The 60,000-nt window shown below is 33.7% G+C and overlaps 11 non-coding genes and 1 pseudogene across 11 annotated transcripts; all 12 read left to right on the forward strand.

Annotated features, from left to right (window-relative positions):
- Nucleotides 1-1,947, forward strand: LOC119558762 (annotated as a pseudogene; the record flags this gene model as incomplete).
- A 659-nt stretch (nucleotides 1,948-2,606) lies between these two features.
- LOC119558753 lies at nucleotides 2,607-2,785 on the forward strand. Its single transcript, XR_005220409.1, has one exon. It is a non-coding gene; the product is annotated as a 5.8S ribosomal RNA (ribosomal RNA).
- Nucleotides 2,786-3,186: 401 nt separating this feature from the next.
- On the forward strand, nucleotides 3,187-7,157 carry LOC119558763. Its single transcript, XR_005220418.1, has one exon. It is a non-coding gene; the product is annotated as a large subunit ribosomal RNA (ribosomal RNA).
- Nucleotides 7,158-15,551: 8,394 nt separating this feature from the next.
- Nucleotides 15,552-17,547, forward strand: LOC119558761. Its single transcript, XR_005220417.1, has one exon. It is a non-coding gene; the product is annotated as a small subunit ribosomal RNA (ribosomal RNA).
- A 660-nt stretch (nucleotides 17,548-18,207) lies between these two features.
- LOC119558764 lies at nucleotides 18,208-18,386 on the forward strand. The gene has a single exon (XR_005220419.1). It is a non-coding gene; the product is annotated as a 5.8S ribosomal RNA (ribosomal RNA).
- Nucleotides 18,387-18,787: 401 nt separating this feature from the next.
- On the forward strand, nucleotides 18,788-22,757 carry LOC119558769. The gene has a single exon (XR_005220423.1). It is a non-coding gene; the product is annotated as a large subunit ribosomal RNA (ribosomal RNA).
- A 5,382-nt stretch (nucleotides 22,758-28,139) lies between these two features.
- LOC119558756 lies at nucleotides 28,140-30,134 on the forward strand. The gene has a single exon (XR_005220412.1). It is a non-coding gene; the product is annotated as a small subunit ribosomal RNA (ribosomal RNA).
- Nucleotides 30,135-30,793: 659 nt separating this feature from the next.
- Nucleotides 30,794-30,972, forward strand: LOC119558771. The gene has a single exon (XR_005220424.1). It is a non-coding gene; the product is annotated as a 5.8S ribosomal RNA (ribosomal RNA).
- A 401-nt stretch (nucleotides 30,973-31,373) lies between these two features.
- Nucleotides 31,374-35,344, forward strand: LOC119558765. Its single transcript, XR_005220420.1, has one exon. It is a non-coding gene; the product is annotated as a large subunit ribosomal RNA (ribosomal RNA).
- A 6,586-nt stretch (nucleotides 35,345-41,930) lies between these two features.
- On the forward strand, nucleotides 41,931-43,925 carry LOC119558757. Its single transcript, XR_005220413.1, has one exon. It is a non-coding gene; the product is annotated as a small subunit ribosomal RNA (ribosomal RNA).
- Nucleotides 43,926-44,584: 659 nt separating this feature from the next.
- On the forward strand, nucleotides 44,585-44,763 carry LOC119558772. The gene has a single exon (XR_005220425.1). It is a non-coding gene; the product is annotated as a 5.8S ribosomal RNA (ribosomal RNA).
- A 401-nt stretch (nucleotides 44,764-45,164) lies between these two features.
- On the forward strand, nucleotides 45,165-49,135 carry LOC119558767. Its single transcript, XR_005220421.1, has one exon. It is a non-coding gene; the product is annotated as a large subunit ribosomal RNA (ribosomal RNA).
- Nucleotides 49,136-60,000: the final 10,865 nt, after the last annotated feature.

Consider the following 60,000-nt stretch of genomic DNA (forward strand, 5'->3'; position numbering starts at 1 on the left):
CCATGCATGTCTAAGTACACACGAATTAAAAGTGAAACCGCAAAAGGCTCATTATATCAGTTATGGTTCCTTAGATCGTTAACAGTTACTTGGATAACTGTGGTAATTCTAGAGCTAATACATGCAATTAAAACATGAACCTTATGGGACATGTGCTTTTATTAGGCTAAAACCAAGCGATCGCAAGATCGTTATATTGGTTGAACTCTAGATAACATGCAGATCGTATGGTCTTGTACCGACGACAGATCTTTCAAATGTCTGCCCTATCAACTTTTGATGGTAGTATCTAGGACTACCATGGTTGCAACGGGTAACGGGGAATCAGGGTTCGATTCCGGAGAGGGAGCCTGAGAAACGGCTACCACATCTAAGGAAGGCAGCAGGCGCGTAAATTACCCACTCCCAGCTCGGGGAGGTAGTGACGAAAAATAACAATACAGGACTCATATCCGAGGCCCTGTAATTGGAATGAGTACACTTTAAATCCTTTAACAAGGACCAATTGGAGGGCAAGTCTGGTGCCAGCAGCCGCGGTAATTCCAGCTCCAATAGCGTATATTAAAGTTGTTGCGGTTAAAACGTTCGTAGTTGAACTTGTGCTTCATACGGGTAGTACAACTTACAATTGTGGTTAGTACTATACCTTTATGTATGTAAGCGTATTACCGGTGGAGTTCTTACATGTGCTTAGATACTTGTATTTTTTCATATGTTCCTCCTATTTAAAAACCTGCATTAGTGCTCTTAAACGAGTGTTATTGTGGGCCGGTACAATTACTTTGAACAAATTAGAGTGCTTAAAGCAGGCTTCAAATGCCTGAATATTCTGTGCATGGGATAATGAAATAAGACCTCTGTTCTGCTTTCATTGGTTTTCAGATCAAGAGGTAATGATTAATAGAAGCAGTTTGGGGGCATTAGTATTACGACGCGAGAGGTGAAATTCTTGGACCGTCGTAAGACTAACTTAAGCGAAAGCATTTGCCAAAGATGTTTTCATTAATCAAGAACGAAAGTTAGAGGTTCGAAGGCGATCAGATACCGCCCTAGTTCTAACCATAAACGATGCCAGCTAGCAATTGGGTGTAGCTACTTTTATGGCTCTCTCAGTCGCTTCCCGGGAAACCAAAGCTTTTGGGCTCCGGGGGAAGTATGGTTGCAAAGCTGAAACTTAAAGGAATTGACGGAAGGGCACCACCAGGAGTGGAGCCTGCGGCTTAATTTGACTCAACACGGGAAAACTTACCAGGTCCGAACATAAGTGTGTAAGACAGATTGATAGCTCTTTCTCGAATCTATGGGTGGTGGTGCATGGCCGTTCTTAGTTCGTGGAGTGATTTGTCTGGTTAATTCCGATAACGAACGAGACTCAAATATATTAAATAGATATCTTCAGGATTATGGTGTTGAAGCTTATATAGCCTTCATTCATGGTGGCAGTAAAATGTTTATTGTGTTTGAATGTGTTTATATAAGTGGAGCCGTACCTGTTGGTTTGTCCCATTATAAGGACACTAGCTTCTTAAATGGACAAATTGCGTCTAGCAATAATGAGATTGAGCAATAACAGGTCTGTGATGCCCTTAGATGTCCTGGGCTGCACGCGCGCTACAATGAAAGTATCAACGTGTATTTCCTAGACCGAGAGGTCCGGGTAAACCGCTGAACCACTTTCATGCTTGGGATTGTGAACTGAAACTGTTCACATGAACTTGGAATTCCCAGTAAGTGTGAGTCATTAACTCGCATTGATTACGTCCCTGCCCTTTGTACACACCGCCCGTCGCTACTACCGATTGAATTATTTAGTGAGGTCTCCGGACGTGATCACTGTGACGCCTTGTGTGTTACGGTTGTTTCGCAAAAGTTGACCGAACTTGATTATTTAGAGGAAGTAAAAGTCGTAACAAGGTTTCCGTAGGTGAACCTGCGGAAGGATCATTATTGTTTAATATCCTTACCGTTAATAAAAAAATTTGTTTTTATTATAATAATATAATATATTATAGTAATACAAATAAAATATAAATTGCCAAAAATATGATCTTTTATAGATCAAATATAAAATTTCGAACAAGCAAATCGAAATAATAATTGTAATAATAAATATATTATTGCATTAAATAAGAGATAAATAAATAAGCAAAAGCAAACAAATAACAAATTCGAACAAGCAAATCGAAATTATTAAATTTATTTAATATTATTATTATATTGTATATTAAATGCAATTAATTAATAAAACACTGTGTGTATATGGACCATAATATACACGCGTTGCGATATGTATTGTTCATCTCAGTTATGCGCATACATTGGATAATGCAACAACCTAAAATGTACAATGTTGTACCTGATTATTACAGGTTAATGTTTTATATAAATTTCAATATATATCGCTAAAAAAAAGTATTAATACCGTAAATGCCATTTAAAAAATACTTGATATATTATTGGTTATATGAAACTAAGACATTTCGCAGCATTCGTTTTAGGTATAAAAATCAATTTATTGAAGGAATTGATATATGCCAGTAAAATGGTGTATTTTTAATTTCTTTCAATAAAAACATATATGACAAAATTACCAAACCAATATATAAAACTCTAAGCGGTGGATCACTCGGCTCATGGGTCGATGAAGAACGCAGCAAACTGTGCGTCATCGTGTGAACTGCAGGACACATGAACATCGACATTTTGAACGCATATCGCAGTCCATGCTGTTATGTACTTTAATTAATTTTATAGTGCTGCTTGGACTACATATGGTTGAGGGTTGTAAGACTATGCTAATTAAGTTGTTTATATAAATTTTATAATGAAATTTTATAAGCATATGGTATATTATTGGATAATAATAATTTAATTATTATATTATTCATAATATTAACAAATATATGAAAAACATTATCTCACATTAGTAAATAATTTGAATGTGAAAAACGAAGAGAAATATTTTCTTTTTCAATCAAATAATACTGAGAAATGTCTAGCATAAAAAATTTATCTAGAATTGTCTCTTATTAAAGATTAGTAAATAGAAAGCCGTTGACAATATTATTATTCTTCGTTGATTCGTTAGACCAAACAAATGCCATACAAATATATAAAATATATAACGAATTTAATAAAATGTTTTATCATTATATATAAAGAATTAATTGCAAAAAAAGTTATACACAACCTCAACTCATATGGGACTACCCCCTGAATTTAAGCATATTAATTAGGGGAGGAAAAGAAACTAACCAGGATTTTCTTAGTAGCGGCGAGCGAAAAGAAATCAGTTCAGCACTAAGTCACTTTGTCTATATGGCAAATGTGAGATGCAGTGTATGGAGCGTCAATATTCTAGTATGAGAAATTAACGATTTAAGTCCTTCTTAAATGAGGCCATTTACCCATAGAGGGTGCCAGGCCCGTATAACGTTAATGATTACTAGATGATGTTTCCAAAGAGTCGTGTTGCTTGATAGTGCAGCACTAAGTGGGTGGTAAACTCCATCTAAAACTAAATATAACCATGAGACCGATAGTAAACAAGTACCGTGAGGGAAAGTTGAAAAGAACTCTGAATAGAGAGTTAAACAGTACGTGAAACTGCTTAGAGGTTAAGCCCGATGAACCTGAATATCCGTTATGGAAAATTCATCATTAAAATTGTAATATTTAAACAATATTATGATAATAGTGTGCATTTTTTCCATATAAGGACATTGTAATCTATTAGCATACAAAATTTATCATAAAATATAACTTATAGTTTATTCAAATTAATTTGCTTGCATTTTAACACAGAATAAATGTTATTAATTTGATAAAGTGCTGATAGATTTATATGAATACAGTGCGTTAATTTTTCGGAATTATATAATGGCATAATTATCATTGATTTTTGTGTTTATTATATGCACTTGTATGATTAACAATGCGAAAGATTCAGGATACCTTCGGGACCCGTCTTGAAACACGGACCAAGGAGTCTAACATATGTGCAAGTTATTGGGATATAAACCTAATAGCGTAATTAACTTGACTAATAATGGGATTAGTTTTTTAACTATTTATAGCTAATTAACACAATCCCGGGGCGTTCTATATAGTTATGTATAATGATATTTATATTATTTATGCCTCTAACTGGAACGTACCTTGAGCATATATGCTGTGACCCGAAAGATGGTGAACTATACTTGATCAGGTTGAAGTCAGGGGAAACCCTGATGGAAGACCGAAACAGTTCTGACGTGCAAATCGATTGTCAGAATTGAGTATAGGGGCGAAAGACCAATCGAACCATCTAGTAGCTGGTTCCTTCCGAAGTTTCCCTCAGGATAGCTGGTGCATTTTAATGTTATATAAAATAATCTTATCTGGTAAAGCGAATGATTAGAGGCCTTAGGGTCGAAACGATCTTAACCTATTCTCAAACTTTAAATGGGTAAGAACCTTAACTTTCTTGATATGAAGTTCAAGGTTATGATATAATGTGCCCAGTGGGCCACTTTTGGTAAGCAGAACTGGCGCTGTGGGATGAACCAAACGTAATGTTACGGTGCCCAAATTAACAACTCATGCAGATACCATGAAAGGCGTTGGTTGCTTAAAACAGCAGGACGGTGATCATGGAAGTCGAAATCCGCTAAGGAGTGTGTAACAACTCACCTGCCGAAGCAACTAGCCCTTAAAATGGATGGCGCTTAAGTTGTATACCTATACATTACCGCTAAAGTAGATGATTTATATTACTTGTGATATAAATTTTGAAACTTTAGTGAGTAGGAAGGTACAATGGTATGCGTAGAAGTGTTTGGCGTAAGCCTGCATGGAGCTGCCATTGGTACAGATCTTGGTGGTAGTAGCAAATAATCGAATGAGACCTTGGAGGACTGAAGTGGAGAAGGGTTTCGTGTGAACAGTGGTTGATCACGAGTTAGTCGGTCCTAAGTTCAAGGCGAAAGCCGAAAATTTTCAAGTAAAACACAAATGCCATACAAATATAATTATATTATATAAATCAAGCTAATTAATATACTTGAATAATTTTGAACGAAAGGGAATACGGTTCCAATTCCGTAACCTGTTGAGTATCCGTTTGTTATTAAATATGGGCCTCGTGCTCATCCTGGCAACAGGAACGACCATAAAGAAGCCGTCGAGAGATATCGGAAGAGTTTTCTTTTCTGTTTTATAGCCGTACTACCATGGAAGTCTTTCGCAGAGAGATATGGTAGATGGGCTAGAAGAGCATGACATATACTGTTGTGTCGATATTTTCTCCTCGGACCTTGAAAATTTATGGTGGGGACACGCAAACTTCTCAACAGGCCGTACCAATATCCGCAGCTGGTCTCCAAGGTGAAGAGTCTCTAGTCGATAGAATAATGTAGGTAAGGGAAGTCGGCAAATTAGATCCGTAACTTCGGGATAAGGATTGGCTCTGAAGATTGAGATAGTCGGGCTTGATTGGGAAACAATAACATGGTTTATGTGCTCGTTCTGGGTAAATAGAGTGTCTGGCATTTATGTTGGTCACTTGTTCCCCGGATAGTTTAGTTACGTAGCCAATTGTGGAACTTTCTTGCTAAAATTTTTAAGAATACTAATTGGGTTAAACCAATTAGTTCTTATTAATTATAACGATTATCAATTAACAATCAATTCAGAACTGGCACGGACTTGGGGAATCCGACTGTCTAATTAAAACAAAGCATTGTGATGGCCCTAGCGGGTGTTGACACAATGTGATTTCTGCCCAGTGCTCTGAATGTCAAAGTGAAGAAATTCAAGTAAGCGCGGGTCAACGGCGGGAGTAACTATGACTCTCTTAAGGTAGCCAAATGCCTCGTCATCTAATTAGTGACGCGCATGAATGGATTAACGAGATTCCTACTGTCCCTATCTACTATCTAGCGAAACCACAGCCAAGGGAACGGGCTTGGAATAATTAGCGGGGAAAGAAGACCCTTTTGAGCTTGACTCTAATCTGGCAGTGTAAGGAGACATAAGAGGTGTAGAATAAGTGGGAGATATTAGACTTCGGTTTGGTATCGCCAATGAAATACCACTACTCTTATTGTTTCCTTACTTACTTGATTAAATGGAACGTGTATCATTTCCTAGCCATTATACGGATATATTTATTATATCTTATGGTATTGGGTTTTGATGCAAGCTTCTTGATCAAAGTATCACGAGTTTGTTATATAATCGCAAACAAATTCTTTAATAAAACGGTGCATTTATGTATTTTTGATTTGAAAATTTGGTATAACTCCAATTACTCAGGTATGATCCAATTCAAGGACATTGCCAGGTAGGGAGTTTGACTGGGGCGGTACATCTCTCAAATAATAACGGAGGTGTCCCAAGGCCAGCTCAGTGCGGACAGAAACCACACATAGAGCAAAAGGGCAAATGCTGACTTGATCTCGGTGTTCAGTACACACAGGGACAGCAAAAGCTCGGCCTATCGATCCTTTTGGTTTAAAGAGTTTTTAACAAGAGGTGTCAGAAAAGTTACCATAGGGATAACTGGCTTGTGGCGGCCAAGCGTTCATAGCGACGTCGCTTTTTGATCCTTCGATGTCGGCTCTTCCTATCATTGTGAAGCAAAATTCACCAAGCGTTGGATTGTTCACCCATGCAAGGGAACGTGAGCTGGGTTTAGACCGTCGTGAGACAGGTTAGTTTTACCCTACTAATGACAAAACGTTGTTGCGACAGCATTCCTGCGTAGTACGAGAGGAACCGCAGGTACGGACCAATGGCACAATACTTGTTCGAGCGAACAGTGGTATGACGCTACGTCCGTTGGATTATGCCTGAACGCCTCTAAGGTCGTATCCGTGCTGGACTGCAATGATAAATAAGGGGCAATTTGCATTGTATGGCTTCTAAACCATTTAAAGTTTATAATTTACTTTATAAACGACAATGGATGTGATGCCAATGTAATTTGTAACATAGTAAATTGGGAGGATCTTTGATCACCTGATGCCGCGCTAGTTACATATAAAAGCATTATTTAATACAATGACAAAGCCTAGAATCAATTGTAAACGACTTTTGTAACAGGCAAGGTGTTGTAAGTGGTTGAGCAGCTGCCATACTGCGATCCACTGAAGCTTATCCTTTGCTTGATGATTCGATAATAAAGATGTTGCAAGCGGGCATAATCATTATGCTTGCTTGCAGCATCGCACGCCACTTTGTTTGTGGTGTGTAAGGTAGGGAAGAAGAAATATAAAAGACCTAAATTGGAAACATCAATATATAAGTAAATATTGAACAAACAAAATGTATCGTCATCTTATTAGTGACGCGATGATAAAGTGGCAAACATATTCCATGTATAAATATTCCTATGGTATTAAAATTCAAGTAAAGAGGACATATATAAAAGTTTGTATATATGGTTCATTCAATGGTAGCAGCGGTTGGTTGGTTGGTGTCTGCTCCTCTTATTGTTCAAAACTTATGTTATGGTAGCAAGTCTATATCGTCATATTATTAGTGACGCGAAAAAGTAGTGGCAAAACATATTCCATGTATAAATAAATATTCCTATGGTATTGAAATTCAAGTAAAGAGGCCATTCAAGTAAAGAGGACTTATATAAATATAAGTATATATAATGGTAGCAGCGCGGTTGGTTGGTTGGTGTGTCTGCTCCTCTTATTGTTCAAAACTTATGTTATGGTAGCAAGACTGTATCGTCATATTATTAGTGACGCGAAAAAGTAGTGGCAAAACATATTCCATGTATAAATATTCCTATGGTATTGAAATTCAACTAAAGAGGACATATAAAATTACTATCAATGGTAGCAGTGGTTGGTTGGTTGGTGGTTGGTTGGCGGCTGCTCCTATTATTGTTCAAGACTTATGTTATGGTAGCAAGTCTGTATCGTCATATTAATTATTAGTGACGCGAAAAAGTAGTGGAAATCATATTCCATGTATAAATAGATTCCTATGGTAATGAAATTTTCAAGTAAAGAGAGGACCATTCAAGTAAGAGGACATATAAAAAGTAAGTATATGTTCCTCCAATGGTAGCAGTGGTTGGTTGGTTGGCGGCTGATCCTCTTATTGTTCAAAACTTATTTTATCAATATGAGTTTGGCAATACAATAAAGAAGACCAATCTAATCCATATAAAACTAAATGTATTATATGGATATGCTTAGGAAACCCATATATTCATAAAAAAAAATTATGTATAGAAAATTATACATATATCTTTTATATAAATGAATCGTATGGATATCGCCTTATGGTAGGTATAATAACTTTTTAAGGCATAATAATGTATAATATAGAAAATATACATTGAAATATAAATGCATTTTTATAGATATGGCGGCATATAAGTGCCATATACACAAGAATAAATAATAGAATTTACCAATATATAATTAAAATGAGATATATAAACCTAGTGAGGGGCTGCACTAGTATATGAATCGTATGGATATGGCTTATAGGTATAATACCTATAAGGCATAATAATGTATAATATAATAAATATAAATTAAGATATGAATGAATTATATAAATATGGCATAGAAATGCCATATACATACATAAGAATAAATGGTAGAATTTACCCATATATCACTGAAACACGATATATAAACCTAATGATAGCTGGCACTAGTACTGTAAACATGCACGCAATAGTGCGTGGGGTAAAAAACTACTATAGGGAGGTGGTCGTTGGCGGGCCCCTCCTCGTATTGGTCAAAACTTATGTTATGCATATGAATTTGTCAATACTATATAGAACGCCAAGCATATCCATATAAACTATGGATATGCATAGAAATCCATACAAAAGTAAAAAAAAATTATGTATAGAAAAATATACATATATTTATATAAGTGAATCGTATGGATATGGCTTATAGGTATAATACCTATAAGGCATAATAATGTATAACAAGTAAATATACATTGAAATGTGAATGCATTGTATGGATATGGCATATAAATGCCATATATATAGAAATAAATTGTATATCAATGATATAACAATTATAAACCTAGTGAGGGGCGGCACTAGTGAATGAATCGTATGGATATGGCTTATAGGTATAATACCTATAAGGCATAATAATGTATAATATAATAAATATACATTAAGATATGAATGGATTGTATAAATATGGCATAGAAATGCCATATACATAAGAATAAATGGTAGAATTTACCCATATATCACTGAAACACGATATATAAACCTAGTGATAGCTGGCACTAGTACTGTAAACAGGCACGCAATAGTGCGTGGGGTAAAAAACTACTATAGGGAGGTGGTCGTTGGCGGGCCCCTCCTCGTATTGGTCAAAACTTATGTTATGCATATGAATTTGTCAATACTATATAGAACGCCAAGCATATCCATATAAACTATGGATATGCATAGAAATCCATACAAAAGTAAAAAAAAATTATGTATAGAAAAATATACATATATTTATATAAGTGAATCGTATGGATATGGCTTATAGGTATAATACCTATAAGGCATAATAATGTATAACAAGTAAATATACATTGAAATGTGAATGCATTGTATGGATATGGCATATAAATGCCATATATATAGAAATAAATTGTATATCAATGATATAACAATTATAAACCTAGTGAGGGGCGGCACTAGTGAATGAATCGTATGGATATGGCTTATAGGTATAATACCTATAAGGCATAATAATGTATAATATAATAAATATACATTAAGATATGAATGGATTGTATAAATATGGCATAGAAATGCCATATACATAAGAATAAATGGTAGAATTTACCCATATATCACTGAAACACGATATATAAACCTAGTGATAGCTGGCACTAGTACTGTAAACAGGCACGCAATAGTGCGTGGGGTAAAAAACTACTATAGGGAGGTGGTCGTTGGCGGGCCCCTCCTCGTATTGGTCAAAACTTATGTTATGCATATGAATTTGTCAATACTATATAGAACGCCAAGCATATCCATATAAACTATGGATATGCATAGAAAACCATACAAAAGTAAAAAAAAATTATGTATAGAAAAATATACATATATTTATATAAGTGAATCGTATGGATATGGCTTATAGGTATAATACCTATAAGGCATAATAATGTATAACAAGTAAATATACATTGAAATGTGAATGCATTGTATGGATATGGCATATAAATGCCATATATATAGAAATAAATTGTATATCAATGATATAACAATTATAAACCTAGTGAGGGGCGGCACTAGTGAATGAATCGTATGGATATGGCTTATAGGTATAATACCTATAAGGCATAATAATGTATAATATAATAAATATACATTAAGATATGAATGGATTGTATAAATATGGCATAGAAATGCCATATACATAAGAATAAATGGTAGAATTTACCCATATATCACTGAAACACGATATATAAACCTAGTGATAGCTGGCACTAGTACTGTAAACAGGCACGCAATAGTGCGTGGGGTAAAAAACTACTATAGGGAGGTGGTCGTTGGCGGGCCCCTCCTCGTATTGGTCAAAACTTATGTTATGCATATGAATTTGTCAATACTATATAGAACGCCAAGCATATCCATATAAACTATGGATATGCATAGAAAACCATACAAAAGTAAAAAAAAATTATGTATAGAAAAATATACATATATTTATATAAGTGAATCGTATGGATATGGCTTATAGGTATAATACCTATAAGGCATAATAATGTATAACAAGTAAATATACATTGAAATGTGAATGCATTGTATGGATATGGCATATAAATGCCATATATATAGAAATAAATTGTATATCAATGATATAACAATTATAAACCTAGTGAGGGGCGGCACTAGTGAATGAATCGTATGGATATGGCTTATAGGTATAATACCTATAAGGCATAATAATGTATAATATAATAAATATACATTAAGATATGAATGGATTGTATAAATATGGCATAGAAATGCCATATACATAAGAATAAATGGTAGAATTTACCCATATATCACTGAAACACGATATATAAACCTAGTGATAGCTGGCACTAGTACTGTAAACAGGCACGCAATAGTGCGTGGGGTAAAAAACTACTATAGGGAGGTGGTCGTTGGCGGGCCCCTCCTCGTATTGGTCAAAACTTATGTTATGCATATGAATTTGTCAATACTATATAGAACGCCAAGCATATCCATATAAACTATGGATATGCATAGAAATCCATACAAAAGTAAAAAAAAATTATGTATAGAAAAATATACATATATTTATATAAGTGAATCGTATGGATATGGCTTATAGGTATAATACCTATAAGGCATAATAATGTATAACAAGTAAATATACATTGAAATGTGAATGCATTGTATGGATATGGCATATAAATGCCATATATATAGAAATAAATTGTATATCAATGATATAACAATTATAAACCTAGTGAGGGGCGGCACTAGTGAATGAATCGTATGGATATGGCTTATAGGTATAATACCTATAAGGCATAATAATGTATAATATAATAAATATACATTAAGATATGAATGGATTGTATAAATATGGCATAGAAATGCCATATACATAAGAATAAATGGTAGAATTTACCCATATATCACTGAAACACGATATATAAACCTAGTGATAGCTGGCACTAGTACTGTAAACAGGCACGCAATAGTGCGTGGGGTAAAAAACTACTATAGGGAGGTGGTCGTTGGCGGGCCCCTCCTCGTATTGGTCAAAACTTATGTTATGCATATGAATTTGTCAATACTATATAGAACGCCAAGCATATCCATATAAACTATGGATATGCATAGAAAACCATACAAAAGTAAAAAAAAATTATGTATAGAAAAATATACATATATTTATATAAGTGAATCGTATGGATATGGCTTATAGGTATAATACCTATAAGGCATAATAATGTATAACAAGTAAATATACATTGAAATGTGAATGCATTGTATGGATATGGCATATAAATGCCATATATATAGAAATAAATTGTATATCAATGATATAACAATTATAAACCTAGTGAGGGGCGGCACTAGTGAATGAATCGTATGGATATGGCTTATAGGTATAATACCTATAAGGCATAATAATGTATAATATAATAAATATACATTAAGATATGAATGGATTGTATAAATATGGCATAGAAATGCCATATACATAAGAATAAATGGTAGAATTTACCCATATATCACTGAAACACGATATATAAACCTAGTGATAGCTGGCACTAGTACTGTAAACAGGCACGCAATAGTGCGTGGGGTAAAAAACTACTATAGGGAGGTGGTCGTTGGCGGGCCCCTCCTCGTATTGGTCAAAACTTATGTTATGCATATGAATTTGTCAATACTATATAGAACGCCAAGCATATCCATATAAACTATGGATATGCATAGAAAACCATACAAAAGTAAAAAAAAATTATGTATAGAAAAATATACATATATTTATATAAGTGAATCGTATGGATATGGCTTATAGGTATAATACCTATAAGGCATAATAATGTATAACAAGTAAATATACATTGAAATGTGAATGCATTGTATGGATATGGCATATAAATGCCATATATATAGAAATAAATTGTATATCAATGATATAACAATTATAAACCTAGTGAGGGGCGGCACTAGTGAATGAATCGTATGGATATGGCTTATAGGTATAATACCTATAAGGCATAATAATGTATAATATAATAAATATACATTAAGATATGAATGGATTGTATAAATATGGCATAGAAATGCCATATACATAAGAATAAATGGTAGAATTTACCCATATATCACTGAAACACGATATATAAACCTAGTGATAGCTGGCACTAGTACTGTAAACAGGCACGCAATAGTGCGTGGGGTAAAAAACTACTATAGGGAGGTGGTCGTTGGCGGGCCCCTCCTCGTATTGGTCAAAACTTATGTTATGCATATGAATTTGTCAATACTATATAGAACGCCAAGCATATCCATATAAACTATGGATATGCATAGAAATCCATACAAAAGTAAAAAAAAATTATGTATAGAAAAAATATACATATATTTATATAAGTGAATCGTATGGATATGGCTTATAGGTATAATACCTATAAGGCATAATAATGTATAACAAGTAAATATACATTGAAATGTGAATGCATTGTATGGATATGGCATATAAATGCCATATATATAGAAATAAATTGTATATCAATGATATAACAATTATAAACCTAGTGAGGGGCGGCACTAGTGAATGAATCGTATGGATATGGCTTATAGGTATAATACCTATAAGGCATAATAATGTATAATATAATAAATATACATTAAGATATGAATGGATTGTATAAATATGGCATAGAAATGCCATATACATAAGAATAAATGGTAGAATTTACCCATATATCACTGAAACACGATATATAAACCTAGTGATAGCTGGCACTAGTACTGTAAACAGGCACGCAATAGTGCGTGGGGTAAAAAACTACTATAGGGAGGTGGTCGTTGGCGGGCCCCTCCTCGTATTGGTCAAAACTTATGTTATGCATATGAATTTGTCAATACTATATAGAACGCCAAGCATATCCATATAAACTATGGATATGCATAGAAATCCATACAAAAAGTAAAAAAAAATTATGTATAGAAAAATATACATATATTTATATAAGTGAATCGTATGGATATGGCTTATAGGTATAATACCTATAAGGCATAATAATGTATAACAAGTAAATATACATTGAAATGTGAATGCATTGTATGGATATGGCATATAAATGCCATATATATAGAAATAAATTGTATATCAATGATATAACAATTATAAACCTAGTGAGGGGCGGCACTAGTGAATGAATCGTATGGATATGGCTTATAGGTATAATACCTATAAGGCATAATAATGTATAATATAATAAATATACATTAAGATATGAATGGATTGTATAAATATGGCATAGAAATGCCATATACATAAGAATAAATGGTAGAATTTACCCATATATCACTGAAACATGATATATAAACCTAGTGATAGCTGGCACTAGTACTGTAAACAGGCACGCAGTAGTGCGTGGGGTAAAAAACTACTATAGGGAGGTGGTCGTTGGCGGGCCCCTCCTCGTATTGGTCAAAACTTATGTTATGCGTAAACATATGATTTTGTCAATACTATAAAGAAAACTTGTTTTGTACATACAAAACTAAATGAATTATATGGATATTGAAAAATAAATGGCATTATATCCATATAATGAAAATATACTTGTATTCTCTTATTATAAGAGAGAATACCGTATAGTTGGTTGGCAAAGACAATTGAAAATACCCGAATTGCAGATGATGGGTTCAAAAACTACTATAGGGTGGTGTAGCAAATAATATGAAGATGATATATCCATATAATGGATATACACTAGTATTCTCTTATTATAATAGAGAATACCATATAAATGGTTGGCAAAGACAATTGAAAATACCCGAATTGAAGTTGACGGGTTCAAAAACTATTATAGGGTGATGTAGCAAATAAAATAATGAAGATATATCCATATAATGGAATTATATGTGTATTCTCTTATTATATGAGAGAGTACCAAACGGTTGATTGGCAAAGACAATTGAAAATACCCGAATTAAAGATATTGGGTCCAAAAACTACTATAGGATGGTCAATGGGCCGGCCATCTACTATTGACGTGACAAAATACTGTCTGTCGGTAGAGAAGATATTAATCCGTCAAATTTGTTTCTTTATTCATTTATGAATATGAGACTTGGCTCCACGGTTAATATTTTAAGCCCAAAGATAATAATGTTGAAACAAAGGCCAAGGTTTCTATTATACATAGAATAACAAATTGTTTCCGAACTTTATCGTTAATCCAAATAAATAATTACAATTGAGGCAGGCTAATAATGATATATATTTTGTATTGATAATCTTGATATATATGTATATTGGTCTGCCATTATCACATACTGAGTTATGTGATAATTCCCTGCGGGGATAAATTAAAAGAGGTGTCCCTATATTAAAAGAAAATAATATATATATATATTATTTTTTCTAACGTACATATCATATATGCGCTCGGTTTTATATTATATATTACCAAAGAGTCTTATATGAATATATACAGATAAATTTTAAATTTATCATCAAAATACAAATGATTTAATTCAATATTTTATATTGGTTAAACAAAAATTGTACATGTGTGGATACAATAATGACGTATGTCGAACAAAAAAGATATTTTAGAATGAAATATGCAAATATAAAGAAAATTATTACGTATTACGAAAAAAAATATTGTGTTTTTAACATCAATAATTAAAAAACTTGTTATTATTAGTGGCGGAACAAGTATATATTGTGAAAACAACAAACGTATACGAATGCTATATAAAAATGGCCGTATTCGATAGAAAACAATCTATAAAATTTATATTGCTAATTTCTATTCAAAAATATGAATGAAATATGAATAAAAACATTATTCTGGTTGATCCTGCCAGTAGTTATATGCTTGTCTCAAAGATTAAGCCATGCATGTCTAAGTACACACGAATTAAAAGTGAAACCGCAAAAGGCTCATTATATCAGTTATGGTTCCTTAGATCGTTAACAGTTACTTGGATAACTGTGGTAATTCTAGAGCTAATACATGCAATTAAAACATGAACCTTATGGGACATGTGCTTTTATTAGGCTAAAACCAAGCGATCGCAAGATCGTTATATTGGTTGAACTCTAGATAACATGCAGATCGTATGGTCTTGTACCGACGACAGATCTTTCAAATGTCTGCCCTATCAACTTTTGATGGTAGTATCTAGGACTACCATGGTTGCAACGGGTAACGGGGAATCAGGGTTCGATTCCGGAGAGGGAGCCTGAGAAACGGCTACCACATCTAAGGAAGGCAGCAGGCGCGTAAATTACCCACTCCCAGCTCGGGGAGGTAGTGACGAAAAATAACAATACAGGACTCATATCCGAGGCCCTGTAATTGGAATGAGTACACTTTAAATCCTTTAACAAGGACCAATTGGAGGGCAAGTCTGGTGCCAGCAGCCGCGGTAATTCCAGCTCCAATAGCGTATATTAAAGTTGTTGCGGTTAAAACGTTCGTAGTTGAACTTGTGCTTCATACGGGTAGTACAACTTACAATTGTGGTTAGTACTATACCTTTATGTATGTAAGCGTATTACCGGTGGAGTTCTTACATGTGCTTAGATACTTGTATTTTTTCATATGTTCCTCCTATTTAAAAACCTGCATTAGTGCTCTTAAACGAGTGTTATTGTGGGCCGGTACAATTACTTTGAACAAATTAGAGTGCTTAAAGCAGGCTTCAAATGCCTGAATATTCTGTGCATGGGATAATGAAATAAGACCTCTGTTCTGCTTTCATTGGTTTTCAGATCAAGAGGTAATGATTAATAGAAGCAGTTTGGGGGCATTAGTATTACGACGCGAGAGGTGAAATTCTTGGACCGTCGTAAGACTAACTTAAGCGAAAGCATTTGCCAAAGATGTTTTCATTAATCAAGAACGAAAGTTAGAGGTTCGAAGGCGATCAGATACCGCCCTAGTTCTAACCATAAACGATGCCAGCTAGCAATTGGGTGTAGCTACTTTTATGGCTCTCTCAGTCGCTTCCCGGGAAACCAAAGCTTTTGGGCTCCGGGGGAAGTATGGTTGCAAAGCTGAAACTTAAAGGAATTGACGGAAGGGCACCACCAGGAGTGGAGCCTGCGGCTTAATTTGACTCAACACGGGAAAACTTACCAGGTCCGAACATAAGTGTGTAAGACAGATTGATAGCTCTTTCTCGAATCTATGGGTGGTGGTGCATGGCCGTTCTTAGTTCGTGGAGTGATTTGTCTGGTTAATTCCGATAACGAACGAGACTCAAATATATTAAATAGATATCTTCAGGATTATGGTGTTGAAGCTTATATAGCCTTCATTCATGGTGGCAGTAAAATGTTTATTGTGTTTGAATGTGTTTATATAAGTGGAGCCGTACCTGTTGGTTTGTCCCATTATAAGGACACTAGCTTCTTAAATGGACAAATTGCGTCTAGCAATAATGAGATTGAGCAATACAGGTCTGTGATGCCCTTAGATGTCCTGGGCTGCACGCGCGCTACAATGAAAGTAATCAACGTGTATTTCCTAGACCGAGAGGTCCGGGTAAACCGCTGAACCACTTTCATGCTTGGGATTGTGAACTGAAACTGTTCACATGAACTTGGAATTCCCAGTAAGTGTGAGTCATTAACTCGCATTGATTACGTCCCTGCCCTTTGTACACACCGCCCGTCGCTACTACCGATTGAATTATTTAGTGAGGTCTCCGGACGTGATCACTGTGACGCCTTGTGTGTTACGGTTGTTTCGCAAAAGTTGACCGAACTTGATTATTTAGAGGAAGTAAAAGTCGTAAACAAGGTTTCCGTAGGTGAACCTGCGGAAGGATCATTATTGTTTAATATCCTTACCGTTAATAAAAAAAATTTGTTTTTATTATAATAATATAATATATTATAGTAATACAAATAAAATATAAATTGCCAAAAATATGATCTTTTATAGATCAAATATAAAATTTCGAACAAGCAAATCGAAATAATAATTGTAATAATAAATATATTATTGCATTAAATAAGAGATAAATAAATAAGCAAAAGCAAACAAATAACAAATTCGAACAAGCAAATCGAAATTATTAAATTTATTTAATATTATTATTATATTGTATATTAAATGCAATTAATTAATAAAACACTGTGTGTATATGGACCATAATATACACGCGTTGCGATATGTATTGTTCATCTCAGTTATGCGCATACATTGGATAATGCAACAACCTAAAATGTACAATGTTGTACCTGATTATTACAGGTTAATGTTTTATATAAATTTCAATATATATCGCTAAAAAAAAGTATTAATACCGTAAATGCCATTTAAAAAATACTTGATATATTATTGGTTATATGAAACTAAGACATTTCGCAGCATTCGTTTTAGGTATAAAAATCAATTTATTGAAGGAATTGATATATGCCAGTAAAATGGTGTATTTTTAATTTCTTTCAATAAAAACATATATGACAAAATTACCAAACCAATATATAAAACTCTAAGCGGTGGATCACTCGGCTCATGGGTCGATGAAGAACGCAGCAAACTGTGCGTCATCGTGTGAACTGCAGGACACATGAACATCGACATTTTGAACGCATATCGCAGTCCATGCTGTTATGTACTTTAATTAATTTTATAGTGCTGCTTGGACTACATATGGTTGAGGGTTGTAAGACTATGCTAATTAAGTTGTTTATATAAATTTTATAATGAAATTTTATAAGCATATGGTATATTATTGGATAATAATAATTTAATTATTATATTATTCATAATATTAACAAATATATGAAAAACATTATCTCACATTAGTAAATAATTTGAATGTGAAAAACGAAGAGAAATATTTTCTTTTTCAATCAAATAATACTGAGAAATGTCTAGCATAAAAAATTTATCTAGAATTGTCTCTTATTAAAGATTAGTAAATAGAAAGCCGTTGACAATATTATTATTCTTCGTTGATTCGTTAGACCAAACAAATGCCATACAAATATATAAAATATATAACGAATTTAATAAAATGTTTTATCATTATATATAAAGAATTAATTGCAAAAAAAGTTATACACAACCTCAACTCATATGGGACTACCCCCTGAATTTAAGCATATTAATTAGGGGAGGAAAAGAAACTAACCAGGATTTTCTTAGTAGCGGCGAGCGAAAAGAAATCAGTTCAGCACTAAGTCACTTTGTCTATATGGCAAATGTGAGATGCAGTGTATGGAGCGTCAATATTCTAGTATGAGAAATTAACGATTTAAGTCCTTCTTAAATGAGGCCATTTACCCATAGAGGGTGCCAGGCCCGTATAACGTTAATGATTACTAGATGATGTTTCCAAAGAGTCGTGTTGCTTGATAGTGCAGCACTAAGTGGGTGGTAAACTCCATCTAAAACTAAATATAACCATGAGACCGATAGTAAACAAGTACCGTGAGGGAAAGTTGAAAAGAACTCTGAATAGAGAGTTAAACAGTACGTGAAACTGCTTAGAGGTTAAGCCCGATGAACCTGAATATCCGTTATGGAAAATTCATCATTAAAATTGTAATATTTAAACAATATTATGATAATAGTGTGCATTTTTTCCATATAAGGACATTGTAATCTATTAGCATACAAAATTTATCATAAAATATAACTTATAGTTTATTCAAATTAATTTGCTTGCATTTTAACACAGAATAAATGTTATTAATTTGATAAAGTGCTGATAGATTTATATGAATACAGTGCGTTAATTTTTCGGAATTATATAATGGCATAATTATCATTGATTTTTGTGTTTATTATATGCACTTGTATGATTAACAATGCGAAAGATTCAGGATACCTTCGGGACCCGTCTTGAAACACGGACCAAGGAGTCTAACATATGTGCAAGTTATTGGGATATAAACCTAATAGCGTAATTAACTTGACTAATAATGGGATTAGTTTTTTAACTATTTATAGCTAATTAACACAATCCCGGGGCGTTCTATATAGTTATGTATAATGATATTTATATTATTTATGCCTCTAACTGGAACGTACCTTGAGCATATATGCTGTGACCCGAAAGATGGTGAACTATACTTGATCAGGTTGAAGTCAGGGGAAACCCTGATGGAAGACCGAAACAGTTCTGACGTGCAAATCGATTGTCAGAATTGAGTATAGGGGCGAAAGACCAATCGAACCATCTAGTAGCTGGTTCCTTCCGAAGTTTCCCTCAGGATAGCTGGTGCATTTTAATGTTATATAAAATAATCTTATCTGGTAAAGCGAATGATTAGAGGCCTTAGGGTCGAAACGATCTTAACCTATTCTCAAACTTTAAATGGGTAAGAACCTTAACTTTCTTGATATGAAGTTCAAGGTTATGATATAATGTGCCCAGTGGGCCACTTTTGGTAAGCAGAACTGGCGCTGTGGGATGAACCAAACGTAATGTTACGGTGCCCAAATTAACAACTCATGCAGATACCATGAAAGGCGTTGGTTGCTTAAAACAGCAGGACGGTGATCATGGAAGTCGAAATCCGCTAAGGAGTGTGTAACAACTCACCTGCCGAAGCAACTAGCCCTTAAAATGGATGGCGCTTAAGTTGTATACCTATACATTACCGCTAAAGTAGATGATTTATATTACTTGTGATATAAATTTTGAAACTTTAGTGAGTAGGAAGGTACAATGGTATGCGTAGAAGTGTTTGGCGTAAGCCTGCATGGAGCTGCCATTGGTACAGATCTTGGTGGTAGTAGCAAATAATCGAATGAGACCTTGGAGGACTGAAGTGGAGAAGGGTTTCGTGTGAACAGTGGTTGATCACGAGTTAGTCGGTCCTAAGTTCAAGGCGAAAGCCGAAAATTTTCAAGTAAAACACAAATGCCATACAAATATAATTATATTATATAAATCAAGCTAATTAATATACTTGAATAATTTTGAACGAAAGGGAATACGGTTCCAATTCCGTAACCTGTTGAGTATCCGTTTGTTATTAAATATGGGCCTCGTGCTCATCCTGGCAACAGGAACGACCATAAAGAAGCCGTCGAGAGATATCGGAAGAGTTTTCTTTTCTGTTTTATAGCCGTACTACCATGGAAGTCTTTCGCAGAGAGATATGGTAGATGGGCTAGAAGAGCATGACATATACTGTTGTGTCGATATTTTCTCCTCGGACCTTGAAAATTTATGGTGGGGACACGCAAACTTCTCAACAGGCCGTACCAATATCCGCAGCTGGTCTCCAAGGTGAAGAGTCTCTAGTCGATAGAATAATGTAGGTAAGGGAAGTCGGCAAATTAGATCCGTAACTTCGGGATAAGGATTGGCTCTGAAGATTGAGATAGTCGGGCTTGATTGGGAAACAATAACATGGTTTATGTGCTCGTTCTGGGTAAATAGAGTGTCTGGCATTTATGTTGGTCACTTGTTCCCCGGATAGTTTAGTTACGTAGCCAATTGTGGAACTTTCTTGCTAAAATTTTTAAGAATACTAATTGGGTTAAACCAATTAGTTCTTATTAATTATAACGATTATCAATTAACAATCAATTCAGAACTGGCACGGACTTGGGGAATCCGACTGTCTAATTAAAACAAAGCATTGTGATGGCCCTAGCGGGTGTTGACACAATGTGATTTCTGCCCAGTGCTCTGAATGTCAAAGTGAAGAAATTCAAGTAAGCGCGGGTCAACGGCGGGAGTAACTATGACTCTCTTAAGGTAGCCAAATGCCTCGTCATCTAATTAGTGACGCGCATGAATGGATTAACGAGATTCCTACTGTCCCTATCTACTATCTAGCGAAACCACAGCCAGGGAACGGGCTTGGAATAATTAGCGGGGAAAGAAGACCCTTTTGAGCTTGACTCTAATCTGGCAGTGTAAGGAGACATAAGAGGTGTAGAATAAGTGGGAGATATTAGACTTCGGTTTGGTATCGCCAATGAAATACCACTACTCTTATTGTTTCCTTACTTACTTGATTAAATGGAACGTGTATCATTTCCTAGCCATTATACGGATATATTTATTATATCTTATGGTATTGGGTTTTGATGCAAGCTTCTTGATCAAAGTATCACGAGTTTGTTATATAATCGCAAACAAATTCTTTAATAAAACGGTGCATTTATGTATTTTTGATTTGAAAATTTGGTATAACTCCAATTACTCAGGTATGATCCAATTCAAGGACATTGCCAGGTAGGGAGTTTGACTGGGGCGGTACATCTCTCAAATAATAACGGAGGTGTCCCAAGGCCAGCTCAGTGCGGACAGAAACCACACATAGAGCAAAAGGGCAAATGCTGACTTGATCTCGGTGTTCAGTACACACAGGGACAGCAAAAGCTCGGCCTATCGATCCTTTTGGTTTAAAGAGTTTTTAACAAGAGGTGTCAGAAAAGTTACCATAGGGATAACTGGCTTGTGGCGGCCAAGCGTTCATAGCGACGTCGCTTTTTGATCCTTCGATGTCGGCTCTTCCTATCATTGTGAAGCAAAATTCACCAAGCGTTGGATTGTTCACCCATGCAAGGGAACGTGAGCTGGGTTTAGACCGTCGTGAGACAGGTTAGTTTTACCCTACTAATGACAAAACGTTGTTGCGACAGCATTCCTGCGTAGTACGAGAGGAACCGCAGGTACGGACCAATGGCACAATACTTGTTCGAGCGAACAGTGGTATGACGCTACGTCCGTTGGATTATGCCTGAACGCCTCTAAGGTCGTATCCGTGCTGGACTGCAATGATAAATAAGGGGCAATTTGCATTGTATGGCTTCTAAACCATTTAAAGTTTATAATTTACTTTATAAACGACAATGGATGTGATGCCAATGTAATTTGTAACATAGTAAATTGGGAGGATCTTTGATCACCTGATGCCGCGCTAGTTACATATAAAAGCATTATTTAATACAATGACAAAGCCTAGAATCAATTGTAAACGACTTTTGTAACAGGCAAGGTGTTGTAAGTGGTTGAGCAGCTGCCATACTGCGATCCACTGAAGCTTATCCTTTGCTTGATGATTCGATAATAAAGATGTTGCAAGCGGGCATAATCATTATGCTTGCTTGCAGCATCGCACGCCACTTTGTTTGTGGTGTGTAAGGTAGGGAAGAAGAAATATAAAAGACCTAAATTGGAAACATCAATATATAAGTAAATATTGAACAAACAAAATGTATCGTCATCTTATTAGTGACGCGATGATAAAGTGGCAAACATATTCCATGTATAAATATTCCTATGGTATTAAAATTCAAGTAAAGAGGACATATATAAAAGTTTGTATATATGGTTCATTCAATGGTAGCAGCGGTTGGTTGGTTGGTGTCTGCTCCTCTTATTGTTCAAAACTTATGTTATGGTAGCAAGTCTATATCGTCATATTATTAGTGACGCGAAAAAGTAGTGGCAAAACATATTCCATGTATAAATAAATATTCCTATGGTATTGAAATTCAAGTAAAGAGGCCATTCAAGTAAAGAGGACTTATATAAATATAAGTATATATAATGGTAGCAGCGCGGTTGGTTGGTTGGTGTGTCTGCTCCTCTTATTGTTCAAAACTTATGTTATGGTAGCAAGACTGTATCGTCATATTATTAGTGACGCGAAAAAGTAGTGGCAAAACATATTCCATGTATAAATATTCCTATGGTATTGAAATTCAACTAAAGAGGACATATAAAATTACTATCAATGGTAGCAGTGGTTGGTTGGTTGGTGGTTGGTTGGCGGCTGCTCCTATTATTGTTCAAGACTTATGTTATGGTAGCAAGTCTGTATCGTCATATTAATTATTAGTGACGCGAAAAAGTAGTGGAAATCATATTCCATGTATAAATAGATTCCTATGGTAATGAAATTTTCAAGTAAAGAGAGGACCATTCAAGTAAGAGGACATATAAAAAGTAAGTATATGTTCCTCCAATGGTAGCAGTGGTTGGTTGGTTGGCGGCTGATCCTCTTATTGTTCAAAACTTATTTTATCAATATGAGTTTGGCAATACAATAAAGAAGACCAATCTAATCCATATAAAACTAAATGTATTATATGGATATGCTTAGGAAACCCATATATTCATAAAAAAAAATTATGTATAGAAAATTATACATATATCTTTTATATAAATGAATCGTATGGATATCGCCTTATGGTAGGTATAATAACTTTTTAAGGCATAATAATGTATAATATAGAAATATACATTGAAATATAAATGCATTTTTATAGATATGGCGGCATATAAGTGCCATATACACAAGAATAAATAATAGAATTTACCAATATATAATTAAAATGAGATATATAAACTAGTGAGGGGCTGCACTAGTATATGAATCGTATGGATATGGCTTATAGGGTATAATACCTATAAGGCATAATAATGTATAATATAATAAATATAAATTAAGATATGAATGAATTATATAAATATGGCATAGAAATGCCATATACATACATAAGAATAAATGGTAGAATTTACCCATATATCACTGAAACACGATATATAAACCTAATGATAGCTGGCACTAGTACTGTAAACATGCACGCAATAGTGCGTGGGGTAAAAAACTACTATAGGGAGGTGGTCGTTGGCGGGCCCCTCCTCGTATTGGTCAAAACTTATGTTATGCATATGAATTTGTCAATACTATATAGAACGCCAAGCATATCCATATAACTATGGATATGCATAGAAATCCATACAAAAGTAAAAAAAAATTATGTATAGAAAAATATACATATATTTTATATAAGTGAATCGTAATGGATATGGCTTATAGGTATAATACCTATAAGGCATAATAATGTATAACAAGTAAATATACATTGAAATGTGAATGCATTGTATGGATATGGCATATAAATGCCATATATATAGAAATAAATTGTATATCAATGATATAACAATTATAAACCTAGTGAGGGGCGGCACTAGTGAATGAATCGTATGGATATGGCTTATAGGTATAATACCTATAAGGCATAATAATGTATAATATAATAAATATACATTAAGATATGAATGGATTGTATAATATGGCATAGAAATGCCATATACATAAGAATAAATGGTAGAATTTACCCATATATCACTGAAACACGATATATAAACCTAGTGATAGCTGGCACTAGTACTGTAAACAGGCACGCAATAGTGCGTGGGGTAAAAAACTACTATAAGGGAGGTGGTCGTTGGCGGGCCCCTCCTCGTATTGGTCAAAACTTATGTTATGCATATGAATTTGTCAATACTATATAGAACGCCAAGCATATCCATATAAACTATGGATATGCATAGAAAACCATACAAAAGTAAAAAAAAATTATGTATAGAAAAATATACATATATTTATATAAGTGAATCGTATGGATATGGCTTATAGGTATAATACCTATAAGGCATAATAATGTATAACAAGTAAATATACATTGAAATGTGAATGCATTGTATGGATATGGCATATAAATGCCATATATATAGAAATAAAATTGTATATCAATGATATAACAATTATAAACCTAGTGAGGGGCGGCACTAGTGAATGAATCGTATGGATATGGCTTATAGGTATAATACCTATAAGGCATAATAATGTATAATATAATAAATATACATTAAGATATGAATGGATTGTATAAATATGGCATAGAAATGCCATATACATAAGAATAAATGGTAGAATTTACCCATATATCACTGAAACACGATATATAAACCTAGTGATAGCTGGCACTAGTACTGTAAACAGGCACGCAATAGTGCGTGGGGTAAAAAACTACTATAGGGAGGTGGTCGTTGGCGGCCCCTCCTCGTATTGGTCAAAACTTATGTTATGCATATGAATTTGTCAATACTATATAGAACGCCAAGCATATCCATATAAACTATGGATATGCATAGAAATCCATACAAAAATAAAAAAAAATTATGTATAGAAAAATATACATATATTTATATAAGTGAATCGTATGGATATGGCTTATAGGTATAATACCTATAAGGCATAATAATGTATAACAAGTAAATATACATTGAAATGTGAATGCATTGTATGGATATGGCATATAAATGCCATATATATAGAAATAAATTGTATATCAATGATATAACAATTATAAACCTAGTGAGGGGCGGCACTAGTGAATGAATCGTATGGATATGGCTTATAGGTATAATACCTATAAGGCATAATAATGTATAATATAATAAATATACATTAAGATATGAATGGATTGTATAAATATGGCATAGAAATGCCATATACATAAGAATAAATGGTAGAATTTACCCATATATCACTGAAACACGATATATAAACCTAGTGATAGCTGGCACTAGTACTGTAAACAGGCACGCAATAGTGCGTGGGGTAAAAAACTACTATAGGGAGGTGGTCGTTGGCGGGCCCCTCCTCGTATTGGTCAAAACTTATGTTATGCATATGAATTTGTCAATACTATATAGAACGCCAAGCATATCCATATAAACTATGGATATGCATAGAAAACCATACAAAAGTAAAAAAAAAATTATGTATAGAAAAATATACATATATTTATATAAGTGAATCGTATGGATATGGCTTATAGGTATAATACCTATAAGGCATAATAATGTATAACAAGTAAATATACATTGAAATGTGAATGCATTGTATGGATATGGCATATAAATGCCATATATATAGAAATAAATTGTATATCAATGATATAACAATTATAAACCTAGTGAGGGGCGGCACTAGTGAATGAATCGTATGGATATGGCTTATAGGTATAATACCTATAAGGCATAATAATGTATAATATAATAAATATACATTAAGATATGAATGGATTGTATAAATATGGCATAGAAATGCCATATACATAAGAATAAATGGTAGAATTTACCCATATATCACTGAAACATGATATATAAACCTAGTGATAGCTGGCACTAGTACTGTAAACAGGCACGCAGTAGTGCGTGGGGTAAAAAAACTACTATAGGGAGGTGGTCGTTGGCGGGCCCCTCCTCGTATTGGTCAAAACTTATGTTATGCGTAAACATATGATTTTGTCAATACTATAAAGAAAACTTGTTTTGTACATACAAAACTAAATGAATTATATGGATATTGAAAAATAAATGGCATTATATCCATATAATGAAAATATACTTGTATTCTCTTATTATAAGAGAGAATACCGTATAGTTGGTTGGCAAAGACAATTGAAAATACCCGAATTGCAGATGATGGGTTCAAAAACTACTATAGGGTGGTGTAGCAAATAATATGAAGATGATATATCCATATAATGGATATACACTAGTATTCTCTTATTATAATAGAGAATACCATATAAATGGTTGGCAAAGACAATTGAAAATACCCGAATTGAAGTTGACGGGTTCAAAAACTATTATAGGGTGATGTAGCAAATAAAATAATGAAGATATATCCATATAATGGAATTATATGTGTATTCTCTTATTATATGAGAGAGTACCAAACGGTTGATTGGCAAAGACAATTGAAAATACCCGAATTAAAGATATTGGGTCCAAAAACTACTATAGGATGGTCAATGGGCCGGCCATCTACTATTGACGTGACAAAATACTGTCTGTCGGTAGAGAAGATATTAATCCGTCAAATTTGTTTCTTTATTCATTTATGAATATGAGACTTGGCTCCACGGTTAATATTTTAAGCCCAAAGATAATAATGTTGAAACAAAGGCCAAGGTTTCTATTATACATAGAATAACAAATTGTTTCCGAACTTTATCGTTAATCCAAATAAATAATTACAATTGAGGCAGGCTAATAATGATATATATTTTGTATTGATAATCTTGATATATATGTATATTGGTCTGCCATTATCACATACTGAGTTATGTGATAATTCCCTGCGGGGATAAATTAAAAGAGGTGTCCCTATATTAAAAGAAAATAATATATATATATATTATTTTTTCTAACGTACATATCATATATGCGCTCGGTTTTATATTATATATTACCAAAGAGTCTTATATGAATATATACAGATAAATTTTAAATTTATCATCAAAATACAAATGATTTAATTCAATATTTTATATTGGTTAAACAAAAATTGTACATGTGTGGATACAATAATGACGTATGTCGAACAAAAAAGATATTTTAGAATGAAATATGCAAATATAAAGAAAATTATTACGTATTACGAAAAAAAATATTGTGTTTTTAACATCAATAATTAAAAAACTTGTTATTATTAGTGGCGGAACAAGTATATATTGTGAAAACAACAAACGTATACGAATGCTATATAAAAATGGCCGTATTCGTCGATAGAAAACAATCTATAAAATTTATATTGCTAATTTCTATTCAAAAATATGAATGAAATATGAATAAAAACATTATTCTGGTTGATCCTGCCAGTAGTTATATGCTTGTCTCAAAGATTAAGCCATGCATGTCTAAGTACACACGAATTAAAAGTGAAACCGCAAAAGGCTCATTATATCAGTTATGGTTCCTTAGATCGTTAACAGTTACTTGGATAACTGTGGTAATTCTAGAGCTAATACATGCAATTAAAACATGAACCTTATGGGACATGTGCTTTTATTAGGCTAAAACCAAGCGATCGCAAGATCGTTATATTGGTTGAACTCTAGATAACATGCAGATCGTATGGTCTTGTACCGACGACAGATCTTTCAAATGTCTGCCCTATCAACTTTTGATGGTAGTATCTAGGACTACCATGGTTGCAACGGGTAACGGGGAATCAGGGTTCGATTCCGGAGAGGGAGCCTGAGAAACGGCTACCACATCTAAGGAAGGCAGCAGGCGCGTAAATTACCCACTCCCAGCTCGGGGAGGTAGTGACGAAAAATAACAATACAGGACTCATATCCGAGGCCCTGTAATTGGAATGAGTACACTTTAAATCCTTTAACAAGGACCAATTGGAGGGCAAGTCTGGTGCCAGCAGCCGCGGTAATTCCAGCTCCAATAGCGTATATTAAAGTTGTTGCGGTTAAAACGTTCGTAGTTGAACTTGTGCTTCATACGGGTAGTACAACTTACAATTGTGGTTAGTACTATACCTTTATGTATGTAAGCGTATTACCGGTGGAGTTCTTACATGTGCTTAGATACTTGTATTTTTTCATATGTTCCTCCTATTTAAAAACCTGCATTAGTGCTCTTAAACGAGTGTTATTGTGGGCCGGTACAATTACTTTGAACAAATTAGAGTGCTTAAAGCAGGCTTCAAATGCCTGAATATTCTGTGCATGGGATAATGAAATAAGACCTCTGTTCTGCTTTCATTGGTTTTCAGATCAAGAGGTAATGATTAATAGAAGCAGTTTGGGGGCATTAGTATTACGACGCGAGAGGTGAAATTCTTGGACCGTCGTAAGACTAACTTAAGCGAAAGCATTTGCCAAAGATGTTTTCATTAATCAAGAACGAAAGTTAGAGGTTCGAAGGCGATCAGATACCGCCCTAGTTCTAACCATAAACGATGCCAGCTAGCAATTGGGTGTAGCTACTTTTATGGCTCTCTCAGTCGCTTCCCGGGAAACCAAAGCTTTTGGGCTCCGGGGGAAGTATGGTTGCAAAGCTGAAACTTAAAGGAATTGACGGAAGGGCACCACCAGGAGTGGAGCCTGCGGCTTAATTTGACTCAACACGGGAAAACTTACCAGGTCCGAACATAAGTGTGTAAGACAGATTGATAGCTCTTTCTCGAATCTATGGGTGGTGGTGCATGGCCGTTCTTAGTTCGTGGAGTGATTTGTCTGGTTAATTCCGATAACGAACGAGACTCAAATATATTAAATAGATATCTTCAGGATTATGGTGTTGAAGCTTATATAGCCTTCATTCATGGTGGCAGTAAAATGTTTATTGTGTTTGAATGTGTTTATATAAGTGGAGCCGTACCTGTTGGTTTGTCCCATTATAAGGACACTAGCTTCTTAAATGGACAAATTGCGTCTAGCAATAATGAGATTGAGCAATAACAGGTCTGTGATGCCCTTAGATGTCCTGGGCTGCACGCGCGCTACAATGAAAGTATCAACGTGTATTTCCTAGACCGAGAGGTCCGGGTAAACCGCTGAACCACTTTCATGCTTGGGATTGTGAACTGAAACTGTTCACATGAACTTGGAATTCCCAGTAAGTGTGAGTCATTAACTCGCATTGATTACGTCCCTGCCCTTTGTACACACCGCCCGTCGCTACTACCGATTGAATTATTTAGTGAGGTCTCCGGACGTGATCACTGTGACGCCTTGTGTGTTACGGTTGTTTCGCAAAAGTTGACCGAACTTGATTATTTAGAGGAAGTAAAAGTCGTAACAAGGTTTCCGTAGGTGAACCTGCGGAAGGATCATTATTGTTTAATATCCTTACCGTTAATAAAAAAATTTGTTTTTATTATAATAATATAATATATTATAGTAATACAAATAAAATATAAATTGCCAAAAATATGATCTTTTATAGATCAAATATAAAATTTCGAACAAGCAAATCGAAATAATAATTGTAATAATAAATATATTATTGCATTAAATAAGAGATAAATAAATAAGCAAAAGCAAACAAATAACAAATTCGAACAAGCAAATCGAAATTATTAAATTTATTTAATATTATTATTATATTGTATATTAAATGCAATTAATTAATAAAACACTGTGTGTATATGGACCATAATATACACGCGTTGCGATATGTATTGTTCATCTCAGTTATGCGCATACATTGGATAATGCAACAACCTAAAATGTACAATGTTGTACCTGATTATTACAGGTTAATGTTTTATATAAATTTCAATATATATCGCTAAAAAAAAGTATTAATACCGTAAATGCCATTTAAAAAATACTTGATATATTATTGGTTATATGAAACTAAGACATTTCGCAGCATTCGTTTTAGGTATAAAAATCAATTTATTGAAGGAATTGATATATGCCAGTAAAATGGTGTATTTTTAATTTCTTTCAATAAAAACATATATGACAAAATTACCAAACCAATATATAAAACTCTAAGCGGTGGATCACTCGGCTCATGGGTCGATGAAGAACGCAGCAAACTGTGCGTCATCGTGTGAACTGCAGGACACATGAACATCGACATTTTGAACGCATATCGCAGTCCATGCTGTTATGTACTTTAATTAATTTTATAGTGCTGCTTGGACTACATATGGTTGAGGGTTGTAAGACTATGCTAATTAAGTTGTTTATATAAATTTTATAATGAAATTTTATAAGCATATGGTATATTATTGGATAATAATAATTTAATTATTATATTATTCATAATATTAACAAATATATGAAAAACATTATCTCACATTAGTAAATAATTTGAATGTGAAAAACGAAGAGAAATATTTTCTTTTTCAATCAAATAATACTGAGAAATGTCTAGCATAAAAAATTTATCTAGAATTGTCTCTTATTAAAGATTAGTAAATAGAAAGCCGTTGACAATATTATTATTCTTCGTTGATTCGTTAGACCAAACAAATGCCATACAAATATATAAAATATATAACGAATTTAATAAAATGTTTTATCATTATATATAAAGAATTAATTGCAAAAAAAGTTATACACAACCTCAACTCATATGGGACTACCCCCTGAATTTAAGCATATTAATTAGGGGAGGAAAAGAAACTAACCAGGATTTTCTTAGTAGCGGCGAGCGAAAAGAAATCAGTTCAGCACTAAGTCACTTTGTCTATATGGCAAATGTGAGATGCAGTGTATGGAGCGTCAATATTCTAGTATGAGAAATTAACGATTTAAGTCCTTCTTAAATGAGGCCATTTACCCATAGAGGGTGCCAGGCCCGTATAACGTTAATGATTACTAGATGATGTTTCCAAAGAGTCGTGTTGCTTGATAGTGCAGCACTAAGTGGGTGGTAAACTCCATCTAAAACTAAATATAACCATGAGACCGATAGTAAACAAGTACCGTGAGGGAAAGTTGAAAAGAACTCTGAATAGAGAGTTAAACAGTACGTGAAACTGCTTAGAGGTTAAGCCCGATGAACCTGAATATCCGTTATGGAAAATTCATCATTAAAATTGTAATATTTAAACAATATTATGATAATAGTGTGCATTTTTTCCATATAAGGACATTGTAATCTATTAGCATACAAAATTTATCATAAAATATAACTTATAGTTTATTCAAATTAATTTGCTTGCATTTTAACACAGAATAAATGTTATTAATTTGATAAAGTGCTGATAGATTTATATGAATACAGTGCGTTAATTTTTCGGAATTATATAATGGCATAATTATCATTGATTTTTGTGTTTATTATATGCACTTGTATGATTAACAATGCGAAAGATTCAGGATACCTTCGGGACCCGTCTTGAAACACGGACCAAGGAGTCTAACATATGTGCAAGTTATTGGGATATAAACCTAATAGCGTAATTAACTTGACTAATAATGGGATTAGTTTTTTAACTATTTATAGCTAATTAACACAATCCCGGGGCGTTCTATATAGTTATGTATAATGATATTTATATTATTTATGCCTCTAACTGGAACGTACCTTGAGCATATATGCTGTGACCCGAAAGATGGTGAACTATACTTGATCAGGTTGAAGTCAGGGGAAACCCTGATGGAAGACCGAAACAGTTCTGACGTGCAAATCGATTGTCAGAATTGAGTATAGGGGCGAAAGACCAATCGAACCATCTAGTAGCTGGTTCCTTCCGAAGTTTCCCTCAGGATAGCTGGTGCATTTTAATGTTATATAAAATAATCTTATCTGGTAAAGCGAATGATTAGAGGCCTTAGGGTCGAAACGATCTTAACCTATTCTCAAACTTTAAATGGGTAAGAACCTTAACTTTCTTGATATGAAGTTCAAGGTTATGATATAATGTGCCCAGTGGGCCACTTTTGGTAAGCAGAACTGGCGCTGTGGGATGAACCAAACGTAATGTTACGGTGCCCAAATTAACAACTCATGCAGATACCATGAAAGGCGTTGGTTGCTTAAAACAGCAGGACGGTGATCATGGAAGTCGAAATCCGCTAAGGAGTGTGTAACAACTCACCTGCCGAAGCAACTAGCCCTTAAAATGGATGGCGCTTAAGTTGTATACCTATACATTACCGCTAAAGTAGATGATTTATATTACTTGTGATATAAATTTTGAAACTTTAGTGAGTAGGAAGGTACAATGGTATGCGTAGAAGTGTTTGGCGTAAGCCTGCATGGAGCTGCCATTGGTACAGATCTTGGTGGTAGTAGCAAATAATCGAATGAGACCTTGGAGGACTGAAGTGGAGAAGGGTTTCGTGTGAACAGTGGTTGATCACGAGTTAGTCGGTCCTAAGTTCAAGGCGAAAGCCGAAAATTTTCAAGTAAAACACAAATGCCATACAAATATAATTATATTATATAAATCAAGCTAATTAATATACTTGAATAATTTTGAACGAAAGGGAATACGGTTCCAATTCCGTAACCTGTTGAGTATCCGTTTGTTATTAAATATGGGCCTCGTGCTCATCCTGGCAACAGGAACGACCATAAAGAAGCCGTCGAGAGATATCGGAAGAGTTTTCTTTTCTGTTTTATAGCCGTACTACCATGGAAGTCTTTCGCAGAGAGATATGGTAGATGGGCTAGAAGAGCATGACATATACTGTTGTGTCGATATTTTCTCCTCGGACCTTGAAAATTTATGGTGGGGACACGCAAACTTCTCAACAGGCCGTACCAATATCCGCAGCTGGTCTCCAAGGTGAAGAGTCTCTAGTCGATAGAATAATGTAGGTAAGGGAAGTCGGCAAATTAGATCCGTAACTTCGGGATAAGGATTGGCTCTGAAGATTGAGATAGTCGGGCTTGATTGGGAAACAATAACATGGTTTATGTGCTCGTTCTGGGTAAATAGAGTGTCTGGCATTTATGTTGGTCACTTGTTCCCCGGATAGTTTAGTTACGTAGCCAATTGTGGAACTTTCTTGCTAAAATTTTTAAGAATACTAATTGGGTTAAACCAATTAGTTCTTATTAATTATAACGATTATCAATTAACAATCAATTCAGAACTGGCACGGACTTGGGGAATCCGACTGTCTAATTAAAACAAAGCATTGTGATGGCCCTAGCGGGTGTTGACACAATGTGATTTCTGCCCAGTGCTCTGAATGTCAAAGTGAAGAAATTCAAGTAAGCGCGGGTCAACGGCGGGAGTAACTATGACTCTCTTAAGGTAGCCAAATGCCTCGTCATCTAATTAGTGACGCGCATGAATGGATTAACGAGATTCCTACTGTCCCTATCTACTATCTAGCGAAACCACAGCCAAGGGAACGGGCTTGGAATAATTAGCGGGGAAAGAAGACCCTTTTGAGCTTGACTCTAATCTGGCAGTGTAAGGAGACATAAGAGGTGTAGAATAAGTGGGAGATATTAGACTTCGGTTTGGTATCGCCAATGAAATACCACTACTCTTATTGTTTCCTTACTTACTTGATTAAATGGAACGTGTATCATTTCCTAGCCATTATACGGATATATTTATTATATCTTATGGTATTGGGTTTTGATGCAAGCTTCTTGATCAAAGTATCACGAGTTTGTTATATAATCGCAAACAAATTCTTTAATAAAACGGTGCATTTATGTATTTTTGATTTGAAAATTTGGTATAACTCCAATTACTCAGGTATGATCCAATTCAAGGACATTGCCAGGTAGGGAGTTTGACTGGGGCGGTACATCTCTCAAATAATAACGGAGGTGTCCCAAGGCCAGCTCAGTGCGGACAGAAACCACACATAGAGCAAAAGGGCAAATGCTGACTTGATCTCGGTGTTCAGTACACACAGGGACAGCAAAAGCTCGGCCTATCGATCCTTTTGGTTTAAAGAGTTTTTAACAAGAGGTGTCAGAAAAGTTACCATAGGGATAACTGGCTTGTGGCGGCCAAGCGTTCATAGCGACGTCGCTTTTTGATCCTTCGATGTCGGCTCTTCCTATCATTGTGAAGCAAAATTCACCAAGCGTTGGATTGTTCACCCATGCAAGGGAACGTGAGCTGGGTTTAGACCGTCGTGAGACAGGTTAGTTTTACCCTACTAATGACAAAACGTTGTTGCGACAGCATTCCTGCGTAGTACGAGAGGAACCGCAGGTACGGACCAATGGCACAATACTTGTTCGAGCGAACAGTGGTATGACGCTACGTCCGTTGGATTATGCCTGAACGCCTCTAAGGTCGTATCCGTGCTGGACTGCAATGATAAATAAGGGGCAATTTGCATTGTATGGCTTCTAAACCATTTAAAGTTTATAATTTACTTTATAAACGACAATGGATGTGATGCCAATGTAATTTGTAACATAGTAAATTGGGAGGATCTTTGATCACCTGATGCCGCGCTAGTTACATATAAAAGCATTATTTAATACAATGACAAAGCCTAGAATCAATTGTAAACGACTTTTGTAACAGGCAAGGTGTTGTAAGTGGTTGAGCAGCTGCCATACTGCGATCCACTGAAGCTTATCCTTTGCTTGATGATTCGATAATAAAGATGTTGCAAGCGGGCATAATCATTATGCTTGCTTGCAGCATCGCACGCCACTTTGTTTGTGGTGTGTAAGGTAGGGAAGAAGAAATATAAAAGACCTAAATTGGAAACATCAATATATAAGTAAATATTGAACAAACAAAATGTATCGTCATCTTATTAGTGACGCGATGATAAAGTGGCAAACATATTCCATGTATAAATATTCCTATGGTATTAAAATTCAAGTAAAGAGGACATATATAAAAGTTTGTATATATGGTTCATTCAATGGTAGCAGCGGTTGGTTGGTTGGTGTCTGCTCCTCTTATTGTTCAAAACTTATGTTATGGTAGCAAGTCTATATCGTCATATTATTAGTGACGCGAAAAAGTAGTGGCAAAACATATTCCATGTATAAATAAATATTCCTATGGTATTGAAATTCAAGTAAAGAGGCCATTCAAGTAAAGAGGACTTATATAAATATAAGTATATATAATGGTAGCAGCGCGGTTGGTTGGTTGGTGTGTCTGCTCCTCTTATTGTTCAAAACTTATGTTATGGTAGCAAGACTGTATCGTCATATTATTAGTGACGCGAAAAAGTAGTGGCAAAACATATTCCATGTATAAATATTCCTATGGTATTGAAATTCAACTAAAGAGGACATATAAAATTACTATCAATGGTAGCAGTGGTTGGTTGGTTGGTGGTTGGTTGGCGGCTGCTCCTATTATTGTTCAAGACTTATGTTATGGTAGCAAGTCTGTATCGTCATATTAATTATTAGTGACGCGAAAAAGTAGTGGAAATCATATTCCATGTATAAATAGATTCCTATGGTAATGAAATTTTCAAGTAAAGAGAGGACCATTCAAGTAAGAGGACATATAAAAAGTAAGTATATGTTCCTCCAATGGTAGCAGTGGTTGGTTGGTTGGCGGCTGATCCTCTTATTGTTCAAAACTTATTTTATCAATATGAGTTTGGCAATACAATAAAGAAGACCAATCTAATCCATATAAAACTAAATGTATTATATGGATATGCTTAGGAAACCCATATATTCATAAAAAAAAATTATGTATAGAAAATTATACATATATCTTTTATATAAATGAATCGTATGGATATCGCCTTATGGTAGGTATAATAACTTTTTAAGGCATAATAATGTATAATATAGAAAATATACATTGAAATATAAATGCATTTTTATAGATATGGCGGCATATAAGTGCCATATACACAAGAATAAATAATAGAATTTACCAATATATAATTAAAATGAGATATATAAACCTAGTGAGGGGCTGCACTAGTATATGAATCGTATGGATATGGCTTATAGGTATAATACCTATAAGGCATAATAATGTATAATATAATAAATATAAATTAAGATATGAATGAATTATATAAATATGGCATAGAAATGCCATATACATACATAAGAATAAATGGTAGAATTTACCCATATATCACTGAAACACGATATATAAACCTAATGATAGCTGGCACTAGTACTGTAAACATGCACGCAATAGTGCGTGGGGTAAAAAACTACTATAGGGAGGTGGTCGTTGGCGGGCCCCTCCTCGTATTGGTCAAAACTTATGTTATGCATATGAATTTGTCAATACTATATAGAACGCCAAGCATATCCATATAAACTATGGATATGCATAGAAATCCATACAAAAGTAAAAAAAAATTATGTATAGAAAAATATACATATATTTATATAAGTGAATCGTATGGATATGGCTTATAGGTATAATACCTATAAGGCATAATAATGTATAACAAGTAAATATACATTGAAATGTGAATGCATTGTATGGATATGGCATATAAATGCCATATATATAGAAATAAATTGTATATCAATGATATAACAATTATAAACCTAGTGAGGGGCGGCACTAGTGAATGAATCGTATGGATATGGCTTATAGGTATAATACCTATAAGGCATAATAATGTATAATATAATAAATATACATTAAGATATGAATGGATTGTATAAATATGGCATAGAAATGCCATATACATAAGAATAAATGGTAGAATTTACCCATATATCACTGAAACACGATATATAAACCTAGTGATAGCTGGCACTAGTACTGTAAACAGGCACGCAATAGTGCGTGGGGTAAAAAACTACTATAGGGAGGTGGTCGTTGGCGGGCCCCTCCTCGTATTGGTCAAAACTTATGTTATGCATATGAATTTGTCAATACTATATAGAACGCCAAGCATATCCATATAAACTATGGATATGCATAGAAATCCATACAAAAGTAAAAAAAAATTATGTATAGAAAAATATACATATATTTATATAAGTGAATCGTATGGATATGGCTTATAGGTATAATACCTATAAGGCATAATAATGTATAACAAGTAAATATACATTGAAATGTGAATGCATTGTATGGATATGGCATATAAATGCCATATATATAGAAATAAATTGTATATCAATGATATAACAATTATAAACCTAGTGAGGGGCGGCACTAGTGAATGAATCGTATGGATATGGCTTATAGGTATAATACCTATAAGGCATAATAATGTATAATATAATAAATATACATTAAGATATGAATGGATTGTATAAATATGGCATAGAAATGCCATATACATAAGAATAAATGGTAGAATTTACCCATATATCACTGAAACACGATATATAAACCTAGTGATAGCTGGCACTAGTACTGTAAACAGGCACGCAATAGTGCGTGGGGTAAAAAACTACTATAGGGAGGTGGTCGTTGGCGGGCCCCTCCTCGTATTGGTCAAAACTTATGTTATGCATATGAATTTGTCAATACTATATAGAACGCCAAGCATATCCATATAAACTATGGATATGCATAGAAAACCATACAAAAGTAAAAAAAAATTATGTATAGAAAAATATACATATATTTATATAAGTGAATCGTATGGATATGGCTTATAGGTATAATACCTATAAGGCATAATAATGTATAACAAGTAAATATACATTGAAATGTGAATGCATTGTATGGATATGGCATATAAATGCCATATATATAGAAATAAATTGTATATCAATGATATAACAATTATAAACCTAGTGAGGGGCGGCACTAGTGAATGAATCGTATGGATATGGCTTATAGGTATAATACCTATAAGGCATAATAATGTATAATATAATAAATATACATTAAGATATGAATGGATTGTATAAATATGGCATAGAAATGCCATATACATAAGAATAAATGGTAGAATTTACCCATATATCACTGAAACACGATATATAAACCTAGTGATAGCTGGCACTAGTACTGTAAACAGGCACGCAATAGTGCGTGGGGTAAAAAACTACTATAGGGAGGTGGTCGTTGGCGGGCCCCTCCTCGTATTGGTCAAAACTTATGTTATGCATATGAATTTGTCAATACTATATAGAACGCCAAGCATATCCATATAAACTATGGATATGCATAGAAAACCATACAAAAGTAAAAAAAAATTATGTATAGAAAAATATACATATATTTATATAAGTGAATCGTATGGATATGGCTTATAGGTATAATACCTATAAGGCATAATAATGTATAACAAGTAAATATACATTGAAATGTGAATGCATTGTATGGATATGGCATATAAATGCCATATATATAGAAATAAATTGTATATCAATGATATAACAATTATAAACCTAGTGAGGGGCGGCACTAGTGAATGAATCGTATGGATATGGCTTATAGGTATAATACCTATAAGGCATAATAATGTATAATATAATAAATATACATTAAGATATGAATGGATTGTATAAATATGGCATAGAAATGCCATATACATAAGAATAAATGGTAGAATTTACCCATATATCACTGAAACACGATATATAAACCTAGTGATAGCTGGCACTAGTACTGTAAACAGGCACGCAATAGTGCGTGGGGTAAAAAACTACTATAGGGAGGTGGTCGTTGGCGGGCCCCTCCTCGTATTGGTCAAAACTTATGTTATGCATATGAATTTGTCAATACTATATAGAACGCCAAGCATATCCATATAAACTATGGATATGCATAGAAATCCATACAAAAATAAAAAAAAATTATGTATAGAAAAATATACATATATTTATATAAGTGAATCGTATGGATATGGCTTATAGGTATAATACCTATAAGGCATAATAATGTATAACAAGTAAATATACATTGAAATGTGAATGCATTGTATGGATATGGCATATAAATGCCATATATATAGAAATAAATTGTATATCAATGATATAACAATTATAAACCTAGTGAGGGGCGGCACTAGTGAATGAATCGTATGGATATGGCTTATAGGTATAATACCTATAAGGCATAATAATGTATAATATAATAAATATACATTAAGATATGAATGGATTGTATAAATATGGCATAGAAATGCCATATACATAAGAATAAATGGTAGAATTTACCCATATATCACTGAAACACGATATATAAACCTAGTGATAGCTGGCACTAGTACTGTAAACAGGCACGCAATAGTGCGTGGGGTAAAAAACTACTATAGGGAGGTGGTCGTTGGCGGGCCCCTCCTCGTATTGGTCAAAACTTATGTTATGCATATGAATTTGTCAATACTATATAGAACGCCAAGCATATCCATATAAACTATGGATATGCATAGAAAACCATACAAAAGTAAAAAAAAATTATGTATAGAAAAATATACATATATTTATATAAGTGAATCGTATGGATATGGCTTATAGGTATAATACCTATAAGGCATAATAATGTATAACAAGTAAATATACATTGAAATGTGAATGCATTGTATGGATATGGCATATAAATGCCATATATATAGAAATAAATTGTATATCAATGATATAACAATTATAAACCTAGTGAGGGGCGGCACTAGTGAATGAATCGTATGGATATGGCTTATAGGTATAATACCTATAAGGCATAATAATGTATAATATAATAAATATACATTAAGATATGAATGGATTGTATAAATATGGCATAGAAATGCCATATACATAAGAATAAATGGTAGAATTTACCCATATATCACTGAAACATGATATATAAACCTAGTGATAGCTGGCACTAGTACTGTAAACAGGCACGCAGTAGTGCGTGGGGTAAAAAACTACTATAGGGAGGTGGTCGTTGGCGGGCCCCTCCTCGTATTGGTCAAAACTTATGTTATGCGTAAACATATGATTTTGTCAATACTATAAAGAAAACTTGTTTTGTACATACAAAACTAAATGAATTATATGGATATTGAAAAATAAATGGCATTATATCCATATAATGAAAATATACTTGTATTCTCTTATTATAAGAGAGAATACCGTATAGTTGGTTGGCAAAGACAATTGAAAATACCCGAATTGCAGATGATGGGTTCAAAAACTACTATAGGGTGGTGTAGCAAATAATATGAAGATGATATATCCATATAATGGATATACACTAGTATTCTCTTATTATAATAGAGAATACCATATAAATGGTTGGCAAAGACAATTGAAAATACCCGAATTGAAGTTGACGGGTTCAAAAACTATTATAGGGTGATGTAGCAAATAAAATAATGAAGATATATCCATATAATGGAATTATATGTGTATTCTCTTATTATATGAGAGAGTACCAAACGGTTGATTGGCAAAGACAATTGAAAATACCCGAATTAAAGATATTGGGTCCAAAAACTACTATAGGATGGTCAATGGGCCGGCCATCTACTATTGACGTGACAAAATACTGTCTGTCGGTAGAGAAGATATTAATCCGTCAAATTTGTTTCTTTATTCATTTATGAATATGAGACTTGGCTCCACGGTTAATATTTTAAGCCCAAAGATAATAATGTTGAAACAAAGGCCAAGGTTTCTATTATACATAGAATAACAAATTGTTTCCGAACTTTATCGTTAATCCAAATAAATAATTACAATTGAGGCAGGCTAATAATGATATATATTTTGTATTGATAATCTTGATATATATGTATATTGGTCTGCCATTATCACATACTGAGTTATGTGATAATTCCCTGCGGGGATAAATTAAAAGAGGTGTCCCTATATTAAAAGAAAATAATATATATATATATTATTTTTTCTAACGTACATATCATATATGCGCTCGGTTTTATATTATATATTACCAAAGAGTCTTATATGAATATATACAGATAAATTTTAAATTTATCATCAAAATACAAATGATTTAATTCAATATTTTATATTGGTTAAACAAAAATTGTACATGTGTGGATACAATAATGACGTATGTCGAACAAAAAAGATATTTTAGAATGAAATATGCAAATATAAAGAAAATTATTACGTATTACGAAAAAAAATATTGTGTTTTTAACATCAATAATTAAAAAACTTGTTATTATTAGTGGCGGAACAAGTATATATTGTGAAAACAACAAACGTATACGAATGCTATATAAAAATGGCCGTATTCGTCGATAGAAAACAATCTATAAAATTTATATTGCTAATTTCTATTCAAAAATATGAATGAAATATGAATAAAAACATTATTCTGGTTGATCCTGCCAGTAGTTATATGCTTGTCTCAAAGATTAAGCCATGCATGTCTAAGTACACACGAATTAAAAGTGAAACCGCAAAAGGCTCATTATATCAGTTATGGTTCCTTAGATCGTTAACAGTTACTTGGATAACTGTGGTAATTCTAGAGCTAATACATGCAATTAAAACATGAACCTTATGGGACATGTGCTTTTATTAGGCTAAAACCAAGCGATCGCAAGATCGTTATATTGGTTGAACTCTAGATAACATGCAGATCGTATGGTCTTGTACCGACGACAGATCTTTCAAATGTCTGCCCTATCAACTTTTGATGGTAGTATCTAGGACTACCATGGTTGCAACGGGTAACGGGGAATCAGGGTTCGATTCCGGAGAGGGAGCCTGAGAAACGGCTACCACATCTAAGGAAGGCAGCAGGCGCGTAAATTACCCACTCCCAGCTCGGGGAGGTAGTGACGAAAAATAACAATACAGGACTCATATCCGAGGCCCTGTAATTGGAATGAGTACACTTTAAATCCTTTAACAAGGACCAATTGGAGGGCAAGTCTGGTGCCAGCAGCCGCGGTAATTCCAGCTCCAATAGCGTATATTAAAGTTGTTGCGGTTAAAACGTTCGTAGTTGAACTTGTGCTTCATACGGGTAGTACAACTTACAATTGTGGTTAGTACTATACCTTTATGTATGTAAGCGTATTACCGGTGGAGTTCTTACATGTGCTTAGATACTTGTATTTTTTCATATGTTCCTCCTATTTAAAAACCTGCATTAGTGCTCTTAAACGAGTGTTATTGTGGGCCGGTACAATTACTTTGAACAAATTAGAGTGCTTAAAGCAGGCTTCAAATGCCTGAATATTCTGTGCATGGGATAATGAAATAAGACCTCTGTTCTGCTTTCATTGGTTTTCAGATCAAGAGGTAATGATTAATAGAAGCAGTTTGGGGGCATTAGTATTACGACGCGAGAGGTGAAATTCTTGGACCGTCGTAAGACTAACTTAAGCGAAAGCATTTGCCAAAGATGTTTTCATTAATCAAGAACGAAAGTTAGAGGTTCGAAGGCGATCAGATACCGCCCTAGTTCTAACCATAAACGATGCCAGCTAGCAATTGGGTGTAGCTACTTTTATGGCTCTCTCAGTCGCTTCCCGGGAAACCAAAGCTTTTGGGCTCCGGGGGAAGTATGGTTGCAAAGCTGAAACTTAAAGGAATTGACGGAAGGGCACCACCAGGAGTGGAGCCTGCGGCTTAATTTGACTCAACACGGGAAAACTTACCAGGTCCGAACATAAGTGTGTAAGACAGATTGATAGCTCTTTCTCGAATCTATGGGTGGTGGTGCATGGCCGTTCTTAGTTCGTGGAGTGATTTGTCTGGTTAATTCCGATAACGAACGAGACTCAAATATATTAAATAGATATCTTCAGGATTATGGTGTTGAAGCTTATATAGCCTTCATTCATGGTGGCAGTAAAATGTTTATTGTGTTTGAATGTGTTTATATAAGTGGAGCCGTACCTGTTGGTTTGTCCCATTATAAGGACACTAGCTTCTTAAATGGACAAATTGCGTCTAGCAATAATGAGATTGAGCAATAACAGGTCTGTGATGCCCTTAGATGTCCTGGGCTGCACGCGCGCTACAATGAAAGTATCAACGTGTATTTCCTAGACCGAGAGGTCCGGGTAAACCGCTGAACCACTTTCATGCTTGGGATTGTGAACTGAAACTGTTCACATGAACTTGGAATTCCCAGTAAGTGTGAGTCATTAACTCGCATTGATTACGTCCCTGCCCTTTGTACACACCGCCCGTCGCTACTACCGATTGAATTATTTAGTGAGGTCTCCGGACGTGATCACTGTGACGCCTTGTGTGTTACGGTTGTTTCGCAAAAGTTGACCGAACTTGATTATTTAGAGGAAGTAAAAGTCGTAACAAGGTTTCCGTAGGTGAACCTGCGGAAGGATCATTATTGTTTAATATCCTTACCGTTAATAAAAAAATTTGTTTTTATTATAATAATATAATATATTATAGTAATACAAATAAAATATAAATTGCCAAAAATATGATCTTTTATAGATCAAATATAAAATTTCGAACAAGCAAATCGAAATAATAATTGTAATAATAAATATATTATTGCATTAAATAAGAGATAAATAAATAAGCAAAAGCAAACAAATAACAAATTCGAACAAGCAAATCGAAATTATTAAATTTATTTAATATTATTATTATATTGTATATTAAATGCAATTAATTAATAAAACACTGTGTGTATATGGACCATAATATACACGCGTTGCGATATGTATTGTTCATCTCAGTTATGCGCATACATTGGATAATGCAACAACCTAAAATGTACAATGTTGTACCTGATTATTACAGGTTAATGTTTTATATAAATTTCAATATATATCGCTAAAAAAAAGTATTAATACCGTAAATGCCATTTAAAAAATACTTGATATATTATTGGTTATATGAAACTAAGACATTTCGCAGCATTCGTTTTAGGTATAAAAATCAATTTATTGAAGGAATTGATATATGCCAGTAAAATGGTGTATTTTTAATTTCTTTCAATAAAAACATATATGACAAAATTACCAAACCAATATATAAAACTCTAAGCGGTGGATCACTCGGCTCATGGGTCGATGAAGAACGCAGCAAACTGTGCGTCATCGTGTGAACTGCAGGACACATGAACATCGACATTTTGAACGCATATCGCAGTCCATGCTGTTATGTACTTTAATTAATTTTATAGTGCTGCTTGGACTACATATGGTTGAGGGTTGTAAGACTATGCTAATTAAGTTGTTTATATAAATTTTATAATGAAATTTTATAAGCATATGGTATATTATTGGATAATAATAATTTAATTATTATATTATTCATAATATTAACAAATATATGAAAAACATTATCTCACATTAGTAAATAATTTGAATGTGAAAAACGAAGAGAAATATTTTCTTTTTCAATCAAATAATACTGAGAAATGTCTAGCATAAAAAATTTATCTAGAATTGTCTCTTATTAAAGATTAGTAAATAGAAAGCCGTTGACAATATTATTATTCTTCGTTGATTCGTTAGACCAAACAAATGCCATACAAATATATAAAATATATAACGAATTTAATAAAATGTTTTATCATTATATATAAAGAATTAATTGCAAAAAAAGTTATACACAACCTCAACTCATATGGGACTACCCCCTGAATTTAAGCATATTAATTAGGGGAGGAAAAGAAACTAACCAGGATTTTCTTAGTAGCGGCGAGCGAAAAGAAATCAGTTCAGCACTAAGTCACTTTGTCTATATGGCAAATGTGAGATGCAGTGTATGGAGCGTCAATATTCTAGTATGAGAAATTAACGATTTAAGTCCTTCTTAAATGAGGCCATTTACCCATAGAGGGTGCCAGGCCCGTATAACGTTAATGATTACTAGATGATGTTTCCAAAGAGTCGTGTTGCTTGATAGTGCAGCACTAAGTGGGTGGTAAACTCCATCTAAAACTAAATATAACCATGAGACCGATAGTAAACAAGTACCGTGAGGGAAAGTTGAAAAGAACTCTGAATAGAGAGTTAAACAGTACGTGAAACTGCTTAGAGGTTAAGCCCGATGAACCTGAATATCCGTTATGGAAAATTCATCATTAAAATTGTAATATTTAAACAATATTATGATAATAGTGTGCATTTTTTCCATATAAGGACATTGTAATCTATTAGCATACAAAATTTATCATAAAATATAACTTATAGTTTATTCAAATTAATTTGCTTGCATTTTAACACAGAATAAATGTTATTAATTTGATAAAGTGCTGATAGATTTATATGAATACAGTGCGTTAATTTTTCGGAATTATATAATGGCATAATTATCATTGATTTTTGTGTTTATTATATGCACTTGTATGATTAACAATGCGAAAGATTCAGGATACCTTCGGGACCCGTCTTGAAACACGGACCAAGGAGTCTAACATATGTGCAAGTTATTGGGATATAAACCTAATAGCGTAATTAACTTGACTAATAATGGGATTAGTTTTTTAACTATTTATAGCTAATTAACACAATCCCGGGGCGTTCTATATAGTTATGTATAATGATATTTATATTATTTATGCCTCTAACTGGAACGTACCTTGAGCATATATGCTGTGACCCGAAAGATGGTGAACTATACTTGATCAGGTTGAAGTCAGGGGAAACCCTGATGGAAGACCGAAACAGTTCTGACGTGCAAATCGATTGTCAGAATTGAGTATAGGGGCGAAAGACCAATCGAACCATCTAGTAGCTGGTTCCTTCCGAAGTTTCCCTCAGGATAGCTGGTGCATTTTAATGTTATATAAAATAATCTTATCTGGTAAAGCGAATGATTAGAGGCCTTAGGGTCGAAACGATCTTAACCTATTCTCAAACTTTAAATGGGTAAGAACCTTAACTTTCTTGATATGAAGTTCAAGGTTATGATATAATGTGCCCAGTGGGCCACTTTTGGTAAGCAGAACTGGCGCTGTGGGATGAACCAAACGTAATGTTACGGTGCCCAAATTAACAACTCATGCAGATACCATGAAAGGCGTTGGTTGCTTAAAACAGCAGGACGGTGATCATGGAAGTCGAAATCCGCTAAGGAGTGTGTAACAACTCACCTGCCGAAGCAACTAGCCCTTAAAATGGATGGCGCTTAAGTTGTATACCTATACATTACCGCTAAAGTAGATGATTTATATTACTTGTGATATAAATTTTGAAACTTTAGTGAGTAGGAAGGTACAATGGTATGCGTAGAAGTGTTTGGCGTAAGCCTGCATGGAGCTGCCATTGGTACAGATCTTGGTGGTAGTAGCAAATAATCGAATGAGACCTTGGAGGACTGAAGTGGAGAAGGGTTTCGTGTGAACAGTGGTTGATCACGAGTTAGTCGGTCCTAAGTTCAAGGCGAAAGCCGAAAATTTTCAAGTAAAACACAAATGCCATACAAATATAATTATATTATATAAATCAAGCTAATTAATATACTTGAATAATTTTGAACGAAAGGGAATACGGTTCCAATTCCGTAACCTGTTGAGTATCCGTTTGTTATTAAATATGGGCCTCGTGCTCATCCTGGCAACAGGAACGACCATAAAGAAGCCGTCGAGAGATATCGGAAGAGTTTTCTTTTCTGTTTTATAGCCGTACTACCATGGAAGTCTTTCGCAGAGAGATATGGTAGATGGGCTAGAAGAGCATGACATATACTGTTGTGTCGATATTTTCTCCTCGGACCTTGAAAATTTATGGTGGGGACACGCAAACTTCTCAACAGGCCGTACCAATATCCGCAGCTGGTCTCCAAGGTGAAGAGTCTCTAGTCGATAGAATAATGTAGGTAAGGGAAGTCGGCAAATTAGATCCGTAACTTCGGGATAAGGATTGGCTCTGAAGATTGAGATAGTCGGGCTTGATTGGGAAACAATAACATGGTTTATGTGCTCGTTCTGGGTAAATAGAGTGTCTGGCATTTATGTTGGTCACTTGTTCCCCGGATAGTTTAGTTACGTAGCCAATTGTGGAACTTTCTTGCTAAAATTTTTAAGAATACTAATTGGGTTAAACCAATTAGTTCTTATTAATTATAACGATTATCAATTAACAATCAATTCAGAACTGGCACGGACTTGGGGAATCCGACTGTCTAATTAAAACAAAGCATTGTGATGGCCCTAGCGGGTGTTGACACAATGTGATTTCTGCCCAGTGCTCTGAATGTCAAAGTGAAGAAATTCAAGTAAGCGCGGGTCAACGGCGGGAGTAACTATGACTCTCTTAAGGTAGCCAAATGCCTCGTCATCTAATTAGTGACGCGCATGAATGGATTAACGAGATTCCTACTGTCCCTATCTACTATCTAGCGAAACCACAGCCAAGGGAACGGGCTTGGAATAATTAGCGGGGAAAGAAGACCCTTTTGAGCTTGACTCTAATCTGGCAGTGTAAGGAGACATAAGAGGTGTAGAATAAGTGGGAGATATTAGACTTCGGTTTGGTATCGCCAATGAAATACCACTACTCTTATTGTTTCCTTACTTACTTGATTAAATGGAACGTGTATCATTTCCTAGCCATTATACGGATATATTTATTATATCTTATGGTATTGGGTTTTGATGCAAGCTTCTTGATCAAAGTATCACGAGTTTGTTATATAATCGCAAACAAATTCTTTAATAAAACGGTGCATTTATGTATTTTTGATTTGAAAATTTGGTATAACTCCAATTACTCAGGTATGATCCAATTCAAGGACATTGCCAGGTAGGGAGTTTGACTGGGGCGGTACATCTCTCAAATAATAACGGAGGTGTCCCAAGGCCAGCTCAGTGCGGACAGAAACCACACATAGAGCAAAAGGGCAAATGCTGACTTGATCTCGGTGTTCAGTACACACAGGGACAGCAAAAGCTCGGCCTATCGATCCTTTTGGTTTAAAGAGTTTTTAACAAGAGGTGTCAGAAAAGTTACCATAGGGATAACTGGCTTGTGGCGGCCAAGCGTTCATAGCGACGTCGCTTTTTGATCCTTCGATGTCGGCTCTTCCTATCATTGTGAAGCAAAATTCACCAAGCGTTGGATTGTTCACCCATGCAAGGGAACGTGAGCTGGGTTTAGACCGTCGTGAGACAGGTTAGTTTTACCCTACTAATGACAAAACGTTGTTGCGACAGCATTCCTGCGTAGTACGAGAGGAACCGCAGGTACGGACCAATGGCACAATACTTGTTCGAGCGAACAGTGGTATGACGCTACGTCCGTTGGATTATGCCTGAACGCCTCTAAGGTCGTATCCGTGCTGGACTGCAATGATAAATAAGGGGCAATTTGCATTGTATGGCTTCTAAACCATTTAAAGTTTATAATTTACTTTATAAACGACAATGGATGTGATGCCAATGTAATTTGTAACATAGTAAATTGGGAGGATCTTTGATCACCTGATGCCGCGCTAGTTACATATAAAAGCATTATTTAATACAATGACAAAGCCTAGAATCAATTGTAAACGACTTTTGTAACAGGCAAGGTGTTGTAAGTGGTTGAGCAGCTGCCATACTGCGATCCACTGAAGCTTATCCTTTGCTTGATGATTCGATAATAAAGATGTTGCAAGCGGGCATAATCATTATGCTTGCTTGCAGCATCGCACGCCACTTTGTTTGTGGTGTGTAAGGTAGGGAAGAAGAAATATAAAAGACCTAAATTGGAAACATCAATATATAAGTAAATATTGAACAAACAAAATGTATCGTCATCTTATTAGTGACGCGATGATAAAGTGGCAAACATATTCCATGTATAAATATTCCTATGGTATTAAAATTCAAGTAAAGAGGACATATATAAAAGTTTGTATATATGGTTCATTCAATGGTAGCAGCGGTTGGTTGGTTGGTGTCTGCTCCTCTTATTGTTCAAAACTTATGTTATGGTAGCAAGTCTATATCGTCATATTATTAGTGACGCGAAAAAGTAGTGGCAAAACATATTCCATGTATAAATAAATATTCCTATGGTATTGAAATTCAAGTAAAGAGGCCATTCAAGTAAAGAGGACTTATATAAATATAAGTATATATAATGGTAGCAGCGCGGTTGGTTGGTTGGTGTGTCTGCTCCTCTTATTGTTCAAAACTTATGTTATGGTAGCAAGACTGTATCGTCATATTATTAGTGACGCGAAAAAGTAGTGGCAAAACATATTCCATGTATAAATATTCCTATGGTATTGAAATTCAACTAAAGAGGACATATAAAATTACTATCAATGGTAGCAGTGGTTGGTTGGTTGGTGGTTGGTTGGCGGCTGCTCCTATTATTGTTCAAGACTTATGTTATGGTAGCAAGTCTGTATCGTCATATTAATTATTAGTGACGCGAAAAAGTAGTGGAAATCATATTCCATGTATAAATAGATTCCTATGGTAATGAAATTTTCAAGTAAAGAGAGGACCATTCAAGTAAGAGGACATATAAAAAGTAAGTATATGTTCCTCCAATGGTAGCAGTGGTTGGTTGGTTGGCGGCTGATCCTCTTATTGTTCAAAACTTATTTTATCAATATGAGTTTGGCAATACAATAAAGAAGACCAATCTAATCCATATAAAACTAAATGTATTATATGGATATGCTTAGGAAACCCATATATTCATAAAAAAAAATTATGTATAGAAAATTATACATATATCTTTTATATAAATGAATCGTATGGATATCGCCTTATGGTAGGTATAATAACTTTTTAAGGCATAATAATGTATAATATAGAAAATATACATTGAAATATAAATGCATTTTTATAGATATGGCGGCATATAAGTGCCATATACACAAGAATAAATAATAGAATTTACCAATATATAATTAAAATGAGATATATAAACCTAGTGAGGGGCTGCACTAGTATATGAATCGTATGGATATGGCTTATAGGTATAATACCTATAAGGCATAATAATGTATAATATAATAAATATAAATTAAGATATGAATGAATTATATAAATATGGCATAGAAATGCCATATACATACATAAGAATAAATGGTAGAATTTACCCATATATCACTGAAACACGATATATAAACCTAATGATAGCTGGCACTAGTACTGTAAACATGCACGCAATAGTGCGTGGGGTAAAAAACTACTATAGGGAGGTGGTCGTTGGCGGGCCCCTCCTCGTATTGGTCAAAACTTATGTTATGCATATGAATTTGTCAATACTATATAGAACGCCAAGCATATCCATATAAACTATGGATATGCATAGAAATCCATACAAAAGTAAAAAAAAATTATGTATAGAAAAATATACATATATTTATATAAGTGAATCGTATGGATATGGCTTATAGGTATAATACCTATAAGGCATAATAATGTATAACAAGTAAATATACATTGAAATGTGAATGCATTGTATGGATATGGCATATAAATGCCATATATATAGAAATAAATTGTATATCAATGATATAACAATTATAAACCTAGTGAGGGGCGGCACTAGTGAATGAATCGTATGGATATGGCTTATAGGTATAATACCTATAAGGCATAATAATGTATAATATAATAAATATACATTAAGATATGAATGGATTGTATAAATATGGCATAGAAATGCCATATACATAAGAATAAATGGTAGAATTTACCCATATATCACTGAAACACGATATATAAACCTAGTGATAGCTGGCACTAGTACTGTAAACAGGCACGCAATAGTGCGTGGGGTAAAAAACTACTATAGGGAGGTGGTCGTTGGCGGGCCCCTCCTCGTATTGGTCAAAACTTATGTTATGCATATGAATTTGTCAATACTATATAGAACGCCAAGCATATCCATATAAACTATGGATATGCATAGAAATCCATACAAAAGTAAAAAAAAATTATGTATAGAAAAATATACATATATTTATATAAGTGAATCGTATGGATATGGCTTATAGGTATAATACCTATAAGGCATAATAATGTATAACAAGTAAATATACATTGAAATGTGAATGCATTGTATGGATATGGCATATAAATGCCATATATATAGAAATAAATTGTATATCAATGATATAACAATTATAAACCTAGTGAGGGGCGGCACTAGTGAATGAATCGTATGGATATGGCTTATAGGTATAATACCTATAAGGCATAATAATGTATAATATAATAAATATACATTAAGATATGAATGGATTGTATAAATATGGCATAGAAATGCCATATACATAAGAATAAATGGTAGAATTTACCCATATATCACTGAAACACGATATATAAACCTAGTGATAGCTGGCACTAGTACTGTAAACAGGCACGCAATAGTGCGTGGGGTAAAAAACTACTATAGGGAGGTGGTCGTTGGCGGGCCCCTCCTCGTATTGGTCAAAACTTATGTTATGCATATGAATTTGTCAATACTATATAGAACGCCAAGCATATCCATATAAACTATGGATATGCATAGAAAACCATACAAAAGTAAAAAAAAATTATGTATAGAAAAATATACATATATTTATATAAGTGAATCGTATGGATATGGCTTATAGGTATAATACCTATAAGGCATAATAATGTATAACAAGTAAATATACATTGAAATGTGAATGCATTGTATGGATATGGCATATAAATGCCATATATATAGAAATAAATTGTATATCAATGATATAACAATTATAAACCTAGTGAGGGGCGGCACTAGTGAATGAATCGTATGGATATGGCTTATAGGTATAATACCTATAAGGCATAATAATGTATAATATAATAAATATACATTAAGATATGAATGGATTGTATAAATATGGCATAGAAATGCCATATACATAAGAATAAATGGTAGAATTTACCCATATATCACTGAAACACGATATATAAACCTAGTGATAGCTGGCACTAGTACTGTAAACAGGCACGCAATAGTGCGTGGGGTAAAAAACTACTATAGGGAGGTGGTCGTTGGCGGGCCCCTCCTCGTATTGGTCAAAACTTATGTTATGCATATGAATTTGTCAATACTATATAGAACGCCAAGCATATCCATATAAACTATGGATATGCATAGAAAACCATACAAAAGTAAAAAAAAATTATGTATAGAAAAATATACATATATTTATATAAGTGAATCGTATGGATATGGCTTATAGGTATAATACCTATAAGGCATAATAATGTATAACAAGTAAATATACATTGAAATGTGAATGCATTGTATGGATATGGCATATAAATGCCATATATATAGAAATAAATTGTATATCAATGATATAACAATTATAAACCTAGTGAGGGGCGGCACTAGTGAATGAATCGTATGGATATGGCTTATAGGTATAATACCTATAAGGCATAATAATGTATAATATAATAAATATACATTAAGATATGAATGGATTGTATAAATATGGCATAGAAATGCCATATACATAAGAATAAATGGTAGAATTTACCCATATATCACTGAAACACGATATATAAACCTAGTGATAGCTGGCACTAGTACTGTAAACAGGCACGCAATAGTGCGTGGGGTAAAAAACTACTATAGGGAGGTGGTCGTTGGCGGCCCCTCCTCGTATTGGTCAAAACTTATGTTATGCATATGAATTTGTCAATACTATATAGAAACGCCAAGCATATCCATATAAACTATGGATATGCATAGAAATCCATACAAAAGTAAAAAAAAATTATGTATAGAAAAATATACATATATTTATATAAGTGAATCGTATGGATATGGCTTATAGGTATAATACCTATAAGGCATAATAATGTATAACAAGTAAATATACATTGAAATGTGAATGCATTGTATGGATATGGCATATAAATGCCATATATATAGAAATAAATTGTATATCAATGATATAACAATGTATAAACCTAGTGAGGGGCGGCACTAGTGAATGAATCGTATGGATATGGCTTATAGGTATAATACCTATAAGGCATAATAATGTATAATATAATAAATATACATTAAGATATGAATGGATTGTATAAATATGGCATAGAAATGCCATATACATAAGAATAAATGGTAGAATTTACCCATATATCACTGAAACACGATATATAAACCTAGTGATAGCTGGCACTAGTACTGTAAACAGGCACGCAATAGTGCGTGGGGGTAAAAAACTACTATAGGGAGGTGGTCGTTGGCGGGCCCCTCCTCGTATTGGTCAAAACTTATGTTATGCATATGAATTTGTCAATACTATATAGAACGCCAAGCATATCCATATAAACTATGGATATGCATAGAAAACCATACAAAAGTAAAAAAAAATTATGTATAGAAAAATATACATATATTTATATAAGTGAATCGTATGGATATGGCTTATAGGTATAATACCTATAAGGCATAATAATGTATAACAAGTAAATATACATTGAAATGTGAATGCCATTGTATGGATATGGCATATAAATGCCATATATATAGAAATAAATTGTATATCAATGATATAACAATTATAAACCTAGTGAGGGGCGGCACTAGTGAATGAATCGTATGGATATGGCTTATAGGTATAATACCTATAAGGCATAATAATGTATAATATAATAAATATACATTAAGATATGAATGGATTGTATACATATGGCCATAGAAATGCCATATACATAAGAATAAATGGTAGAATTTACCCATATATCACTGAAACACGATATATAAACCTAGTGATAGCTGGCACTAGTACTGTAAACAGGCACGCAATAGTGCGTGGGGTAAAAAAACTACTATAGGGAGGTGGTCGTTGGCGGGCCCCTCCTCGTATTGGTCAAAACTTATGTTATGCATATGAATTTGTCAATACTATATAGAAACGCCAAGCATATCCATATAAACTATGGATATGCATAGAAAATCCATACAAAGTAAAAAAAAATTATGTATAGAAAAATATACATATATTTATATAAGTGAATCGTATGGATATGGCTTATAGGTATAATACCTATAAGGCATAATAATGTATAACAAGTAAATATACATTGAAATGTGAATGCATTGTATGGATATGGCATATAAATGCCATATATATAGAAATAAATTGTATATCAATGATATAACAATTATAAACCTAGTGAGGGGCGGCACTAGTGAATGAATCGTATGGATATGGCTTATAGGTATAATACCTATAAGGCATAATAATGTATAATATAATAAATATACATTAAGATATGAATGGATTGTATAAATATGGCATAGAAATGCCATATACATAAGAATAAATGGTAGAATTTACCCATATATCACTGAAACACGATATATAAACCTAGTGATAGCTGGCACTAGTACTGTAAACAGGCACGCAATAGTGCGTGGGGTAAAAAACTACTATAGGGAGGTGGTCGTTGGCGGGCCCCTCCTCGTATTGGTCAAAACTTATGTTATGCATATGAATTTGTCAATACTATATAGAACGCCAAGCATATCCATATAAACTATGGATATGCATAGAAATCCATACAAAAGTAAAAAAAAATTATGTATAGAAAAAATATACATATATTTATATAAGTGAATCGTATGGATATGGCTTATAGGTATAATACCTATAAGGCATAATAATGTATAACAAGTAAATATACATTGAAATGTGAATGCATTGTATGGATATGGCATATAAATGCCATATATATAGAAATAAATTGTATATCAATGATATAACAATTATAAACCTAGTGAGGGGCGGCACTAGTGAATGAATCGTATGGATATGGCTTATAGGTATAATACCTATAAGGCATAATAATGTATAATATAATAAATATACATTAAGATATGAATGGATTGTATAAATATGGCATAGAAATGCCATATACATAAGAATAAATGGTAGAATTTACCCATATATCACTGAAACACGATATATAAACCTAGTGATAGCTGGCACTAGTACTGTAAACAGGCACGCAATAGTGCGTGGGGTAAAAAACTACTATAGGGAGGTGGTCGTTGGCGGGCCCCTCCTCGTATTGGTCAAAACTTATGTTATGCATATGAATTTGTCAATACTATATAGAACGCCAAGCATATCCATATAAACTATGGATATGCATAGAAATCCATACAAAATAAAAAAAAATTATGTATAGAAAAATATACATATATTTATATAAGTGAATCGTATGGATATGGCTTATAGGTATAATACCTATAAGGCATAATAATGTATAACAAGTAAATATACATTGAAATGTGAATGCATTGTATGGATATGGCATATAAATGCCATATATATAGAAATAAATTGTATATCAATGATATAACAATTATAAACCTAGTGAGGGGCGGCACTAGTGAATGAATCGTATGGATATGGCTTATAGGTATAATACCTATAAGGCATAATAATGTATAATATAATAAATATACATTAAGATATGAATGGATTGTATAAATATGGCATAGAAATGCCATATACATAAGAATAAATGGTAGAATTTACCCATATATCACTGAAACACGATATATAAACCTAGTGATAGCTGGCACTAGTACTGTAAACAGGCACGCAATAGTGCGTGGGGTAAAAAACTACTATAGGGAGGTGGTCGTTGGCGGGCCCCTCCTCGTATTGGTCAAAACTTATGTTATGCATATGAATTTGTCAATACTATATAGAACGCCAAGCATATCCATATAAACTATGGATATGCATAGAAAACCATACAAAAGTAAAAAAAAATTATGTATAGAAAAATATACATATATTTATATAAGTGAATCGTATGGATATGGCTTATAGGTATAATACCTATAAGGCATAATAATGTATAACAAGTAAATATACATTGAAATGTGAATGCATTGTATGGATATGGCATATAAATGCCATATATATAGAAATAAATTGTATATCAATGATATAACAATTATAAACCTAGTGAGGGGCGGCACTAGTGAATGAATCGTATGGATATGGCTTATAGGTATAATACCTATAAGGCATAATAATGTATAATATAATAAATATACATTAAGATATGAATGGATTGTATAAATATGGCATAGAAATGCCATATACATAAGAATAAATGGTAGAATTTACCCATATATCACTGAAACACGATATATAAACCTAGTGATAGCTGGCACTAGTACTGTAAACAGGCACGCAATAGTGCGTGGGGTAAAAAACTACTATAGGGAGGTGGTCGTTGGCGGGCCCCTCCTCGTATTGGTCAAAACTTATGTTATGCATATGAATTTGTCAATACTATATAGAACGCCAAGCATATCCATATAAACTATGGATATGCATAGAAATCCATACAAAAGTAAAAAAAAATTATGTATAGAAAAATATACATATATTTATATAAGTGAATCGTATGGATATGGCTTATAGGTATAATACCTATAAGGCATAATAATGTATAACAAGTAAATATACATTGAAATGTGAATGCATTGTATGGATATGGCATATAAATGCCATATATATAGAAATAAATTGTATATCAATGATATAACAATTATAAACCTAGTGAGGGGCGGCACTAGTGAATGAATCGTATGGATATGGCTTATAGGTATAATACCTATAAGGCATAATAATGTATAATATAATAAATATACATTAAGATATGAATGGATTGTATAAATATGGCATAGAAATGCCATATACATAAGAATAAATGGTAGAATTTACCCATATATCACTGAAACACGATATATAAACCTAGTGATAGCTGGCACTAGTACTGTAAACAGGCACGCAATAGTGCGTGGGGTAAAAAACTACTATAGGGAGGTGGTCGTTGGCGGGCCCCTCCTCGTATTGGTCAAAACTTATGTTATGCATATGAATTTGTCAATACTATATAGAACGCCAAGCATATCCATATAAACTATGGATATGCATAGAAAACCATACAAAAGTAAAAAAAAATTATGTATAGAAAAATATACATATATTTATATAAGTGAATCGTATGGATATGGCTTATAGGTATAATACCTATAAGGCATAATAATGTATAACAAGTAAATATACATTGAAATGTGAATGCATTGTATGGATATGGCATATAAATGCCATATATATAGAAATAAATTGTATATCAATGATATAACAATTATAAACCTAGTGAGGGGCGGCACTAGTGAATGAATCGTATGGATATGGCTTATAGGTATAATACCTATAAGGCATAATAATGTATAATATAATAAATATACATTAAGATATGAATGGATTGTATAAATATGGCATAGAAATGCCATATACATAAGAATAAATGGTAGAATTTACCCATATATCACTGAAACACGATATATAAACCTAGTGATAGCTGGCACTAGTACTGTAAACAGGCACGCAATAGTGCGTGGGGTAAAAAACTACTATAGGGAGGTGGTCGTTGGCGGGCCCCTCCTCGTATTGGTCAAAACTTATGTTATGCATATGAATTTGTCAATACTATATAGAACGCCAAGCATATCCATATAAACTATGGATATGCATAGAAAACCATACAAAAGTAAAAAAAAATTATGTATAGAAAAATATACATATATTTATATAAGTGAATCGTATGGATATGGCTTATAGGTATAATACCTATAAGGCATAATAATGTATAACAAGTAAATATACATTGAAATGTGAATGCATTGTATGGATATGGCATATAAATGCCATATATATAGAAATAAATTGTATATCAATGATATAACAATTATAAACCTAGTGAGGGGCGGCACTAGTGAATGAATCGTATGGATATGGCTTATAGGTATAATACCTATAAGGCATAATAATGTATAATATAATAAATATACATTAAGATATGAATGGATTGTATAAATATGGCATAGAAATGCCATATACATAAGAATAAATGGTAGAATTTACCCATATATCACTGAAACACGATATATAAACCTAGTGATAGCTGGCACTAGTACTGTAAACAGGCACGCAATAGTGCGTGGGGTAAAAAACTACTATAGGGAGGTGGTCGTTGGCGGGCCCCTCCTCGTATTGGTCAAAACTTATGTTATGCATATGAATTTGTCAATACTATATAGAACGCCAAGCATATCCATATAAACTATGGATATGCATAGAAATCCATACAAAAGTAAAAAAAAATTATGTATAGAAAAAAATATACATATATTTATATAAGTGAATCGTATGGATATGGCTTATAGGTATAATACCTATAAGGCATAATAATGTATAACAAGTAAATATACATTGAAATGTGAATGCATTGTATGGATATGGCATATAAATGCCATATATATAGAAATAAATTGTATATCAATGATATAACAATTATAAACCTAGTGAGGGGCGGCACTAGTGAATGAATCGTATGGATATGGCTTATAGGTATAATACCTATAAGGCATAATAATGTATAATATAATAAATATACATTAAGATATGAATGGATTGTATAAATATGGCATAGAAATGCCATATACATAAGAATAAATGGTAGAATTTACCCATATATCACTGAAACACGATATATAAACCTAGTGATAGCTGGCACTAGTACTGTAAACAGGCACGCAATAGTGCGTGGGGTAAAAAACTACTATAGGGAGGTGGTCGTTGGCGGGCCCCTCCTCGTATTGGTCAAAACTTATGTTATGCATATGAATTTGTCAATACTATATAGAACGCCAAGCATATCCATATAAACTATGGATATGCATAGAAATCCATACAAAAATAAAAAAAAATTATGTATAGAAAAATATACATATATTTATATAAGTGAATCGTATGGATATGGCTTATAGGTATAATACCTATAAGGCATAATAATGTATAACAAGTAAATATACATTGAAATGTGAATGCATTGTATGGATATGGCATATAAATGCCATATATATAGAAATAAATTGTATATCAATGATATAACAATTATAAACCTAGTGAGGGGCGGCACTAGTGAATGAATCGTATGGATATGGCTTATAGGTATAATACCTATAAGGCATAATAATGTATAATATAATAAATATACATTAAGATATGAATGGATTGTATAAATATGGCATAGAAATGCCATATACATAAGAATAAATGGTAGAATTTACCCATATATCACTGAAACATGATATATAAACCTAGTGATAGCTGGCACTAGTACTGTAAACAGGCACGCAGTAGTGCGTGGGGTAAAAAACTACTATAGGGAGGTGGTCGTTGGCGGGCCCCTCCTCGTATTGGTCAAAACTTATGTTATGCGTAAACATATGATTTTGTCAATACTATAAAGAAAACTTGTTTTGTACATACAAAACTAAATGAATTATATGGATATTGAAAAATAAATGGCATTATATCCATATAATGAAAATATACTTGTATTCTCTTATTATAAGAGAGAATACCGTATAGTTGGTTGGCAAAGACAATTGAAAATACCCGAATTGCAGATGATGGGT

This window comes from Drosophila subpulchrella, unplaced genomic scaffold (assembly GCF_014743375.2).
Source record: "Drosophila subpulchrella strain 33 F10 #4 breed RU33 unplaced genomic scaffold, RU_Dsub_v1.1 Primary Assembly Seq133, whole genome shotgun sequence".
Lineage (NCBI taxonomy): Eukaryota > Metazoa > Arthropoda > Insecta > Diptera > Drosophilidae > Drosophila > Drosophila subpulchrella.